Below are 72,089 nucleotides of genomic sequence, written 5' to 3' on the forward strand. Positions count from 1 at the left end.
TCCGGGCCAAAGCTCGCCGCACAATCAAAGAAAGTAAACGAGCATCATGGATGAAATATGTTTCCTCTTTAAACTCTCGTTCCTCAATTAAGAAAGTTTGGGACACGATCCGAAAAATAAACGGAAAGAGAAAACACAATTCTTTCCGACATCTAAAAGTGAACAATAACAATCTTAGCTCAAAACGTGACATAGCAAATGTTCTTGCTGATACATTCTCTAAAAATTCGTCATCATCTAATTATTCCGAAGCCTTCCAAAAATTGAAAACTCAAAAAGAAAAGTCACGTTTAAAATTCACATCCAACAACTCGGAAAGCTACAACCAGCTGTTTTCACTATCAGAACTTATGGAGGCTTTAGACAAGGCCCATGATACTTCCGCTGGGCCTGACAAAATACATTACCAGTTTTTAAAACATCTTCCAGAATCATCTTTAACATCTCTTTTAAAACTCTTCAATGATTTATGGATTACTGGTAACCTACCTAAAATATGCAAAGAAGCAACAGTAATACCAGTTCCCAAACCCGGTAAAGATAGTGAAGATCCTACCAACTATCGACCTATTGCACTCACAAGCCGCATGTGCAAAACAATGGAACGAATGATCAATTCTCGGCTTGTATGGTACCTGGAAACTAACAATTTAATATCTCCTTTCCAAAGTGGCTTTCGTTATGGACGGAGCACCAACGATCATCTGGTTAGACTAGAAACATTCATTCGCGATGCATTTATCAAGAAAGAACATTTAGTAGCGGTTTTCTTTGATTTAGAAAAGGCCTATGACACAACATGGAAGTACGGGATACTAAAAGACCTGCACGATCTAGGTCTAAAAGGCCGTCTGCCCTCTTTCATATCCAACTTCCTCTCCGACAGAGAATTCAAGGTACGAGTGGGCTGTACTCTCTCAGATTTGCACGAGCAAGAGATGGGTGTGCCCCAGGGCAGTATTTTATCTGTGACACTTTTCAATATCAAAATTAATAACATCACCAAGTGTTTGACTCCTGGTGTGGATTGCTCACTATATGTTGATGATTTTCTCATATGTTATCGGTCAAAGCACATGCATACAATTGAAAGACAACTACAGCAAAATATCAACAAGATTCAAAATTGGTCTAGTACGAACGGTTTCAAATTCTCGAAATCAAAAACTGTATGTATGCATTTCTGTCAATTACGACGACACCACGATGAACCTAAACTCACGCTGGACGGAACACCTATTCCAGTTGTTGAGGAAACAAAATTTTGGGGTATTATCTATGACAGAAAACTGACCTTTATTCCACACCTAAAAAACTTGAAAGCCAAATGCTTAAAAGCACTTGACCTACTTAAAGTAGTAGCACACACTGACTGGGGTGCTGATAGAAAAGTCATCCTGAATTTATATAGAACGTTTATTCGCTCCAAACTAGACTATGGTTGCGTTGTGTATGGTTCTGCCAGAAAATCGTATCTTAAAATGCTTGATCCAATTCATCATCAGGGAATAAGACTGGCTCTGGGAGCATTTAAAACATCCCCGTGTGAAAGCCTTCTAGCTGAGGCGAATGAACCACCGTTATCGCATCGTAGAGAAATGCTTTCAGCACAGTATGCTCTCAAATTAAAATCAAATCCTCTGAATCCTGCTTTTTCGGCTGTTTTTCAACCCAAATACAAAACTTTATACGAAAATAAACCAAACGCCATACCTTCCTTTGGCATTAGAATATCATCCAGCCTTGACACTACAAATATAGATCTTTCAAAAATTCAGAAAACATCCATCTCCGAAACACCACCCTGGCTAATTAAACAACCAAAAGTCGTTTTACGCTACACGATGGAAAAAAATCCGAAACAAACCCTTGTATCTTCCACAACTCTTACCATGAACTCCTCACCGAATTTAAAAACTACACGAGAATTTACACTGATGGATCAAAGGATGAGGAAAAGGCTGCTGCAGCCTTTGTTTGTGGAAATCACACAACGCAAGTTCGCTTACCAAATGGAGCATCAATTTTTACAGCCGAAATCAGAGCAATAGACCTTGCTCTGCAACATATAGAAAAGAATCGTATTTCAAACTGTATCATCTTCTCCGACTCGCTATCAGTACTTCAGTCACTACACAATAGAAAACTGGAGAACCCATTATTGAAAAACATACTCGTAAAAAATACCGAGCTGAGTGTCTCCCACAATATAATATACTGTTGGTTACCTAGCCACATTGGTATTAAAGGTAACGAAAAAGCAGATCGCGCTGCTAAAATGGCCCTTTCTCAAGAACCATCTGATTTTAAAATACCATATACAGATTTTAAACCTTGTATCAGAAAGTTCTTACGTCAGAAGTGGCAGGCATCATGGAATGATGCTGTAAATAACAAACTTCATGCAATCAAACCGACTCTAGGAGAATGGACTCCTTCCTACAGAACCATTCGTAGGGAGGAGGTAGTCATTGCAAGAATCCGAATTGGTCATACTTATATCACCCACACCCACATACTAAAAGGTGAAGACCCACCAGAGTGCGTTTCTTGCAATGAACCATTCACTGTCAAGCACTTTATGATAGAGTGTTTTGACCTACAACCTACGCGCGATCGTTATTACGTTGTGCATGATATGAAAGAACTTTTTGATAATATAAACATCACTCGTATTATCGAGTTCTTGAAAGCCGTAAATATTTACTCTAAACTCTGACTTTTATGCTATCACCTTGTGCAGTTTTATGCAATATACATTCCGTCCCATTTTAATACCTATTCATCTTTTTTACATCTCCCGTTGATCGGGAAGCTTTATTTTGCACCGTTACCATCTTACCGTTTTTAATTTCAACCATTTGTTCTTTTATATCGCTGGTCGATGTAGAACCTTTTATAAGTTTTAAAAGATTATACAAGTAACACTTTGTTTGGCGCTAAATAGCCTAAGAGTGCTGATGCGCCGTTAAAAAACAAAACAATCAATCTTATGTCACCCACACCCATATACTTAAAGGTGAAGACCCACCAGAGTGCGTTTCTTGCAATGAACCATTCACTGTCAAGCACTTTATGATAGAGTGCTTTGACCTACAACCTACGCGCGATCGTTATTACATTGTGCATGACATGAAAGAACTTTTTGATAATATAAACATCACTCGTATTATAGAGTTCCTGAAAGCCGTAAATATTTACTCTAAACTCTGACTTTTATGCTATCACCTTGTGCAGTCTTATGCAATATATATACCATCCTATTTTAATACCTTTTCATCTTTTTTCATTAATATAGAACATTTACCTCTCCCGTTGACCGGGAAGCTTTATTTTGCACCGTTACCATCTTACCGTTTTTAATTTCAACCATTTGTTCTTTTATATCGCTGGTCGATATACGACCTTTTATAAGTTTTAAAAGATTATACAAATAACACCTTGTTTGGCACTAAATAGCCTAACAGTGCTGATGCGCCGTTACAAATCAATCAATCAATCAATCAATCAATCAATCAATCAATCAACGTTGATCGGGAAGCTTTATTTTGCAACGTTACCATCTTACCGTTTTTAATTTCAACCATTTGTTCTTTTATATCGCTGGTCGATATAGAACCTTTTATAAGTTTTAAAAGATTAAACACTTTGTTTGGCGCTAAATAGCCTAAAAGTGCTGATGCGCCGTTAAAAAACAAACAATCAATCAATCAATCTTTTATATCGCTGGTCGATATACGACCTTCTATAAGTTTCAAAAGATTATACAAATGACACTTTGTTTGGCGCTAAATAGCCTAACCGTGCTGATGCGCCGTTAAATATAAATCAATCAATCAATCAATCTTGCAATGAACCATTCACTGTCAAGTACTTTATGATAGAGTGTTTTGACCTGCAACCTATGCGCGATCGTTATTACATAGTGCATGACATGAAAGAACTTTTTAATACTGTTAACATCACTCGTATTATAGAGTTCCTGAAAGCAGTAAATATTTACTCTAAAATCTAACTTTTATGCTGTCACCTTGTGCAGTTTTATGCAATATATATACCGTCCCTTTTTAATACCTTTTCATCATATTTCATTAACATACATTTACATCCCCCGTTGATCGGGAAGCTTTATTTTTCACCGTTACCATCTTACCGTTTTAATTTCAACTATTTGTGTTTTAATATCGCTGTTTGATATGAGACTTATAATATTTTTTAAAAGATTATAAATATAACATTTTGTTTGGCGCTAAATAGCCTTACAGTGCTGATGCGCCGTTAACAATAAAATCAATCAATCTTTTATAACGTTTGTCGATATAGGACCTTTTATAAGTTTTAAAAGATTATACAAATAACACTTTGTTTGGCGCTAAATAGCCTAACAGTGCTGATGGGCCGTTAAAAATCAATCAATCAGTCAATCACTATAAACAACGAGCAAATAGCGACGTGGAATACAAAGAAAATCATCATGATTGGTGTATGTCAAAATATAATCAACTGCGATAATATTCATACAGAATGGACTTAATGTTCTAGAATCGTTTGCACGGTCATCAGAAGCAATGATACAATGGCAAAATTGAAATAATATGAACCGTAACATACTGTGAGATAAGCCAAAACACATAACAAATATGAAATGTTTTAAAATAATGTTTCTTTCTAAATTAAACCGTACAATTTATGTGGAAAACAAGAAGCTTAAAATCGTGTCAAGAGCAAAACAAAAACATTGGAAAAAAGGAAAACAAAACAAAAATGAGAAAAACTGAGAAAGAATTTTAGTTGAGTAAAGAAAATGGACAGAATAATACATTACAAATGAAAACGTTAAGCAATATCAGAGTTTAAATTAGAAAGACAACTATCCTTATGTTGATTTGCATAATGACGTCAAACTTATTTATGGAGACTGTAACAGGATACAAAGGCCTATTTCTGAAGACTGTAGCTGGGTACAAAGGTCTATTTCTGAAGACTGTAGCTGGGTACAAGGGACTATTTCTGAAGACTAGCTCAGTTCAAAGGATTCCTTCTGGAGACTGTAGATTGTGACAAATGCTTATTTCATAAGACAGGCTGGATAGAAAGGTTTATTTCTGAAGATTGTTTCTATACATAAGGCGTTCTTCTGACTGGAGCTGATACAAATGCTTGTTTCTGAAGACTAGCTCAATACAATAGTTTATTTCTGAAGACTGTAGCTCAATACAAAGTCTTATTTCTGAAGACTTTGATCAATACAAAGTCTTATTTCTGAAGACTGTAGCTCAATACAAAGGCTTACTTCTGAAGACTGTAGCTCAATACAATAGTTTATTTCTGAAGACTAGCTCAGTACAAAGGCTTATTTCTGAAGTCTGTAGCTCAATAGAAAGGCTTATTTCTGAAGACTGTAGCTCAATACAAAGGCTTATTTCTGAAGACTGTAGCTCAATACAAAGGCTTATTTCTGAAGACTGTAGCTCAATACAAAGGCTTATTTCTGAAGTCTGTAGCTCAATACAATGGCCAATTTCTGAAGACTGTATCGGTACATAAAGGGTTAGATACGAAGACTGTAGCTGGACACAAAAGGTTATTTCTAAAGACTAGTTGGACACAAGAGCATATTTCGAAAGACTTTAGCTGTACATATAGGGCTATATACGAAGACTGTACTGTACACAAAATATTATTTCTAAAGACTGTCGCTAGACAAAAAAGACTGTAGTTGAACAAAAATTCTTATTTCCGAATACTGAAGCTGTACACAGTATCTTATTTCCGAACATTATAGAAGGACACAAGAGCTGTTCTTTTTTTATAAAAAAGCTTTGTTCAAAACGAATCAACCATCCAGGATCTGAAAAGAAGATGATAATGAAATAATATGAGGCACATGTCAAAGTTATTATAGTTATTATTTTTTTATTCATGATTTTATGTAAAGATTCTGTTCCATAGATACTTTACGAAAATAAAAAAGCTGGAGTCAGAAAACATTTACAAAGGAAGTTAAAGTAAGTACACGTGTACATTTACTTTTGAGAGGACACCATACTTTATTTTATTGCTAATGCAACTTATAAATTTTAGCCAGTAATTAAAACAGTTTTAATACAGTGTCTCTCAAATACGTTTTTGTATAAAATATATAACTATGCATGTCACGTTACCATAATTTTCAATTCGACGCATGATGTCTGTAACATTCAGTATATTGTATTGCTTGATTTAAATGGTGTACTGAGAGAAAGAGAGAGAAAGAGACCTCCTTGGTTGTCTAATTTGGAATGGGGTGATTTCCCTTTCATATTCAGGAATAGGGCTTGGTGCAACTCTGTTGTTCGTTTCGGGGTATTCATACTGCGCTTGACTAACGGAGTCATAGGGCTGTGGGGATACGTTGTGTCTCACAAGACTTGCTCCTCTTGGACTCTCAATAACTGGTCTATGCCGGGATAAAGTTGCCTTAGATTCCTTTTCAGCAGGTGTAGCCACAATCCGACTTGCGGGTGGAATGTAAGACACTGAAGGGTTGTCTTCTCTGTCGACGATTGAAACGTCATCCTCATAATCGATCCGTTCGAATGTGGTTGGGTGACCTACACATAATGACAAAAGTAAAGAATTTCGCGTATACATTTAGCTCAGTGTTTCTTTTGTTATTCAAGTCTCTGGGTGGGGTGAAGGTATAGCAAAGGGGTTTCTAAAGTATAAATAAAAAGATAATAACCATAAGGTTGATTTGTACTTTTTTCATGCAGGTTTCCGCTCTGAAATACTGTTAAGATTAGTGAGCGAATCAATCAATTATATTTTCTAGAATAAAGAACATTTGGGTGATTTGTATCATTTCTTTTGTTGTCTTTATTTGTCAAAGAATATTTTTTGAGGGGAATATAAAGTTGGTGTATTTTTTGTTTGGTTTAGGTTAAGTTTGTTTACAACACAGATGGATAAAAATTATTTAATTTACGTATTGTTTTAATTCCTGCGAACTTTCTTTGTCTATGTTTTGGGATAGGCCGTAAAAGATACCTTAGACGCTATATATTCCATCCCCAAAAAGCATGAAAAATATATGTAAAAAAGAACTGAATTATTTCTCTGTAAGAAGTTCCGTTGTCTACTATAAGATTTTATGCACCCTAGAATTTGCTTGATGAGGCTAGGCGTAAATTCGAATGAAAGGAGATAATAAATACGAGCTTATACAATACAGCATAGCTTGCCAGTACACCAGTGTTAATTTACCACTAAAATGCCTGTACGATAATTTGATCTTCTACTTTATAAGGAAATTTCTAGATTGTAAGACAATTACTTTTTCGGTTTTCGTCATACAAAATGTTCACTATCAGAAAATCATGATTAACGGATAGATTTTCCCCAAACGTTCAATTAAGTTTGCACTGGAATATCAGAAAATGGTAGACACAAGTGAACGGGTAATATAAGCAAAACAATAACTGGGAATTTACCTGATTCCTAATTTGTATGATCAGTATACAGACATGCAAGAGGATCTTTGCATTATATAATGCTCAACACAGTGATTCCAAAACATAGTCTTGAGTAACATCAATGACGCATGGATATAAGTAACAGGAACATAGTTTTGTGATTACTTAATAATGGATTAAGTTGCAGTGCCTGTAAATCCACCTAAAGTAATGGTTACTGAAACACTTAGCAAGGAATGATGGAGAAAAGAACATACAGTTGGACAGATAATACAGATGGAAAAGCAGATGACGTAACACGGAATAACCCTTTCACATTTATTGTAGGGCATAATAAAATAAGCTGTGCTCTCTGGATGTAGTTGAAAAGTTGACTTTGGCCTTAAGGTAAACGATAAATAAGATATCAAAACGTTGAATTGCTTTATGTTAAACGAGAAAAAGATTGTATCAAAAAGTTTAATTGGCCTTAAGGTAAACGAAAAAGATGATATCAAAACGTTGAATTGGCCTTAAGGTAAACGAAAAAGATTGTTTCAAAACTTGAATTGGCTTTAAGGTAAACGAGAAAGATGATAAAACGTTGAATTTACATTAAGGTATACGAGAAAGATAATAGCAAAGCGTTGAACTGGCCTTATGGCACACGAGAAATATGATACCAAAACTTTGTATAGGCCTTAAGGGACACGAGAAAAATGATATTAAAACGTTGTATTGGCCTTAAGGGACACGAGAAAGATGATATCAAAACGTTTTATTGGCATGAAGGCGCACGAGAAAGATGATATCAAAACGTTTTATTGGCATTAAGGCACACGAGAAAGATGACATCAAAACGTTTTATTGATCTTAAGGCACTCGAGAAAGATGATATCAAAACGTTTTATTGGCATTAAGGCACTCGAGAAAGATGACATCAAAACGTTTTATTGATCTTAAGGCACTCGAGAAAGATGATATCAAAACGTTTTATTGGCATTAAGGCACACGAGAAAGATGATATCAAAACGTTGTATTGGCATTAAGGCACAATAGAAAGATGACATAAAACGTTTTATTGACCTTAAGGCACACGAGAAAGATGATATCAAACGTTTTATTGGCATTAAGGCACACGAGAAAGATGACATCAAAACGTTTTATTGACCTTAAGGCACACGAGAAAGATGACATCAAAACGTTTTATTGACCTTAAGGCACACGAGAAAGATGACATCAACACGAGAAAGATGATATCAAAACGTTTTATTGGCATTAAGGCACACGAGAAAGATGATATCAAAACGTTGTATTGGCATTAAGGCACAATAGAAAGATGACATAAAACGTTTTATTGACCTTAAGGCACACGAGAAAGATGATATCAAACGTTTTATTGGCATTAAGGCACACGAGAAAGATGACATCAAAACGTTTTATTGACCTTAAGGCACACGAGAAAGATGACATCAAAACGTTTTATTGACCTTAAGGCACACGAGAAAGATGACATCAACACGAGAAAGATGATATCAAAACGTTTTATTGGCATGAAGGCACACGAGAAAGATGATATCAAAACGTTTTATTGGCATTAAGGCACACGAGAAAGATGATATCAAAACGTTTTTCCCCCTGCGGGTCCGGGGTTGTAGAATTGGCCCGACGTGCCTCGCTACGTGTCGTAAAAGGCGACTAAGTAGAGGCAACCTGTTTGCCGTGGGTTGCGTCCCGTGTCGGGGGAGGAAAGGATCCTGGTAGTTGAGCAGTGGCTTTCCCTGCAATACACTACTTTGGCCTCTACTTCTCTTAGACGGGTGGTCGGGATGGGCCCGGTTCCGACAAATCGGCTGGTCACGCCGAGCCCTAGGAGGTCTTTATTAACTTTCTCACCTTCTTTCTCTCTCTCCTTGTATCTCTCTTGATACCACCGTTGCCCCTATATTCTTTTCCTTTATATTTCCCTTTTCCAAGTCTTAGAAGGCTTCCTAGAAGGCGGTGGCTTAACGGGTCAATCGGGGGGTAATTTTACCGACCTTAGAAATTGGCGACTTCAGGGTCATTCAAAGGTAATTTTATCAACTGAGTATGGCATCTGTGTATCCCTGACACTTGAAAAGTGTCCCCTTGTTGGGCTCCTTGGTGGGTGGGGAGCACGGGTGCTGAATTTTTAATCTAGCCATCATGGATAATTCCAAAAAAAATCAAAATAAAAGATCGAAACCCTTATCAGAGTCTGACGATGAACCATGTAGTGTGGAGTTATTTCCACGCTTCATGGTCATACAGTCAAAAGATGCCACGAAACCGCTTGCCGCACTATCTCCATTTGTCATCGAAAAGACTATCACAGGATCGATTGGCACACCTAAAAGTGTTAAAAAGTTGAAATCGGGTTGTCTTCTTATTGAGTGTGAGCGACGAGGTCAATCAGACAATATCAGGAAAATGAAAACGTTCTTTGATATCCCAGTAACCTCATTCGCTCACACCACACTGAATACGTCCAAAGGCGTGATTCGCTGCCGCGACTTGGCTGGAGTCACCGACGCTGACATCATCGAAGGAATGAAAGATGAAGGTGTCACTGCAGTCCGACGAATACGTATTAAACGTAATAACAATCTGCAGGACACCAACACCATTGTACTCACCTTCAACAGGCCAACTGTACCCAAAGTGGTGAAAGTTGGCTTTTTGCAAGTAAAGGTAGAGATTTACATTCCCAACCCCCTTCGGTGTTATAAGTGTCAAAAATACGGCCATCACGAAGACCGCTGCTCCAAGAGCCAAATATGTGGCCGATGCGGAGACAATGCTCATCAGGAATCTGATTGTAGAGCAACTCCGCATTGTGTCAACTGCGGAAAAGAGCACCACGCAAATTCCAAGGATTGCGATACCTGGAAACAGGAGAAGGAAATTCAGAGGGTAAAATACACAAATAATATTCCCTATCCAGAAGCCAGAAAAATTGTACAGGCAAAAACAGCCCATCCTGGCCCATCCTTCTCCACTGTAGTGAAGAGCAATCCTAAAACAACGAAGGACGCTCAAACACAAACAGAAGCACCCGATTCAACACCAAATTCAAACACCCCCCATTACCAAGCACAGAAAAACACGGCATCTACTCAGACTACATTTAATAATACCCAACAACCTAAATCACCAAAGAATAAAAAATCTCACGGAAACAGGCAACAAAAGGGGTCAGATGACCCCATCAAACTTTATAACAGGTTTGGAGACATCGAGAGCATGGATGCAGAAGAATCTGCTCCATGCGCACAAGGGAACTCCAGACCTACAAACAAAAAATTCACCCCCGTACTTCCTCCAGAGAAATAACAAAACAAATTCCGTCTGCGAAAGGTCTAACCTAGCTCCACAATCTTTAATTTAAATTTATAATGAAAAACACTATCATACAATGGAATTGTCGAGGACTTAAAGCAAATTACAATGATCTTCTCCTGCTTTTAAACGAACATGATCCTGCGGTACTATGCCTTCAAGAAACATTCTTGAAAGATACAGACAATATCACATTTAAAAACTACTCCCTGTTTAACACTTGCTCTCCAAATGTTGATAGGGCATCAGGAGGAGTTTCTGTTATTGTAAACAACAGAGCTCCTCATAGCTTCATTCATTTAAACACCAATTTACAAGCCATTGCTGTAAGCGTCACTCTACATCGAGTGATTACATTTTGCTCTATTTATTTACCACCAAACACTAACCTAGTACCACACGAACTCGACAATCTTCTTCAACAGCTTCCCGCACCCTTTGTTTTACTCGGGGATTTTAATGCCCATAACATTTTATGGGGATCAAATCATATAAGTGACAGAGGTCACAAAGTTGAAGACTTTATTTCTAGACACGATCTGTGTCTATATAATACCAAAACACCTACATATTTATACCCAGGCACGGGTACATACACAAGCATCGATTTGACAATTTGTTCTCCTTCTCTGCTTTTGGACTATGAATGGAAGGTCGCTGATGACCTTCACAGCAGCGATCACTTCCCAATCTTTCTTGTAAATCTTAACTCTACAGGCGATGAAGTAATTCCACAATGGAATTTAAAGAAGGCCGACTGGGCCAAGTTTGAAACACTCTGTAAAACTAGGCTGAATGAGGATACAGTTTTCAATGTTGACGACACCATTCAGCATTTTACATCTATTTTAATAGAGATTGCAGAAGAATCCGTTCCCAAGTCATCGCCATATTGTAAAAGAACCCAAAAACCTTGGGTCACTAAGGAATGTAAGGAAGCCATTAAACTACGCCGAGAAGCATTAAGGAAATTTAATAATCAACCGACGCCCGAAAACTTAAATATATATCGCATTGCCCGGGCCAAAGCTCGCCGCATAATCAAAGAAAGTAAAAGAGCATCATGGAAGAAGTATGTTTCTTCTTTAAACTCTCGTTCCTCTGTTAAAAAAGTTTGGGACACTATACGCAAAATAAACGGAAAGAGAAAGCAAAACCCTCTCCGACATCTGACACTGAACAATAACAACTTTAGTTCTAAACGTGACATTGCAAATATTCTTGCTGACAGTTTCTCGAAAAATTCCTCATCATCTAATTATTCAGAAGCCTTCCAAAAACTTAGAACTCAAAAAGAAAAGTCACGTTTAAAATTCACATCCAACAACTCGGAAAGTTATAATCAATTGTTCTCACTATCGGAGCTTAGGGAGGCTTTAGATAAGGCCCATGATACATCCGCTGGGCCTGACGAGATACATTACCAGTTTCTGAAACACCTTCCAGAATCATCATTAACATCTCTTTTGAAACTCTTCAATGATTTATGGATTACTGGTAATGTACCAAAAATCTGGAAAGAAGCAACTGTAATACCAGTCCCCAAACCCGGTAAAGATAGCGAAGACCCAAACAGCTATCGACCAATTGCACTCACAAGCTGTGTGTGCAAAACAATGGAACGAATGATCAATTCTCGGCTTGTCTGGTATTTGGAAACTAACAATTTAATATCTCCTTTCCAAAGTGGCTTTAGATATGGCCGGAGCACCAATGATCATCTGGTTAGACTAGAAACATTCATTCGCGATGCATTTATTAAGAAAGAACATTTAGTAGCGGTTTTCTTTGATTTAGAAAAGGCATATGACACGACATGGAAGTACGGGATACTAAATGACCTGAACGATCTAGGTCTAAAAGGCCGTCTGCCCTCTTTCATATCCAACTTTCTCTCCGACAGAGAATTCAAAGTACGAGTGGGCTCTACCCTCTCAGATCTGCACGAGCAAGAGATGGGTGTGCCCCAGGGCAGTATTTTATATGTGACGCTCTTTAACATCAAAATTAATGGCATCACCAAGTGTTTGACTCCTGGTGTGGATTGTTCGTTATACGTTGATGATTTTCTAATATGTTATCGGTCAAAGCACATGCATACAATTGAAAGACAACTGCAGCAAAATATAAACAAAATTCAAAATTGGGCCAATGCAAACGGTTTCAAATTCTCGAAATCAAAAACGGTATGCATGCATTTCTGTCAGTTACGAAAACATCACGATGAACCGAACCTCACACTGGATGGAACACCTATTCCAGTTGTTGAGGAAACCAAATTTTTAGGTATAATCTTTGACAGAAAACTGACCTTTATTCCACACCTAAAGAACTTAAAAGCTAAATGCTTAAAAGCACTTAACCTACTTAAAGTAGTAGCGCACCCTGACTGGGGTGCTGATAGAAAAGTCATCCTAAATTTGTACAGAACGTTTATTTGCTCCAAACTAGACTATGGTTGCGTTGTGTATGGCTCTGCCAGGAAATCGTATCTTAAAATGCTTGATCCAATTCATCATCAGGGAATAAGACTGGCTCTGGGAGCATTTAAAACATCCCCGTGTGAAAGCCTTCTAGCTGAGGCGAATGAACCACCGTTATCGCATCGTAGAGAAATGCTTTCCGCACAGTATGCTCTGAAATTAAAATCAAACCCTCTGAATCCTGCTTTTTCGGCTGTTTTTCAACCCAAATACAAAACTTTATACGAAAATAAACCAAACGCCATACCTTCCTTTGGCATTAGATTATCATGCAGCCTTGACACTACAAATATAGATCTTTCAAAAATTCAGAAAACATCCATCTCCGAAACACCACCCTGGCTAATTAAACAACCAAAAGTACGTTTTACGCTACACGATGGAAAAAAATCCGAAACAAACCCTTCTATCTTCCACAACTCTTACCATGAACTCCTCACCGAATTTAAAAACTACACCAGAATTTACACTGATGGATCAAAGGATGAGGAAAAGGCTGCTGCAGCCTTTGTTTGTGGAAATCACACAACGCAAGTTCGCTTACCAAATGGAGCATCAATTTTTACAGCCGAAATCAGAGCAATAGACCTTGCTCTGCAACATATAGAAAAGAACCGTATTTTAAACAGTATCATCTTCTCCGACTCGCTATCAGTACTCCAGTCACTACACAATAGAAAACTGGAGAACCCATTATTGAAAAACATACTCGTAAAAAATACCGAGCTGAGTGTCTCCCACAATATAATATACTGTTGGTTACCTAGCCACATTGATATTAAAGGTAACGAAAAAGCAGATCGCGCTGCTAAAATGGCCCTTTCTCAAGAACCATCTGATTTTAAAATACCATATACTGATTTTAAACCTTGTATCAGAAAGTTCTTACGTCAGAAGTGGCAGGCATCATGGAATGATGCTGTAAATAACAAACTTCATGCAATCAAACCAACTCTAGGAGAATGGACTCCTTCCTACAGAACCATTCGTAGGGAGGAGGTAGTCATTGCAAGAATCCGAATTGGTCATACTTATATCACCCACACCCACATATTAAAAGGTGAAGACCCACCAGAGTGCGTTTCTTGCAATGAACCATTCACTGTCAAGCACTTTATGATAGAGTGCTTTGACCTACAACCTACGCGCGATCGTTATTACGTTGTGCATGACATGAAAGAACTTTTTGATAATATAAACATCACTCGTATTATCGAGTTCTTGAAAGCCGTAAATATTTACTCTAAACTCTGACTTTTATGCTATCACCTTGTGCAGTTTTATGCAATATACATACCGTCCCATTTTAATACCTATTCATCTTTTTTACATCTCCCGTTGATCGGGAAGCTTTATTTTGCACCGTTACCATCTTACCGTTTTTAATTTCAACCATTTGTTCTTTTATATCGCTGGTCGATATAGAACCTTTTATAAGTTTTAAAAGATTATACAAGTAACACTTTGTTTGGCGCTAAATAGCCTAAAAGTGCTGATGCGCCGTTAAAAAACAATCAATCAATCAATCAATCAATCAATCAAGACGTTTTATTGGCATTAAGGCACACGAGAAAGATGACATCAAAACGTTTTATTGACCTTAAGGCACACGAGAAAGATGATATCAAAACGTTTTAATGGCATTAAGGCACACGAGAAAGATGATATCAAAACGTTTTATTGGCATTAAGGCACACGAGAAAGATGACATAAAACGTTTTATTGACCTTAAGGCACACGAGAAAGATGATATCAAAACGTTTTATTGACCTTAAGGCACACGAGAAAAATGACATCAAAACGTTTTATTGACCTTAAGGCACAAGCGAAAGATGACATCAAAACGTTTTAGTGACCTTAAGGCACACGAGAAAGATGACATCAAAACGTTTTATTGACCTCAAGGTACACAAGAAAGATGATATCAAAACGCTGACCTTACAAAAGAACAACACAGCAAAAACGTTAATCTCATAAATGTTGTATATATTGCATTACATACAGTTTCATTTATATTACAAAATTAACAAACGTATCCCCCAAGAAATACAAGCAAACAAACAAACAAAGGAACAAACAAAATAAGACAAAATCTGAAGTGGAACTTTTTTCAGGACACTGATTATATATGTATAAAAGTGAAATTAAAATAAACATTATTGTATGGATCTTTTATTTCTGAATTAGTTGAAGGGTTTTTTTGGGGGGGGAATTCGAAATATATTCGTGTGCGATGAGTCACTGATAATGTTTAAATACCCAAGGAACGTCTCATTGTCTCGACAATATTTATCTGATATTTGAATGGTTTGGCTTGCTGTGTGGTTTATATAGTTATCGATAGAAGTAAATTGTCGCTTGTGATGATTGCCTCTTATAAAATCATCCATTTGGCTTTTTCTATATAAGATGCCCATTCATTTTCTAAATTTATACAATCCAGGTGTTCGCATTGTTTCAATGAAGATAATGTAGCGGTCCATTTTCAGTAATGTTGAGACAAATACATGAGAGAGAGAGAGAGAGAGAGAGAGAGAGAGAGAGAGAGTACCACGGGGTGAGTCTTTCTTCCTCTTCTTCTGCATGAGATTTGGTTGATTCTTGTACACTTTGGGAATAAACAGCCTGCGTGCTTCCCACCTTTAAGCAGAATGGAAAGCAAATTTAACAAATCTGTTTGACACCATACATAACTTTGTTCACAATACGCCGTTCATATAAATACACAATGGTTTTCATGCGGTTTATTTTTCATAGTCATTCTTATATTAGTTTGTCTATGCATTTGTTATCGATGATCACCGATGCAACGTTTATATTACAAAGAATTATACGAATCTAGCACTGTTTCTTCGTACTTTCCTTCCTTCCTTCCTTTATTTGTCTACGAACTCAAAAAAAGCCCAAACTACTCCAACATATAACCATTAACAATTGGCTAGCCCACTTCAGATATAATTGGTATTGATAACAGAATCACTGACATCTAGTTCTGAGCTGATCCAAGGATTATTTTTGACTGCCTGTTTCTGTTTGGATCCAAATGTGAATCTGTTTCAAAGTTTTGCAGAGAAACGTTACTTTAACACTTTGTAGTTATCTCCAACAGATGTTTATCTTATAAATTACAAATACTTGAAAAATAAATAATATTGCTTGAAGTACCCTCAAACATCAGATAATGATTATACATATCTCCCCTTTATAGTCTCCATTTTCAGTCTCCATAGTAAAGTGTTGCATAATTTGTGCAAACTTATATCGTCACTATGTAAGTCATATATAGACTGCATCCCTATCCAATTACTATGGATGACCTCTTATTAACGAAACCAGTCTTACAATGCAAAGAAGTCAAATGTTTTCCTCTTTTGAAATATATTTGCGGTCACCTGTGAACTTACTAATTATTTGGAAATGCGGACATTTATACATTTGAGAAAAAAGGTAACGCTAAGACTTCATAATTTTTTTGATTTTGCTCTCAATGGATACTCCGTTATGGTTATTATTTATCTAGATCCCTTCAACTCTCATTTGTATGATTTAAAATATAAAATTTAATAAACTGTGCAGCTGTATTTTTGCTCAAGTCCATCACAATTTTAAAAATTGAAGAAATTAAGGAATTATTGTACTTATTTGACTTCAGGGCTAATGTTAACCTCCAAGTATAGGACAACAGTACAAATGTGTCGTAAGATACGTTCCTCACCTACCACTGGAATTATTTGGTTGGCTGGTCCTTATCCATCGCCCTGCCCCCCCCCCCCCCCCCACTCACACAGAATTGCTTTTACCCCACCTATCCCGATCATCATCATCGTGTTATAGCAATTAGGATAAGGGTTAGAGGAGGGGTGGTGGTTCGGGAAGTTTGACTGACACTGTAAATAAGCAATTTCAAATGATCAAGAATATTCTAGGGTATACTCACCAACGTACACTACAAAATATGGTGGGTATTTTCACCCACGTACACAGCGACATATGGTGGGTATACTCACAAATATACACATCAAGAATACTCACCCACTTACACAGCAGCCTATGGTGTGTATACTCAGCCACGTACAGACCATCCTTAGGTATAATCACCAGCGCATTAAACAACCTCTAGTATACTCACCCACTTATACATGAACCTATGGTGGGTATACTCAACCACGTACAGACCAACCTTAGGTATAATCACCAGCGCATTGAACAACCTCTAGTATACTCACCCACTTACACATGAACCAATGGTGGGTATACTCAACCACGTAGAGATCAACCTTAGGTATACTCGCCAACTTAAAAAAACAAACAAGATATGGTGGGTATTTTCACCCACATACAGCAACCCATGTTAAACTCAACCACGTACGCATCAAGCTATGGTATACTCACCGGCGTACACAGCAACCTATTGTAAACTCACCCACGCACACAGCAGCAGCTCTCCTTACAACTGCACCTCTTCGAGTGTTTAAAGCAAAGGTAAAACATGTAGGCTGAAAGGCAGATCAGACTGACAAACGCCATAACTGTTGGGACAAGCCAAATTATATTTGTATAGGACTCGGTGAATAACATAGTCCGGTCGGTTGTTGTCGTAACGGTTGTCGTGGAAACAGGAACCTTAACCAGCACGGAAGCACTTCCAACATGACCAGCCGAGTCTGTTGCACGCGCGGTAAATGACAGATCAGCCCCGATATAAAGAGGTGCGAGTGTTTTCAATACATACACCGATCCGTCATCAGTGATCATAAAGTAAATATCCGTCAACATACTCTGGTCCAGGCTGTATGTGATGATGTCACCGGTGTTCGTGTCATGATCAGTTGCGGTTAGAGTGAATGCCAGTGTCCCTACTGTAGTTGAAGCAGCCACATAAAACGTGTAGGAACTCAACTGGAAGGAAGGTAGGTGGTCATTAACTAACGCAACAAATATATTAAGCCGCATTTTAGCCGATAGTCCGCCTTTATCTTCAACAGTGACATTACACCTGACGTCAGATGGAGGTCCAGTGGTGTCAAGGTCATAGACGCCTTTAAAGGACAATAGCCCGGATGATGAAGTCATAGAAAAATAATCAGTATAGGCACCACAATCCAAACCATATGCCAGAGTTTCGGACGCGTCCACATCACTCGTTAGACTATTCACGTTGAGGAACATGTAGTTGCTCTATAAATAAATTTTTAAAAATAATAAATAAATAATAAATTTGGCGATAAATACGTGGGCAAATTATTAAGCATACAATTTAATCTTTGTTACATTCAAAATCCTCCTACAAGTTTTGTTTTAGGCTTTTCTAACCATTCATCTATCAGCGTAACGAACTGTGCATATAGTGTTTGACTCGTTATCTGACAATCATGACTACATAAACCACACGGCGGAATAATTTACCTAACAACTGCTATATATACTTACGCCAAAAAAGTTATTTGCGTAATAAGTATAGTTAACTTCTTAAAACCATGATAACATCGTAGAGAAGGAAGGCTGTAATACATTAGAAAGTATAATAAATGCAATTTTGTATAATTCGTACTATGCGCAAGTCTTTGAAAAACACCCTGAGACTGTCATATATAGCGTTATGAAGTAACTGAGAAAATGAAATTCGTATTGGCACTACTGGACGCAGATAATTGCCAACAAAATGTAACGCCTTGATGTTATCTGCCAAGTTATTAAATCGCTGTTTACAATTGCTATTAATAAAAGGCTTTTGTCGTAAATGTACCATTTTCCTTGCAGCTTGAATTTATTTTATTTAAAAAAAATCATTGCTGCTATTAAACAATCCTGAGAGAACAAAGGTTCTTTTTAAAAATGGAGGCCAATTATGTACCAGAATATTGGTATGAGTTTCATGTATATATTCCTAATTCGTCATTACAATGTAAACTGTATCTAAGTCATAACTTCACATAAAACTGACACGTTTTCATATAGGTTGATTTGCGTAGATTTTGTGCTTGATATTAAAAAGCAATTTAAAGGATGAATGAATTTTTTTAGAAAACCGCATCTTACAATTTACTCATGTTACTCTTAGAGTCCAAGCAAAGCCATTGTTTTTTTAACAAATTAAATTATGTTTTAGATGTTTTCGACATTACATATCTTTCCGAAAGGGCAAACTTGTGTTAAAATTGATTTCACGACCAAACCACTTGATATAAAAAATATATAGTCTACAATGCAGAACTGAGTTATCTTACCGTGCGCCCTTCCTGTTCATAGACGTTATATTCAGAATACAAAAAATACGGAGCCTCGTTTTCGTTTTTGATGACAACAGTAAGAATCTCCCGGTCGTAATGCTTATGATCGCCCACAGTTATTGTTAAGGAAAGTGTTGACGTGCTAATAGTTTCGTAATTTATTAACTTGTATGCTGTTTTCAGTACACCCGCTGAAACAAACATTTGGACTGATTTAAAATGTATTGCATACCTATCAACCTCTATCTACCTACCTACCTACCTACATACATACATACGTACATACATACATACATATATACTGACAGACATACGTACAAAAATGCACACACACGCAGACATACATACGTACAGACATAGATACATACATACATACATACATACATACATACATGCATACTATTATTGGTGAAGTTGAACTCTGATAAAGAAGAACTGGCTATGGAGACCGACTAAAACTCACGAGAGAAACGAGGTGATTCGTATATACATAGATAAAGACGTTATAAACTTGTATGCTGTTTTCAGTACACCCGCTGAAACAAACATTTGGACTGATGTAAAATGTATTGCATACCTATCAACCTCTACCTACCTAACTACCTACCTACCTACATACGTACATACATACATATATACTGACATACATAGATATATACATGCACACACACGCAGACATACGTACATACATACATAAATAAAGACATACATATATACATACATTTATTGGTGCAGTTGAACTCTGATAAAAAAGAAATGGCTATGGAGACCGACTAAAACTCTCGAGAGAAACGAAGTGATTCGTATATACATAGATAAAGACGTTATAAACTTTAGTATATGAGATATGTTACAAGGTATACTTTTACCTATGATATATAAGTTGTAAACTTTAACTGCAATCTATGTTACAGTTATACATTTACCTATGATGTATTTTATAAGTTATACCTTTACCTTGGATCTATGTTATAAGTTTTAAATGTATCTACTATCTATAAATTATAGATTTATAAACGATCGAAGTTCTACGTTTACTTACTATCTACGTTATAACGTCATGCCTCTACCTACAATATATGTCATATCCGAAATTTCCCAAAATATTAGAAGTATTTTGTACTGACACCGAAAGTAATATGGCCTTCGTAATTTGCATAAGCATGAAAGACAATATCACCGAATAAAATTGTTTAAGCACGAAACAGAGGACGATGGCATAAAATTGTATCAATATGGAAAATAAGACAACTATAGGAACTTGTATATTTATGGAAGAGAGGATGATCAAATGAAATTGTAGAAATATGGATGAGAGCGAAATCGAATGAAGAGAGGAGGACCGATTGATTTTGGATAAATATGGAAGAAGGAAGAACAAATGGATTTGTATAGGAATTGAATAGAGGACGACCGAATGCACTTGTTTAAATATGGACGACCGAATACAATTGTTTAAGCATTGAAAAGACTTTACCGAATGAATTTGTACAAGTGTGGACGAGAGGATGAGTGCATGGATCTGTCTCAGTATGGAACAATCGGAACATCACTTAGCCAATTCCGCTGGGTCTTGAAATAACCTCGGAAGTAGTTATAGGATTATATATCAGTTTGATGTGTTTGGTGATTCGCTACTGACGGAGTGGCGCAGCAATGGCGAGCAAGTACAGTAGTGGCAGAGATGGTTCCAATTCTGACTTTGTCTCCTTCAGGCGCGACATTATTCTATGTGAGCAAAAGTAATTTAAGTTTTCAATGGCGACTAATTACATCCGAGGTTTCTTTCTCTACTTCACGGAAACGGCAGAGGGTATTTCGATTGAAGTATGAAGAGAGTACGACCGATGAGTATGGAAGAGAAGACTATCGAATGAAATTGTATATATTTGGGTAGAGAGGACAACCAAATACAATTGACGAACAGTTAAATTTCTTACAAATAATAATGGTTTTCGTATATTAAAAAAGAAAGAAAAAAGAAAGCAAAAAAGAAAAAAAGAAAATGAAATTCACTGTAAGGATTAAGCGCGAAATAGCTGAAAGCCTCTCCTTGCAGACAGTTGTATGTGTAGGTCAGCGTGTCGGCAGAATCAGCGTCATAAACGGAAACAGTCATCAATGAGGTTCCAAGTGGGGTATTTTCACGCACTTCCAGATTGGGGGTAAGGGGAACATTCAATATCTGTGGAATATCGTCTATATCTGCAATCATAATAATAATAATAATAATAATAATAATAATAATAACAATAATAATAATAATGACTTTTTTTGCAACAATGATTACTGAAGCAACCCTTGAGGAATTAACTTAGGTGAAAGATTGTTGTAGGGAAAAGTTTAAGCCAAAACTTTCTTCTTTAAAAGTATCCTATTTTGAGTTTGGACCTTTAAAACCCTTTCATTATCCCACCCACATGCGTCCCCCATCCCACATAGACCATCGCCACGTTGCCACCTCTCTTTCTGGATCTAATATATAAATAAAATCAACACAACAGTAAACATCAACAGTTTGTATTCATTGTTGCAAACGTTATGATGAAAATAAATGAATTAAACATTTCACCAACGTTTTGGAAATTAGAGTGCCGTGTAGACCCTTACTTACATCTATTGCAGTCTATGTGTTATTTTATCTGTGCTACGTTAACATTACTCCTTTGCGTAAACTATTAAAAAGTATAGACTTTAATACCAATTGCTTTTAACAATTTAGTAGTCTTTTTTAACCCCAAAATATGAATTTAATCATGATATTCTTTGTAAAACTATACTCTGTGGTTTTTCTTTCCCATCACACATTTCATTCAAGGATCATCCAACAGTAAAATCATATGTGTTTTTAAAAGCATTCCATCCGTGACATTGTTTTAGTTACACGTGGAATTGTCTGGTTTACTAATGTTAATCTCCAGCCGATGACAATAAGCTTAAGCTAGGAATAATTAAACGGAAGTACTCAACTTACTAGCTATATTAACGGTCAGATATTTCGGACCCACAACGTTGTTATGTGTATCAGTCACGGTGATACTGAGCTTGTACGATGCAGTAGTCCATAGCAAAAGCCAACTGTTCAGTCGAAGATGTCCCGCTAATAAAATAATAATAATAATAATAATAATAATAATAAGAAGAAGAAGAAGAAGAAGAAGCAGAAGAAGAAGAAGAAGAATAAGAAAATTAATAATTCTATTAATAACGCTTAACTCGTATCAGTAAGATGGACTGACCAGTCCGTTCAAGTTTAATTAAATCAATAAACTGCACTGGAGCATCATGCCGCAGACGTGTATCATGTTCCACCCAATCATCAGACGTGTATTATCATGCCCCACCCAATCATCAGACGTGTACCATCATGTCCCACCCAAACACATTGTCTTACCACCAGATCAACCATCCCTAACACTAACCTCTTAATGGTGAGAGCTAAAATGAGGCAGTTGCTAGAACCATTTTATAAGCCATTGGTACGACTTAGCAGGGTTTCTAACCCGCGACCTCCGCATCTGAGGCGGACACTGTAACCATTTAGGCCACCTGAACGGTCCATCACTGAATACTTTATTCATTCATGAACCATTCCGGTAGCCTAAGTAGTTAGAATGAATGCATGAACGTACTTCAAAGTATGATCCCCCTGCGGGTCCGGGGTTGTAGAATTGGCCCGACGTGCCTCGCTACGTGTCGTAAAAGGCGACTAAGTAGAGGCAACCTGTTTGCCGTGGGTTGCGTCCCGTGTCGGAGGAGGAAAGGATCCTGGTAGTTGAGCAGAGGCTTTCCCTGCAACACACTACTTTGGCCTCTACTTCTCTTAGACGGGTGGTCGGGATTGGCCCGGTTCCGACAAATCGGCTGGTCACGCCGAGCCCTAGGAGGTCTTTATTTACTCTCTCACCTTCTTTATCTGTCTCCTTGTATCTCTCTTGATACCACCGTTGCCCCTAAATTCTCTTCCTTTATCTTTCCCTTTTCCAAGTCTTAGAAGACTTCCTAGAAGGCGGTGGCTTAACGGGTCAATCGGGGGGTAATTTTACCGACCTTAGAAATTGGCGACTTCAGGGTCAATCAAAGGTAATTTTATCAACTGAGTATGGCATCTGTGTATCCCTGACACTTGAAAAGTGTCCCCTTGTTGGGCTCCTTGGTGGGTGGGGAGCACGGGTGCTGAATTTTTATTCAAGCCAAAATGGAAAATCAAAAAAATCAAAATAAGCGTACCAAAACGGGAACTGACTCAGATGATGAACCATGTAGTGTGGAATCGTTTCCTCGCTTCATGGTCATCAAATCAAAAGATGAAACCAAACCCCTAGCCGCACTATCGCCATTTATAATCGAAAAGACTATACTTGGATTAGTCGGCAAACCAAAAAGCGTTAAAAAGATTAAATCAGGTGGTCTGCTTGTGGAGTGCGAACGTAAAGCACACACTGAGAACATTCAAAAAATTCAAGTATTTCATGACATCCCAGTGACTTGTTTCGCACACACATCTCTAAATACATCAAAAGGCGTCATTCGTTGCCGTGACTTGGCTGGAGTCAGCGACAAAGACATCGTAGAGGGGATGAAAAGTGAAGGTGTCACTGCAGTTCGTAGGATTCGTATCAAACGAAACAACGATCTGCAAGACACCAACACCATTATACTCACCTTCAACAGACCAACGGTACCTAAAGTTGTCAAAGTTGGGTTCTTACAAGTTAGGGTTGAGGTATACATACCAAATCCCCTCCGATGCTACAAATGTCAAAAATACGGTCATCATGAAGACCGCTGTTCCAGAAACCAAGTATGTGGACGATGTGGAGACCCTTCTCATCGGGAATCCGAGTGCAAAGCCACTCCGCATTGCGTCAACTGCGGCAAGGAACACCATGCAAATTAAAAAGATTGCGATATATGGAAACAGGAGAAGGAAATCCAAAGGATCAAATACACATCCAACATCCCGTATCCAGAGGCCAGGAAGCTTGTACAAAATAGAACATCACTCCCCGGCCCATCCTTCTCAACCATAGTAAAGAGCAATCAAAAAGCAACGAAAGACGCCCAAACCCAAACAGACCCACCTGAATCCCCTTCCGTCTCGAACATATCGCATTACAAACCCCCAAAAAACTCAACATCGACGCAAACAACGTTCAACAATCCTCCACCATCAAAATCACCAAACAGTAAGAAAAAGTCGACAGCAAATAGGCAGCAAAAAGGGTCTGATGACCCAATAAAACTGCACAATAGGTTTGGAGACTTTGAGGATATGGATGCAGAAGAATCTGCTCCATGTCCTCAAGGTGGCTCCAGACCTAACAACAAAAAATTCACCCCCGTACTTCCTCCCGATAAATAACCAAAGACATTGCCTCCGCGAAAGGTCTAACCTAGCTCCAGAATCTTCAATATAAACTTGCAATGAAGAACACCATCATACAATGGAACTGTAGAGGACTTAAAGCTAACTACAATGATATTCTTTTGCTCTTAAACGAACGTGATCCTGCAGTACTATGTCTTCAGGAAACATTTTTGAAAGATATAGATAACATCACACTTAAAAACTACTCCCTGTTTAACAACTACTCTCATAATGTTGACAGAGCCTCAGGAGGAGTCTCTGTTATTGTGAACAACAGAGCCCCTCATAGCCTCATCCCTCTAAACACAAATTTACAAGCCACTGCTGTGAGCGTCACTCTGCATCGGGTGATTACCTTTTGTTCTATCTACATACCACCAAACACCAATTTAGTAACAAATGAATTAGACGACCTTGTTCAACAACTCCCCGCACCCTTTATTCTACTCGGTGATTTTAATGCCCATAACATTTTATGGGGTTCAAATCACATAAGTGACAGAGGTCACAAAATGGAAGACTTCATTTCCAGACACGATTTGTGTCTATATAATACCAAATCACCGACATATTTACACCAAGGAACTGGTACATACACGTGTATTGATTTGACAATTTGTACCCCATCGCTGCTTTTGGACTATGAATGGAAGGTCGCTGATGACCTTCACAGCAGTGATCACTTTCCAATCTCTCTTAACAATACCAACGTTACAATTGACGAAGCAGTTCCACATTGGACTTTAAAGAAGGCCGACTGGGCCAAATTTGAAACACTTTGTACAACTAGACTTAATAGGGATACTGTCTTAAACGACAATAACCCTTTTCAATATTTTACTTCTGTTTTAATCGACAATGCAGAAGAATCCATTCCCAAGTCCTCACCAAACGGTAAAAAACTCTCAAAACCATGGTTCACAAAAGAATGTAAAGAGGCCATTAGACAACGCCGAGAAGCACTGAAAAATTTTAATAATCGTCCAACACCCGAAAATTTAACTAAGTACCGTATTGTTCCGGCCAATGCTCGCCGCACGATTAAACAAAGTAAAAGAACATCATGGAAAAAATATGTTTCAACTCTAAACTCTCGTTCCTCTATAAAGAAAGTTTGGGACACGATCCGCAAAATCAATGGAAATAGGAAATACAATTCCTTTCGACATCTCAAAGTAAACAACAAGAATATCAATTCCAAACATGACATTGTTAACATACTTGCTGATAGCTTCTCAAAAAATTCCTCATCCTCTAATTACTCAGAAGCATTCAGAAGATTAAAAACTCACAAAGAAAAGACACGGTTGAAATTCACATCGAATAACTCAGAAAGTTATAATCAACCGTTTACAATGTATGAGCTGAAGGAATCTCTGAATAAGGCCCACGATACATCCACTGGGCCTGACGAAATACATTACCAGTTTTTGAAACACCTCCCAGAACCTTCATTAACAGCCCTTCTAGAAATTTTCAACAATTTATGGATTACTGGTAATGTACCTAAAATCTGGAAAGAGGCAACAGTAATACCAGTTCCCAAACCCGGTAAAGATAGCGCAGATCCTAACAGCTATCGACCAATTGCACTCACAAGCTGTGTGTGCAAAACAATGGAACGAATAATCAATTCTCGGCTTGTCTGGTACTTGGAAACTAATAATTTAATATCTCCTTTCCAAAGTGGCTTTCGATATGGCCGGAGCACCAACGATCATCTGGTTAGACTAGAAACATTTATTCGAGATGCATTTATCAAGAAAGAACACTTAGTAGCGGTTTTCTTTGATTTAGAAAAGGCCTATGACACGACATGGAAGTACGGGATACTAAATGACCTGCACGATCTAGGTCTAAAAGGCCGTCTGCCCTCTTTCATATCCAACTTTCTCTCCGACAGAGAATTCAAAGTACGAGTGGGCTCTACCCTCTCAGAACTGCACGAGCAAGAGATGGGTGTGCCCCAGGGCAGTATTTTATCTGTGACGCTCTTTGACATCAAAATTAATAGCATCACCAAGTGTTTGACTCCTGGTGTGGATTGTTCGTTATACGTTGATGATTTTCTAATATGTTATCGGTCAAAGCACATGCATACAATTGAAAGACAACTGCAGCAAAATATAAACAAAATTCAAAATTGGGCCAATGCAAACGGTTTCAAATTCTCGAAATAAAAAACGGTATGCATGCATTTCTGTCAGTTACGAAAACATCACGATGAACCCAACCTCACGCTGGATGGAACACCTATTCCAGTTGTTGAGGAAACAAAATTTTTGGGTATTATCTTTGACAGAAAACTGACTTTTATTCCACACCTAAAACACTTGAAAGCCAAATGCTTAAAAGCACTTGACCTACTTAAAGTAGTAGCGCACACTGACTTTGGTGCTGATAGAAAAGTCATCCTAAATTTATATAGAACGTTTATTCGCTCCAAACTAGACTATGGTTGCGTTGTGTATGGTTCAGCCCGAAAGTCATATCTTAAAATGCTTGATCCAATTCATCATCAGGGAATAAGACTGGCTCTGGGAGCATTTAAAACATCCCCGTGTGAAAGCCTTCTAGCTGAGGCGAATGAACCACCGTTATCGCATCGCAGACAAATGCTTTCCGCACAGTATGCTCTGAAATTAAAATCAAACCCTCTGAATCCTGCTTTTTCGGCTGTTTTTCAACCCAAATACAAAACTTTATACGAAAATAAACCAAACGTCATACCTTCCTTTGGCATTAGAATATCATCCAGCCTTGACACTACAAATATAGATCTTTCTAAAATTCAGAAAACGTCCATCTCCGAAACACCACCCTGGCTAATTAAACAAACAAAAGTTCTTTTCACGCTACACGATGGAAAAAAATCCGAAACAAACCCTTCTGTCTTCCACAACTCTTACCATGAACTCCTCACCGAATTTAAAAACTGCACCAGAATTTATACGGATGGATCAAAGGATGAGGAAAAGGCTGCTGCAGCCTTTGTTTGTGGAAATCACACAACGCAAGTTCGTTTACCACACGGAGCATCAATTTTTACAGCCGAAATCAGAGCAATAGACCTTGCTCTGCAACATATAGAAAAGAAACACATTTTAAACAGTATCATCTTCTCCGACTCGCTATCAGTACTCCAGTCACTACACAATAGAAAACTGGAGAACCCATTATTAAAAAACATACTCGTCAAAAATACCGAGCTGAGTATCTCCCACAATATAATATACTGTTGGTTACCTAGCCACATTGGCATTAAAGGTAACGAAAAAGCAGATCGCGCTGCTAAAATGGCCCTTACTCAAGAACCATCTGATTTTAAAATACCATATACTGATTTTAAACCTTGTATCAGAAAGTTCTTTCGTCAGAAGTGGCAGGCATCATGGAATGATGCTGTAAATAACAAACTTAATGCCATCAAGCCAACTCTAGGAGAATGGACTCCTTCCTACAGAACCATTCGTAGGGAGGAGATAGTCATTGCAAGAATCCGAATTGGTCATACTTATATCACCCACACCCACATACTAAAAGGTGAAGACCCTCCAGAGTGCCTTTCTTGCAATGAACCATTCACTGTCAAGCACTTTATGATAGAGTGCTTTGACCTACAACCTACGCGCGATCGTTATTACATTGTGCATGACATGAAAGAACTTTTTGATACTATAAACATCACTCGTATTATAGAGTTCCTGAAAGCCGTAAATATTTACCCTAAACTCTGACTTTTATGCTATCACCTTGTGCAGTTTTATGCAATATACATATACCGTCCCATTTGAATAACTATTCATCATTTTTACATCTCCCGTTGATCGGGAAGCTTTATTTTGGACCGTTATCATCTTACCGTTTTTTAATTTCTACCATTTGTTCTTTTATATCGCTGGTCGATATAGGACCTTTTATACGTTTTAAAAGATTATAGAAATAACACTTTGTTTGGCGCTAAAGAGCCTAACAGTGCCGATGCGCCGTTAAAAATAAATCAATCAATCAATCAATCAATCAAAGTATGAATGTACTTTAAGCATGAATGTGCTCTAGGTACGAATGTACTCTAAGTATGAATGTATTCTACATCTAAGTTCACTCTAAACAAGAATGGACTCTATGCATGAATGCACTCTACGCATGAAAGTGCTCTAAGTATGAATGCACTCATTGCATGAATCTAATCTAAATATGAATATACTCTACGTATGAATACACTCAACGCATGAATGTACTCTTAAGTATGAATGCACTCTATGCATGAAAGTACTCCAAGTATGAATTTACTCTAAGTATGTATGCAGTCTAACTATGAATGTACTATAGATATGAATATACTCTATGTATAAATGCACTTCGTGAATGAATGTAATCCGAATATGAATGCACTCTATGTATGAATGTACTCTATGTATGAAAACACTTTATGGATTAATATAACCCAAGCATGAATGCACTCTAAGTATGAATGAACTCTAAGGATGAATATACTCTAAGAATGAATGTACTCTAAGCATGAATGTACTCTAAATGTAAATTCACTCTAAGCAGGAATGCACTCTATGAATGAATGCACTCTACGTATGAATGTACTCTAAGCATGAATACGCTCCATGCATGAATGTATTCTAAGTATGAATTTAATCTAGTCATGAATGTACTCTAAGTATGATTGCACTCTAAATATGAATTCCCTCTAAGCATGAATGTATTCTGAATCTAATTTCACGCTATGTATGAATGCACTCTACGCATGAATATACTGTAAGTATGAATGCACTCAATGCATAAATGTACTGTAAGAATGAATGCAAGCTACGCATGAATGCACTCTATGCATGAATGTACTCCAAGTATGAATGTACTCAAAGTATATATTTTTTTCCAATTATTATGAATGTACTCTAATTATAAATATCATCTAAGTATGAATGCACTCTATGCATGAATGCGCCCTAAGTATGAACGCACTACATGCATGAATACACTCTAAGTATGTATGAAATCTACGTATGAATGTAGTCTAAATACGAATGTGCTATATGCACGAATGTGTAACAATGAATGTAGTCTATGCATAGAGGCACTCTATGAATCAATGTTATCTAAGCATGAATACACATTAAGTATAAATTTACTCTACTGTAAGGATGTATCAACTCTAAGTATGAAACAAGTATAAATATCAATGTAATGGAAATATTATGTACCCTAAGTATGAGTGTATTCTAAGTAGGAATGCACTCTAAGGATGAATGTACTATATGCATGAATGAAGTCTTTGAATGAATGCACTCTATGCATGAATGCACTATATTGCATGACTGTATTCTAAGAACGAATGCACACTACGCATGGATGCATTTTAAGCATGAATGCATACGATGCATAAAGCACTCTATGGTGGTTGTACTCCGAGTACGAATGTACTCAAAGCATGTATGTAATCTAAGTATGAATGTGCTCTAAGTATGGATGTACTCTAAGATGAATGTGCTCTAAGTATGTATGCAATCTAAGTATGATGACTATACTCTAAGTATGGATATACCCTAAGATGAATGTACTCTAAGTATGAATGCACCCTAAGCATGATCGTACTCTAGGTACGAATGTACTCTATGTATGAATGTAATCTAAGTCTGAAGGCACTCTATGTATGAATGAACTATATGCATTAATGAACTCTCAATGAATGCACTATATGAATGTACTCTATGTATGAATGCAGTCTAAATATGAATGTACTCTAAGTTTGAATGTAATCTAAATATGAATGTATTATATGCATGAATGTACTCTAAATATAACTGCACTCTGTGTCGGTATGTAACCTAATGATGAATGTACTCTGAGTATGAATGCACTTTATGTATGAATGTATTCTAGGTATAAATCAATGCACTCTAGGTATAAATGCACTCCAGATATAAAAAAAAAGATATAGGCAAATCAGCTGCGTAATGCACTGAGAAAATAATTAGGCCAAGTTCTGACTGTCTAAATCCTTTTAGTATTTTCCCAACATTAATTGATTACTGATACAAATACATTAATTGATAACGTCTTCTATTTACAATGTAGATTGATATTACACGAGTTATTGGAAAAACACATGAAACATTGAGACACACAAATACAATGTTACATACATATGTACAACGAAGTTTCTAAATTAAGAATACTATGTTATATTCTGATGGACATGTCTGGATACCAATCATATTGTTCTGTTATATTAGTCATGTCAAAATGCCTATCAGAGTGTACTATTCTATTGCACGTGTATGCATTCCAGTCATAGTTTACACGTCGTGTCTAAATGCTTATCACATTGTTCTGTTCTATTGGATGTGTATTCAATCCAGTCATAGTTATACAGTGAGTGTGTAAATGACAAACCTGAATGTTCTGTTCTGTTTGGCGCTTATGCATTCCAGTCATATTGTTCTGCAGGGTGTGTCTAAACTCCTTTCAGACTGTTATATTCTATTGGACGCATATGCGTTCCAGTTATATTTTTCTACAGGGTGTGTCTAAATTCATATCCGTGCCTTAGCCATTACGTCACCTCCAAGTTCGCAATTAATTCAGAGAGAAACTTGCCGCGGTGGCATAGGCTTAGATACCGGAAAACCCGACATTATAGCATATAAGTGCTACTACCCAAACAGTTTTTTTCAAAGAGACCACCGATATTCAATCAGAACTAAAATGGTCAAACTTTGGGCGGGTTTCTCATGCAGCCAGACATTATCATGTTACATTCATTTTATAAGAATCAGTGCTAATTTGGACGTGACAAGAGTAGGTCATATAGAAGTTGGGAGACACTTGACTGCACTCCGAGATCAAATTGTGCACTCGTAAAAGAGCGGGAAAAGAAGTTCTAGGAAATTCAGACGAGTTTTGAAACAAAGGCTTCCGAGGTAAAATATCTTCGCCCGAATCTGTTCTCACGTTACTAACAAAGTGCTGTAAGATTTATACGTTATTATGTGTATTTAATATAGTAGAAATTTAATATTCTATGTATAGCTGTCTTATCAACACGTCGTAATGTAGCGTATTAAGTTATTGTTGGGTGTGTCTTAATATATGTCATATTTTGTGGTTTATTGAGCGTGTCTAAATGTCTGTCAAATTGCCATGTTATAATGGGCGTGTCTGATTGTGAATCATATTATTCTTTATACTGAGGGAAATGAACCAGTACTCGCCGGTGTACCTCAGAACGACGGTCCGATTTCATTATCCTCATATGCAAATACTAGAACCCATATCTTATTAAAACTATTCTTATACGAGTAAAACGACACTGAAACAAAATCTAATGAAACAACAATAACAAATGCAACAACGTGTACTTGTACTACAATTTGCCACTACTATCACTACTATTAGAGTTCCAATTGACTCACACTATATTTACAACACTTGATGAAACAAGGTACGTAATAATATAAATATACTCCACTGTGTACTGGGCATATTCGACCTTTGCCCCCTTCACAGTTATTACTGTATCACATAATGAAACCGCACTTCGAAAAATAGAAACTCTTTCTAAAAGGAATGTGAACTGTTTATAAATTCAAGATAATTTCAGATTGCTTAATGACGTATCAGATATATTGAAGAATCTGTTTTCTTCGTTGCAAATGCTCTGTTAATAGTGAATATGCGCACATCAAAATGGTAAACAGAATATTGTGACGTAGACTCGCTGTATTTGGTGGGAAGTACTGATAACATGTGTTTAGCTTGAAATACAGCTGTGTAATTCCCTCGGGACAATGGTGAGCAGACATTGCAATGAAGAGAGTTTAAGAGAGTATGAACTGAGTGATTATAATTAAGAGAGTATGAGCCGAGTGATTATAATGAAGAGAGTTTAAGACAGTATGGGCTGAGTGATTATAATCAAGAGAGTTTAAGACAGTATGAGCTGAGTGATTATAATGAACAGAGTTTAAGACAGTATGGGCTGAGTGATTATAATGAAGAGAGTTTAAGACAGTATGGGCTGAGTGATTACAATGAAGAGAGTTTAAGACAGTATGAACTGAGTGATTACAAAATCTCAAAGGAGTTATGACATAATACTATTTTTATTTTTATAATGAGGAAGTAGGTTATGTTTTCGTAAAGTCAGAAGCAAATGGAGATGAAATTAAATGATTTTTTTAGGAAGGACGGAGGAATTGATGTAACTGAAAGGCCTAGTGTTCTATTTACAGCAGGCATTCATATAACTGAAAGGCCCAGTGTTCTATTTATAGCAGGGATTTATATAAATGAGATGTCTAGTGCTATATTTACAGCAGGAATTGATAGAACTGAGAGGCCCAGTGTTCTGTTTACAGCAGAGATTGAAATAACTGAGAGGCCTAGTTTTCTATTTAGAGCAGGTGTTAGTGCAGAGAGGATGACGGGAAATTTAAAGAAGACTATAAATTAATAAAAAATCTACACTAATAATTAAAACTACTGCAGGTGAAAACATCATTCTTAAACATTATCTCCAATTGTAATGCCAATATTCAATTATTGAGACACTCTCTGGGAGCCACATTTCGTGACTTGGTATGCGTAATTGTCGATCCGATTTGGTTGCTATCGTAATGTGACATCATAGTTCTGAATATTATTGTGCTATACACCATCGTTCTATATTAATGACGTCAGTGCGTACCCTCAGCGTATTCTACATGTAGCTGTACACAATTTGTCGGTTAGGTTTTCTATTCATGTTTTGGTAAGCAGTTCATACACCCGATAACCACATCCAGCTACATAGGGCCTTTAAAATCATCTGCACATCGCTGATTCCTTATAATGGGATTTAGCCAAAAATCACGTGGACCAAATGAAGGATGGATGGAGGATCTGGCAAAATCTGGATACCGTGTCCCTTGATAAAGTCTGTCAAGACCGTGGGCTTCTGCTATGGTTCATTGTCAATGAGTAAATGGGTACCTCAATTACAGGTGTGCGGACGGATGGTTCTTTTGATGGAATAAAATTGTCCAGTGAGACTGTGGTAGTGGCAGAGTTAGGCACATGCATCTGGACGACAGGGCCTTTTACATCGAATACGTATAAAATGCTCGTCAAAGTCCGACTACTTCGTTCTTACTGTGGTCTAGGCTCGTTTTCTCCGATCCCATTTTTATTATCTTCTCGTACGTTGGGTCCAATCCAGTAGAGAGTCAAATATGAGAAAGAGTGGCTAGCGACGATAGACTGAGATTGTCACATTATCATTGTCACCATGTTTCGTCATCTGTGAAAATCTTGTTCAAACGTCCTTGGTCGCACTTTTCATATCTGGCGAATAGCTGTTTGATGACTTTATATATATATATATATATATATATATATATATATATATGCATGTGTCCAGCTTGCTTCAGGTGCGGCAGCATACACTTGCACAGTTGTCTTATCTATCGACATACATTAAGCTTAATATGAGGGTCAAATCAAAGCACAAAAAAATTATTTAAAAAACATTGAAAATCAAAAATAATAAGAAAATAACAACAAAGAAAACAAAGCAAACAAACAAATAAACAGAGAAAATCAGCTTCGCTGTATAAAATACTTTAGACTTTAGATGTACCCCACGCATCTGTACGCGTCTTCGCCATCAGTAAAAGCAGTTTTGAGTCAAATCATGTCCGCCAAGTGAGAAATAGCATTTGTTATAATGAACGTTTCTTAAAGGACGCAGGGGAGGGGGTACATGGGGAGGGATGAACAACTTGCTGACTGGAGAGGGAAAGGAACATTGCATGCCGGCTGCAGTTGAGGTGGTACACTGCTTGCCGATTTGAGAAACGTTAACGTAAATTTCACAGTGACTCATACTTCCATGAAGACATATATTTGTTTCCTTGAAATATCTGTAAGTATCATTTAGCCATTTTCAACCATTTTGATCAGTCTGTTTTGCATTAAATTTACAAAACTACACTATTTCTAATAAAGTCAATCAAATTCATTGTTTCACAAAGTAAACATTAATCGGAGTTAAGAATAAGATTTTGTGTGCTTTTTAACTAAATCTAGTTTACCTTGTTTGTGCAGGAACTTTGCAAAACCTGCTAAAAATTAAAACATTCATTCTGATATTTAAGTAAAGCAAGATCTCGCTGTTTACAAGCAATGAACTAAATTAAAGATCATGTTATAAATCAAGGGAGAGCAAAGTCCACAATCATAAAATTGGTGTTTTAAACACTGGAGACTTAAGTTTAAAAAATAATTAATAATACTCATACTCTGTTGTTTTACTACATAATCAGGTCTAGAGATTGACTGCCAGAACTTGATTTTGGATATAGCTGTCGTTTAGGGATTATCCACTTGATAAGTGGAATTCTCGTCCAATTTAAAATCTGACCAATCAATTGTCTTTCATGACTTTCATAGTTGAAGAATGACATGACTTACAGTACATCAGTTGAAATGGACATCCACTGGGACTGCAGGTCGTCGAATAAGTCAGCATATCATTGTCAGCATCCGTGGCAGACACTCTAAATATTGTGTCCCCAATGTACGCGGTGTGAGCGTCAACTGTTATAGTGTCTGAAAATTAGTAGGACTGCGTTATTTCTTTGACATAATCAGTGATGAATACCTTGTACAAAAAATTATGTTTATAAAATTATTTTTTTAAATATTTATTCCTAATAAAAACATTTTGCACTATTTCCTTCTTAGCATGTTTTGTCATTGAAAAATTGCATCCCTAACAAACATCTTTATAAATAAAACTGCAAAAGGTATCCTTAAATATTCTAGCATTCCTTTTTCTTTTGAAGATAAACAAGTACTTATCAATTCCTTTTGTACATCTGCAGATGGAAGAAGTCCAACCAAATGTATATAATAACTGGCAATTAGGGAAACGATTATAATAATCATAATATACAAGCTATGAATATTTTAACATTGTATATGTTTTCTGATGAAAAGTGATTTGAAATAAGCTCGCTGACTTTACGGTTTCATATTATAGAAATAAACTTGCGGACTATTTTGTTTCATATTACAGAAATTTTTTGACAGACTATTTTGTTTCATATTCCAGAAAAGAAAGTTGGCGGGCTATTTTGTTTCATATGGTATAAAAAGGGACCCATATATGTGAGATTTTACAATATTCGAATCATATCAGCTCTTGATATAGCCTTTGCTTGGAAGCAAAACTTACATTATTCTCGTTCAACCAGACTATCGCTTGGGTATGTGAGAAATTCGCTACATTGCTTTACTGCTCTCGTTAATGAAAGAAGGCGCCCCAGCTTAACTTTGTAGAAGTGAAATTATAAAGATATCTCTAAAAATCTCAAGCTTTCTCTTCGTGTATTTTATGCAATCTGTCAAACTAAAATAATAGTGAAAATTTAAATAGATACCATTTAGCTCCTCTACTGTTGTAGGAAATGCCTCGATCCGCCAGTAAAAGTGTCCATGCATATGACGTCTTCTTATCATCACAATTACTTAAGGCATCATTTCATTTCATCAGCCAATGAAATCGTTTTACCAGTTTTTCGGGTAAACGTCGTTCTGGCTCCACGATGAAGTCTACTTTATTTTTTTAATATTTTTTATATATATATATAAATTTTAATTTATAAGACCCCTCGTAATGCTTTGTTCGCACGGAACCGCCCAAGAGTCTGATTGATAGGACTAGATATGCATGAGGTAACTACTTAAAATTCCATAGCTATTATAATCATAGTCTGCTAGAAGCTTGACTTAATTTGTTTCCTTTATATGATGTATTGATTCAGATAAAGTTTACCATACATTTAATACGTGTTATACGCATCGTTTCAGTAAATACCAATGTTATGTCAAGAACTAGATTTAAGGTGTGGTGACCTTTAGGCATTTTCTCTGTATTGACAGACATGGATCCCAGTAACTGAAGCTTAGTAAAGAAATAACGCCAAGACCAAGATGTATGCTAAACAGTTTCATATTCATGACAATGCTGGATGTCACAATGACTCACTGATGAATGCCTGATTAACAATGAATAGGTTGCGTGTTTTAATCCTGGAAAGTCCAACCCAGCTGAACTGCACCGATGGTACTTTGAGCAAGGAAATGTACTCCCATTGCCTAGGAAGTTAATAACCTTTAATTGAATGAAGCACTGTTACAGACAAATAAATCAGTGACAGTAGTTCCAGTTTGTAAAAATGTATAATGATGGTTGTCACAACTTATTAACTTACTGTCAAGGTTTGTAAAAATTGGAGCTGAGCTCTTGTTTATGTTGACAGTTAAAGTTGACGAGGCACTTCGTGAGGATTCTGTGTCAACACACTTCACGTTCACGGTGTATGATTGTGTTGTTGCATAGTTGAACTGGGGCCACTCGTTCACATAGACACCATAAGCTGCAAAAAAAGGAGGAAGAAATAATTGTTGCTATAGCTGAACAAGAAAAATAAAAGAAGGCAAACTGAGCTAACAGAAGTAACAGAGGCGCACGCTTATAGTTGTATTTACATTGCTTCCATTATTGCAAATACATTTTTAAACTATTGTACTTTTTCTGTATTTTACTTTTCTTTTTAAATGATTGTATAAGAGCAACGGGTTGATGCCGTACATTTAATTTCTCTTCAACATTATAGATTTTACAAACAAATTCAAATTAAAATGAAAACACTATGAAACAATGAAGACTTGACAAAAATGGCTAAGTTAAAATTTGAAGTAATAAAAAAGACATACTTAATAAAAATGGTTATCTTCAATCATGCGTAATTGAGATTTTTAACATATTAAATACAGATGCAACATATTCAGCTGAAATGCAAAATATGAAATAAACAAAATTACAAACGGAATCATCAGATATTTAATATTCGTAAATTATTATGTGTCCATTCGTTTTCTCTTATAGCTGTGTATTGTCAGAATCTGCAATATTTCTTCATACTGCACTGTTTCATATTGCACGACACGTTTTTCTATAAATAGCATCTTGTGTTAGGAAGAGCATTCAAGTGCATAAAAATATGTCATCTATAGCTGGCAATAACAATGGCGATAAATGTACTTACTTTTCTGCCTCCTGAGTTTCATAAAAATATACTTTGTTAGTTATTTCTGCTAATCAGAATTACATGTGTGTCAAGAATCGATCCACAACGCGAAACAATACTACAGTTTGGATTACATTTCTAACAGAAATCTCGCTCCAAAGGAGAATATACTGCATTACAAATCGAAATGAATTTGAGATTCCCTAACAGACAATATTTGTATAATATGTCTTTATCTGAATCTCAACTAAAATATTGTTTCTCTTTCGAAAAATTATGATTCTAAACTATCAGTGACAGTACAGAAAAACGTGATCAGATTTCATCAAAGCCAATCGCTCCAGCCGCATGTACATATCCAGCTAATATCCAGTGGCGTCACTAGGGCTGGTGTCACCCAGTGCGATAACTAATGGCGTCACCCTCATGGGCCTCCTTCCGTAACAGACCATACAGAATCCTTAGTAATGTCATTTTGGTGTCACCTTCTCTGATGGTGTCACCCGGTGAGGTCCGAATCCCTCTGCCAACAGACACCTAGTGTCGCCACTGCTAACATCTATAGTCCATCCCAACTAGAAGAGCAGAATTTAGCTGGTTCGACAGAACAACAAATTCCCCCTATTTCAGACCAACTGGAAAGTTGTTTCAAGGCGCAGCCATTCATAAACTGACTATAAATGTCAATTTTAAGTAGAACAAATTGAAATGTCTTTTTAAACGAATGACTTAGCTTGCTACATAGTTCGAAATTCGCTGGGTGGTGATAAGTTAGCTTGGATATAGTTTATGTGTATTAATTTAACTATGCTTGTGTGTTTACTTTGCAATCTAGCAGAAATGTAATTACTTTGCTACTTCTAGTTTTCTTTTGATTATTCAGTCCTAGGTAGAAAAGGAAAATGAGTATGTAGTAGAAAAGGTCTCTCAGTTGGTGAGGAAAATATGAACTCTTAAAGTATCGCCATACAGCTTAGAATGGCTTATGCATTGTTTGCCATACAATGCAGAGTCCTAAAATTATATATTGTTAAAGTGTATATTTGTCATACAAAGAAACTTATATTCTTAAAGCTGTTCCAGACTGATGTTTGTAAAGGACGCAGAGTTATTGCAATGGCTTACCTTCTCAACTCCCCAAATTTATTTCGCATAGTCCAGTGCTCCGACCTCCAGGTCGAGCCCCCCCCCCCCCCCAACTGTGCTCCTTATTAATAAAGAGAAATCCGCCATGCAGACGATGTATCTTCCTGTAATCTCGTCATATATACAGTTTAAATAGAAGATATATGAAAATATAATTGTAATATGGATGTTTGTACCTTTGACCAATGACCCCTTCACATAGACCATTGGGATAGGAGCCAGGTCTAACATCCCTCTTGGAGATCGTTACCCCAAGGTCAACAAAACTACACCGTTTCGTGAATTCCAGCCAACAATAGGATATGTGGCAATGGACAAGCGAACAGACAAATGATTTCAAAGTATCAACAGTAATAAATGATCGCGATAAATAACTGACTGGCATTCATCAACAACGTACCTTCCTCATAATATTCATTTATTAACGTCTGAACCAAATCCTTATAATACCATTTTACTTATTTGCGTTTTCATTGTGAAACAATTCACTGTACTTACTCTGGGATCTGGTAGTTCCAACTGAGTTTGGTCGTACTTGGAATTTCAGGTTACTTGCCGTGTCATAGCAGTAATACCACGCACTTCCACTCAGGCCTATGGTGTACAGTAAAGATTGACTGGTTGTGCCCTCTGCCAATGATACCACTGCCGGCAGGTTGGTGAATGTCAGGGTCTGATAACAAAATTAATTGTGCAGTATCAAACTCTTCTCCTTTCATTGGCTTAATGCGCAATCGTACATTATATGATGGATAACTGACTAAGGAGTATAATACATACTGAATAACAAAACATTACTATTTTTGTCTTGCTTGCATTAATGTATTGACACGTTGGTGTTCTAATAAACATATTATCCATGATATTTCTAATTACGTGACTGTTTAGAGCTTTGTTAGATTTTAGCGATTGTTTGGTTGGTTGTGGGGAAGCGGTGTTCCCACGATATTCCTCAAGCCGCGTAATTAACCAGTTACAAGGAATAAACGTCTTAATGTGCATTAATCTCAAAACCTTATGGAATCATAGATTAGTTTCCAAAACATACCAGTTCTCTAGATATAATACAGTATACCTGCTTAATCATTTGAGGTATTAATAATAATTTGTACTAGGCCTTTGGGACATGTTAGCAGTATATGGCATGAAAAACCGATCTACGTTCCTGAAAGGCGTCCTGATAAGCCATACGAATGTGAATCAAGAAAAACTACGCAAAATGTCAAATAAGAATCTTTTGAACGTGTGGCTAATAGTTGTTTAGAGGAAATTTAGCTGTAGTTTAAGCCTTCTGTTGACAATGAATGTTGCCTTGGGGCCATAGGGAAGACATCGACCTCAATGAATGTTGTCTTGAGGCCATAGGGAAGACATCGACCTCAGTGCAGCCTGAGTCAGAAGGTGCTTGATTTGATCGGTAGTAAGGTTCTCTTAGACCACTTGTGTGTTACATTATGGCTTTGCCGGCTAAGAAGGCGGTGACAATGTTGACTGGGGAAACAGCCATAGAGACAACGTTTATGTTTTGCGCTGAAATTTTTATATGTTAGACATGGGAATAATGCAATAGGAACACTCCGTCACATATGTAAAAAATTCCATCTAAAAAATACTTCGACTGAGTAATGCTGAGAAAAAAAGATGAAAATCGACTGAGCAAGGCAAAGAGCTCGGTCACACGAAGAAGTTGCTAGGACAAAACAGACTGGTCCAAAGGAGCGTTGTGCATAGTTCTATTAAATTATGTCCACGATTACAGTAGAAAAAGAGATCTCTGTTGAAATCATGCTTTTGAAGCTTTCAGCAAAGAATATGGAAAACTTTGAGCTAGCCGTATTGAACAATATGATGGCGTGTAACGTGAACATGTCGTCATTTGTAATAACGTAGACGTATCTGAATGTAGGGGAATGTTACATCACTACACTGGAGCAGCTGAGATGCAAGATAGGGTGGAAAACTTATTTAATAATGTTGAATGTTAGATTTGTAAGAAACGGCTGGACTACCGGAAAGTACAATGTCGGCGTTGGGGGGCAGCCATTATGAGTAAAGTTTCAATCCCAATACTGTCTACTTTATGTGTCACTCATTTTTGGAAATGAGTTATTATATATCTTGGCCGTAATGTATATCTGGCATATCAAGAACGTTGTAAAGCTACTCACAAATGTGAAAAGTACAGACACTATCCAGCCTCCTTACCCCCCCCCCAAGAAAAAAACAAAATGAATCACCCGCAGAAAACAAAAACGAATAAACAAAAACACGCGAAACAAATTCATCGAAGGACTTCCTTTAAGTATTCAAAATATAAATTTGTTTTCAAATTATTTAACGAAATTTAACGAAATGTTCATACATGGGCAAGTGAAGATTTTTAAATATCATCAACAATATTCATCGTGCAAATATGATACGCTTTGTACTAAACGGTGGATGTTGGTATCGTTTAATGAATTCCAGGGCAAACGCCATGCCTATATGCAACATGTGGAGGAACTAATGCAAGCACTTATTTCAAATGCAATTTATGAGCAAGTCGAATAATATGCACCTTTAGCGAATCTTGGAGGGCAAAAGTTAACATTAGATTTATCACATGACTCAATATAATGAGTTCAGGAAACTGCACAATATTGTAGTGGGAGCAATTGAAGACATTCGGAGGCCTCGGACATTTCAACTATGCATTCCATGACATCATGGAGTTATTTTTGACGTCACGAGGTGTTTTATACGTGTTAAATGTAAGCAAAATATTACATGGTGATATTAGCGTAACTATTCCGACAGTCATATGATAAACATGCCGATGAAGTTTATCAGGATTGGCTAATGTCTTATGTTGATTCTAGTATAAGGGGATTGTCATCTCGTTATAAAATTTTGATAAGTGTATATAATCTTTGCTTACATTTATATAGACAAATCTGTGTGATCCGTACCAAAACAAATAGGCCAAATCGGACCCATAAATACGATAAATATATATCGGATACGCTTTCCTGTCTGGAGGAAACGGGACTGGAGCAAACATCGATTACTGTTCACCCTCTGTAACTTTGTATTATCGTGTTAAACCAAACAAACGCACTAAACATAGGTTTGCAGACTAAATAAAGCGAAATCTTAAAAGTTGTTCGTATCAGTAATAGTATTCGGATCCATTACCCTTGGGGATATAACGATGGTCAAGGTTGCGGTGTTGTACTGATAACAGTTTGTCTCCTTCACCATGAACACCACTGTATGAGTTTCCCCTTCTCTGTCAGACAGGCTCGAGATCGTGGACAGTTTTACTACAAAGGAAATCAAAATGAATTTATTTCTATTAGCACCACAGTCAATTTAAATGCTATAAAAGACCATTTCTTCACACTTTATAAAAAAAATAGGTTTGAAAAGAAAACCAGTTCTTTTCTTCATAAGTGTCTGGAATGAAGATACAAAGTCAACGGGAAATTATACTAAAACTTTGCTCAAATTTATTTAGCAGTTTAAAAAATATGGCCAATTTTATTTTTTTTAATATTTTTTTTCTTTTTGCTTTGAGGGTTATCGAAGTTACGATAATAAGCTTTACTAAGTCTATCGACAGATGTTAGTTCACCTAATCCGAAATGCTGCTAAGGCACGTTGTTAGCAGCAATCAATCAACACTTTCATTGTCATACTGTCGCCTAACCGGAATAGTCTAAGAAACATCACTGGTACATATAAATTCTTTCCACATATAAAGTGCTTACAAATAAACCGCTCGCATCGGGAATGAAACTGAGAAATAACCCCTTTACAAAAGTGCTAATACCACAGCTTTAATAAATATCGAAATTAATGAATAATGTAATAAAATCAGTTTGTCAAAAACAGTTCCCTGAAATCAAATCATCGATTATAATAATTGATATTAACATATTAACATGTATAGTTAACTATGATCTAAAATTATTTTTGTGCCTTCATATCAACATCTATATTATTTTGTGCCATGGTCAGACTGATACAAAAAAATTGCATGATGCAAGTGCATTGCTATATTTATATTATTATCACTCGTAATGCTAATTGGCAAAATTAAAACAGACAGTTATGAAAACAGTTTTGCATGATAATATCGTATAAACGTGCTTTTTAATATTCCACAACACAGCGAGATCGATTATGAAGAAGAATAATTAAAACTTTACGCTAAAGGTCGGTTTATCTTTGACCCAACCATTGTGTTCTTTGTAGCAACTGGCCAGCACACGTGTTGCTTTGTCCATTACAGTAGGCCAGTTCAAAATGAGGAACATTAAGTAATAATAGGAAGCATACACCTGGCTGTGTAAGAAAGGGCACAGGTCCCAAATATTTTACAACACCACATGTACGAGGTCAAACCTGGTTGTGTAACCAAGTGCAATAGTCTCACTTTTACTTGGAACACCACCTGTACGAGGTCAAACACAGACGGGAAAAGAAGTGCACTAGTCTCACTTTTACTTGGAACAGCACTTGCATGAGGTAAAACATTGCCGTGTAAGGAAGTACATCAGTCCCACTTTCGCTTGGAACATCGCTTGTTCGAGGTCAATCCTGTCTGTGCAAGGAAGTTTACTAGTCCCACTTTTACTTGAACACCACGTGCTCGATATCAAACCTAGCTAAGTAAGGAAGTGCACTAGTTACATTATTAGTTGGAATACCACTGGTTCGACACCAACCCTGGCTTTTCACGGAACTGCCCTTGTCTCACTTTCGCTAGGAACGTATTCTTTCGATATGAAATCTGGATGTGCAAGGAAGTGCACTTGTTCCACTTTTACTACTTTGTTCTTAATCACCGTCTTCTTTTTCTTCGTTACTACTACAACAACAACTACTACCTTATAACACGAAAAAAATGGTATATAAAAAATGGTATATAATAATGGCATTATTATTATTATTATTATTATTGTATCATTGTTATTGTTAGCAGACCCATTTCAGGAAGTGAGCTCTTTTGGTATGGAGTTTATCAATATGTCTGGAACAGAGTTAATGTTTCGAAGAAACAGAACTTCAATCACTTAGACTGACCTTGATCTCTCCACATTAGAAAATCAATATTTTTTAGTTCGTTATAAAACAGTCATTCTATTGCATTAATATAACTCCAGGCCTTTGTCAAATAATTATTTTACCCAGTGGGTGTTACCTATATGACAATCGTGAAAATTATATTATAAAAATTTCATTGATATTAAAATTCTCTAATTGGAAATAGAAAACCGGAAATCGCGGTCTTAACAAGATCACTATGCATAAAGGACTCGTTACCATGGGGGCATGCCTCGCGTGCGGCGTTTCTTATTCTTACTATTACAATTACAGGATGTGTTATCACCGTCTACATTACGTACAAAGATCTCGTATAAGACTGGAGAATATGACGTCACTTTTTTGGTATAGGACTTGAAAGTATAATGATTTATGAAAGCATTAACGTGGGTCGCTTGTGTACATGTCAAGCTATAAACCGTCGCTATTCGTTGCACGATTGAAACAACAACAAAAAATTAAAGAGAAAGCAGACTGAATCAGTTCGATATCTGTCACCTTATTGTATCGTTGCATATGTACTTGAACTATCCATTATTTTGCTTTGCATCATCGAAGGAGTTCCACTGACTAAAACATTAGGACAACCACCGTTACCAGTGTATCTCGTAAGAGAGTGGAAGGCACCTCACATAATAACGCAATCATGCTGAGTTGAATAAAATGAAGCATACTGATAAATCAACGGTCTATAATAATGCGGAAAATGTGTCCAAAATGATAAGTATCATCATATACAAAAGAGTCAAATCTAGTGAGTGCTGCCATTTCTGTGATTTCCTCGTTCGCTCGCTTATAGCCGAAAGTTTTAAAAATAGCAATGATGTAGACGAAAAACGTTCATCCCATTTTCTTTAAATGAAAGCCCATCAAATACAATTCTATTCCAGTCTCTTATACAGGTAGATTGTATGTGGTCCAGGGATTATACGGCCACCGAAAAACGTCAATATGGCATGGAGCCAACATATGCCATTGTAAAGTTATATGTGTTTGAATATACGCATGCCACTAGAAAGATTCTTTTTTGACTAAATTCTTCTTCTTCGCCCTCTTTGGCAATAGCAAATGTGTTATCCACCGAGACAACAAATTACATCCAAAATTTCTTAATACTAGTCAGTTTATCAAAATGTCGATGAAGAAAAAGGAAAAATTGAGAAAAATCTAAGCATTAACAAAACATTATCAAGAGAAACTTACGTGTTGAGGTGTCGAACGAGTATAGATTGATGTATGACTTCACCAGTGTTATCTCCAACTTGCTGACGTCATCAGGGTCTGAATCAGTTACGGAAACTGTGAAAAGAACCGAGTTGATGGCCGTGCTGGGATCGATCGTTACGGAGGAACCCAGGTTTGTGAAAATAGGTGCTGAAGCTGCATTTGAAAAGGACGTCAATTAAACTATTATGGAAGTGCTAAACATATTATGTCAATTTAAAACATCAAAGTTTATCTCTGGCATCTGCGGTAGTCTCTGGTATCATCTACGTATTTTAACTCCACCAGTCCTACACACAAGGCGCTATCACTAGGGTTCTCAGGATACCACATAAAAGTGCATGTAGCCCAAACGCTTCCAGAGTGTTTGGTCCTGGCTAACTTCTTCACAGGCACAACAAATAACACTGATTCATCACAAGAAAAACAATCTAATCGTACAATTTCCTATCAAAGTACGATCTTTGGACTAATGGGTTTAATCTTAGCTACATGGTCATTTTCAAATAGCTCGGGAATGGGGATGGGTTGCCATTTCCAGAGTATAACTTTACAGTTAGATAATTATAATTATGCATCGGAAAATCTTAAGACGAAGGAGCTTCAGGGTGTTTCACCCCTGGTTCCCCAAGTCCCTCAGATCCCTTGCACTAGCCCCACGCTCCAATACCCCACTTCCACCCCACCCCCCAAAACCCCCCACCAAAAACAACAAAAACTGAATGATATTTCTGGATCTGCTAATGTTACTGCCCTGACAAGTTATAAATGGTGATAAAGGCTCTACACTGTTTATGTGACAAATATAGACACCATAATCGTAATTTATATTAAATATTATTAGATTAACCTGCGACCGCTCCGGTGGCCGAAGTCGTCAGAGCATCCGCCTCGGATGCGAGACGCCGCATACATAAAGCATCATGTCCCACCCAGTCGCATATTCCTGACACCAGACCGACCAGTCGTAACACTAACCTCTTAATGATGAGCGCCTAGTGAGTACCAATTTTATAATTTTTTTCATAGGACTCGGCCGGGGTTTGAAACTGCGACTAGCGCATTCGAAAGGACAGTCTAACCACAGGAACACCGAAATATAAAGACGATGGGTTTATATTTTAATTAGAAAATTTAATAAATTGATTTGACAGAATCAAATAACACATCTTACTGTTTTCATGAATGCAAATATTTCTTTCTTTGACTAGATTTGTTAAAGAAATGCTGGGAAACTCAAAATCTGACAAGTTCAATGGGGTTACAGCATTTTCACGGAAGTTCCTTACTAATGAATTGAAAATTAAAGGTAAATTGAGATAGTTATTGAGAGGAGTGGGATTCAAAGACTAACATTATATCAGTTGGATTTACAGCCCTACCATGCAAGACGCTGACCTTGATAGTTGTGATGCGGGGTGGGTGAGAGATCGGTTATCCCCCACCCCCGATCGTAACTGTCACTGTCGATGTCTTGCATTGTTTGACTATTGGATCCCCATCACTATAACAATTTAGCGATAGTCTTAATTTCATTTGTATGTAGCCCCTATAAGTATCCTAAAATGGTAATGAACACGAAAATATATATAAAGACGCGAAAATTGGTTACTCAAGTGTCTCGACAAGAACGATTCGACCACGTCACAGAGAACTCCTCATATCATCAAATCCACGAGGCATTAAACAAAACAACATATCCTTTGCTTTGAATATTGAACTGGTACTCAGATAAATATACCAATTAAAATAAAAAATTAAGACTATGCCGTGGAATGTTCAAAACTTTAGATTGCCTACCGTTGGTAGAATTTCTTGTTTGATACTGACGTAGTAGGCCGATAAATCAGCCCTTCACCCATGATGATATTGATTTTCGCGTGAGGGGCTGATATCACGTATTCATTAAAAGCTGCAATTATCTGCATTCAACTTTTTGCTGCACACAGCGATGTATATGTTAAACACTTACCGGTATTTCTCTTTTCTGTACAGCTGCCCTCGGCTGAATGGTTCTTTTGGTGACATGTATATTATATTTCCTGAGCAAATCATATGTTTGGTGACTTGTAAATCCACCTGGAATAGCACAACCAGCTGTCTTGTGACCATTTTGAATTTCGCGCTTGATACGGCTGTTAGCAATTACCGGTATGTGTCTAAACTGTACGCAGGTTTGTTCCGGAATGATCTGCATGCAGCAAACTTGCATATTTTAATGAAAAGGTGATATAGGACCCACGACATCGTCCATCAGTATCAACACAGATTTGTGGGGTTGATTTATCGGACTTTTGACATACCTATTACGTTGCAGATGGAGAATACCCGGTTCTATAAATAGCTACGCAACAGATGCCTCAACAAGGATTCGTAAGCTTAAACAGGCTCTAAAACTGATAGGAAGTATTTTTTTAAAAAAATAACAACAAAAAATAAATAAAGGAAATTATAAATAATTACAGTTATAAGAGTTTAACGTTTATTTTTCTGAGTTTATCGTGGTATAAACTGTCAGTTGCCGAATCACACAGCAAATAACGCCCGAACAACATTAAACTCTTAGCTGTATGTACGTATGTGTATTGTGTTCGTACATATTATAGACAGCAGACATATGTGTGTTTGTATGCAAACATTATACAATGTGTTTACCCTGTTTACATACGTAGGTTTTATTTGTAGACTTTACGAACCATGTGTACATGTGTTTTGTTTGAAGACAATAAACTGTGTACATATGTGTGGTTTGTTTAAAAATATTGCACACTGTACATACGTACATTTTATTTGTCGACATTACATTCCGTGTGTACATATGTGTGGTTTGCTTATCGACATTATATACTATGTGTATATCTGTGTTTGTTTGCAGCATACACTATGTATACCTGTATGTTTTAAATTGTAGATACATTACACTGTGCATACGTGTATTTCGTTTGTAGACATTATATACTGTATGTACATATGTGCTTTTGTTTCCAAATGTTATGCAAGTTATTTTCGCTATTTGATTATTTTGCAATACGATTTAGTTTAGAAACTCAACAAAGGTCATTTCAAGGTGAAATTGTATCACCTAATTATCAAGAGTGCTACATGTTATTACTTACCTATATGAATTCCTGTTTTTTATTAGTCACCAGTAAAGGTGATAGCTAAGAAGATTCATAAATACAATCTGAATATATTACAACACGTGTCATTCCTAAAACAAAAGTAGTATTTCACATCTTAGGATAAGAACTATATCTTAGAGCTAAACTTCTTTCAAAAAATGTTGACTGAAATGACGTTTGCCTTAATACACGTGCTTGAACTTTGCACGAACGTAAATATTGGACTCGGGTGTCTTTGGAATGTACATAGTGCATATTGTACTAATTCTCATCGGAATTTATTTATTTATTTATTTATTTATTTATTTATGTATTTATTTATTTATTTCTTATTTATTTTCAGACATTTCATTGGGAACTTTACATAAATGTCTTTATATGTTTAAATCTAGTGAATCGTGAATCGTCGTTAAAACGTCCGGTTGTGTAAATATTATGTAGAGGTAAATGGAGAAAAGTGATCTTTGTCCAAAAACACAGATTTTTGTTTGCACAGAAAATCAGACAGTTACAAAAAGGAGAGATAAACAGACTATAGTATGAACAGGCAAAGACAGAAATAGAGATTTGGTTATATACGAAAAATCAAGCACGAAAGTAGACATTATCTGATATACACGAACACTCAGATGTTGTGAAAAACAGAGATGCAAACAGTTATAGAAACGCAGACAACGAGTCTTTAATTACGTGGGTTGACTGTTGCACGGATGGCATAGTATCGGTCATAGTAGACATTGACGTTTGTCCAGTCGTAGTTGTCCCCAGGGTAGAGGTCGTTCATCTTAATGCGATGTATCATTGTTGGATAGCTCGTGCCGTACCAGTTGTCTTCAGTGTACATCACCATGTCATCGTTGCCTGAGTACCTAAGAGAGACCGTATAAAATACACATGGGAAACATCGTAAATGATTATATTGTGAAGTGTTCAGTCTACATGGGTCCTTTTTGCACGCATTGAGATGAATCTTCTCGTCTCTTTCCTTTCATTTATAAATAATTGATTGAGACAACCGTGCTTGGATGCCTTAGTCCAAAGTACAAGTCCAGGCTTGTACATATATTTTAATTCAGTTATGATGTTTGTTTGGTAATGGTAGAAAGGAGAATTCATTTATCATTTGGCATTCGTAGTTTACTCACAAACGCATACCGTACATGCTCTTGTGTAACTCGTTTATACCTAGTTCTGCCATCTATGCAGCCCAATTAAATCAGCTATTCGCTGTTAGTTTTACTTTACAATCGGAAAGGCGTCGGCCTTTTACGTAATAAGATTGAGAAGACCGCGAATGTAAAGTGTGTCCACTTAAACTGTAAGAGTTAGTGGGAATTATTATAGAATTATTGTTAGGTATTTATCGATGTGTAAATTGTACATAACCATTCGCAAGGTAAATAAAGTCAAGGACTTTATGTTAATTTTGTGTGTGATTAGGTCATATTTACACATCAATAAATATCCTAGCATGATCATTAAATCCTTATAATTCCAATTTACTCGCTTTCTTTTATCATATCAACAGATTTCATCAACAAAACATTCATTTTTAGGTTGCCCAAAAAATTCTTAAATTAGCTTCTTAACTGCGACAGTGTGTGTGTGTGTGTGTGTGTGTGTGCGTTTGTATTTGGTGTAAACCGAGGACATTAATGAGATTACACACCAACGTGCCGAGGACACACCTCCTACCGAGGACGTCATCGGTTGGTAAAATGGTAAAATCTTGCTTCTCCCAACTATTTTAGCCTAGAATAACGTAAAATCATGATTTGTAGGAAGGTCCCCGTTTACACCCATGGTACTTGTTCGCGATTTTGGAGTGTATCTATCCTCCTAAGTTGGTGATACACACGCCCGAAACCATATTCTCGATTGCCCGGTGGAAAACTTGTAGAGAGATCTCCACTATCAAATTACACGTTGCAAAAACGTATTATCTCCCTTTAGATCCTAGAATCTGATACAAACTACTAAGCTAAACTATAAGAAGATAAGCTGGTGCATATAACAGTCCCTGGTATTTGTAATAATATTTCATACATGTGATACAATAGTGTTGGGAAACTCAGGATACATTCACACCACACACGTTCAATCTATGACATGTACAAAATAAGTACATCAAAATGCTATTAGAAATAAGCATGAATTCATTGTAGAGTTGGAATGAAACTGCTAATTATCCGACCCATGTGTAAAGTTAAAACGTCCTGTGTGCGGCGAGATTTTACACACGTTAAGATATTGAAAAGACATCCCTGATATGCAGAATTTATTTTGTGATTATTAAATGAGCTATATCCTCCTCTATTTCATAATTTGCCTATTTAGTATTCAAACAGGATATAACATGTGTGATTCAAGTAAAAAAAAATCCCGTCACGATTTAATCGAATTATCACTAACCGAATTTGGAAGTTACATGCACAGAACTTTAGTAAATATATAGAAAGATAAATGTATTATACAGAGGTCAAACATTTATCATCAAGATGATCAGTCCCAAAATGAAACATTTAATTACAGGAATATGTTTTTCATTATGACGCTCTTAAGACCTGTGACTAAACGTGCAAGCAACCATCACTGTTGAATGCATTAAATGTTCTTTTAAATGTATTTACTTGCTTCCGTTGGTGATTTGATGACTTTGCTGAACATATCATGAATTATTGTATAGCTATTTCTGTTGTAAACGAAGTCTTATTAAAACAACACACAACATATAAATACAAGACGTCAATCTATATTGCTTTCCCAAATTTAAAGAGGTTTTTAACAATAGCCAAAACGCTCAGGATGTTCTACAGGACGAACTTGTATTTATAACTTAACAGGACATTTACTTAGAGCTGCATTAGACTGTAATATTCTTACTCATTTAGTCTTTTATTCAGTATGTTTTATACAGAAGGCGACGCGGAAATAAAAAACTGTTAAAACTTCTAATCAGCGATACAAAACACCTTTACTTGATACACTGAATTAGCAAATGTATAAACTAAATGATTCTGAAGGTGAACCAAGAGAGTGTTGTACCATTAACGTATATTCTTGTTCATTCATGGCTCCAAAACAAACAAAAAAGCCCCAGAATAAACTGTTTGTAAAAAGGTATTAAACAAGTATTCCCATCCACTAAATGTATGCATACATCTACTCTCATAGAACTTTGTTCTTCGCCTCTGCAATTACTGAACTTTAAGGCATTTTAAGAGGTTTCGATTCAGTTAACATAGAAAAGTTTTTGTTGTTGTCGATGTTTTAGTCTATCATTATTCTTTGCCTTGAGGTTGAGATAAAACAATATATAGATTATAATAGAAATAATGTTGTATGGATCATCGATTTATTCAACCAAAGTTACTTGAAAAATAAAAAGTCTCCGTGAAATACACAATATGGGTAACACAAACATTCGTTCTTATTTTCAACTTCACATATGCACATGCCAGAAAGAGAGAAAGAGAGACGATTCATACGCGTATTATGCAACAAAGATAGTACTATATTTTGTCAAAAAGCGAATAGTCATTGCCAATAAGGCGAGTTTCCTGCCATAAATGATCTAATCCAGCCAAAAAGTTTTGCTATAATCCAGAGGTATTTGCTTGACCGAGCAGTATCAATCCCTGGCACGATTATATTAGAAGTCATAAGTTTACCCCAAATTTCCAAAGACTTCTCTACAACTTCGGTTATAAATTAGAAAGCCCGACGTGTCCATTCTAAACATAAATTTTTCGCTAATCAGTGCAAGAACACAGATCTCAAAATTTGCCAAATATATATCAAGCGCACATCTGCATGGTTTCTCTTCATCAACTTTCCGTACCGTCAGCAGTTCACTCCGTAGAAACTATACAACTATCCTCTAACACAGGGAACTATTTTTCCTGCGCCACCTTAAGCCAGTCAATTCACGGTTTCAAGGCACATTTCGCCAGTACAACTGCGTCACATTTGCCACCATGGCGACAAAAACGGTATCTGCCGAGTCCCTTCTTGTTTATTCTTTTGTTTAATTTACCGGTCTTCTGCCGTAAATACTGCCACTGCAGTCACGCAACCAATCTACACCATTAGGTTTTAATAGGGACACCCATGCGGTTTTGACCTGAATTCACTAAAAGTCAATCATGGCATCATTGAAACTCACTAATACTTCACTCCTTGACATTTGCTCCTACTCAATGGCTAGTAATTTAGGCCAAGGAATGTGTCCATTCCATCGAGTTCCAATAATCAAACAAGTAATCACACAAATCTAAGAATTCCTTAAAACGGGGCGCTACAACCAAATGCGCATACTCCAAATTTATTACGAGATGATCTCCAAAGCGATGGATTAGTCCGAAGCGTGTTATGTCGTACCAAAGTCTAATTGCAGGACAATCAGTAAATCAATAAATTTATCAGTCCGTCAATAAAAACAAGATATATATATATTAAAAAAATAATGGAATTGCCCTAAAGACCAGTTGTAGTCGAAACCCTTATAGAGGTTACAGTTACGTAACAATAATATGTGATTTAGATTTGATTTTAACGTAGTTTTAACAATCTTTCAGTCATATCGCTACGTTGCCTGCAGTGTGGCAGTTTATAGTGGTGTCTATCATTGGGACATTACGCCACATACATGTAGCCTGATGTTACACCAGGCCGACTAAGTCATAACACTAACCTCCTAATGCTGAGCGACTAGCGAGGCAGCTGTTAGGACCATTGTCATGTCTTTGTTATGGCTCTGCCTGGGTTCTAACCCGCAACCTCCCGCATCCGAGGCGGACGCTCAAACCACTAGGCCACCTGAGCGGTCGTACTGATTGTTAAGACTGGATTAGATGTGCAAATATGTCCTTGTTGATCATAATGTACGAATGTCCACGGTCTCCGTGATTTTGTCAAATAGTGTGCGTCCTTAGTTTGTATGGATTATACAGAAAATTTGTGTATACGTCTGCGTCTTCGATTGCATTGCTAAATTTCATATTCCTTAGAACTGATAATACAGTTCCCTCCTTGATACATCACCACTTCCTATTAATGTACTGCCTCAAACAGTATTTGATTTTGTTCTAACATCGCCAGAACAAATGTCCTCGGTACGCGGTTCCATACACAAGTCCTCTATATCCACCAAATACAAGAATGTGTGTGTGTGTGTGTGTGTGTGTGTGTGTGTGATTTGGATTTTTAGCGAAGTTTTAACAATTTTTCAGTCATATCGCTACTATGTCTGCAGTGTGACAATTTATGGTGATATCTAGCACTGAGGCATCATGCCGTAGACATGTATCCTGATGCCCCACCCAGCCACATTATCCTGACACTAGGCCGACCAGTCCTAACACTAACCTCTTAATACTGAGCGCCAAGCGAGGTAGATATTACTACCATTTTTGTAAGTTTTTATTATGACTTGGCCGGAGATCGAACCCACGACCTCCCACATCCGAGGCGGACGCTCTAGCCACTAGTCGTAAACTGCGACAGAATACATAGCCCGATTTACTATTGCCAAGAAGCGCCGATTCTTTATATAGTAATATAGGTTATAGTGTCAGAGCGGGCTATGCCAGCGATATATTGTTATGATTCTTATTTGAAAGGTGGGTGGGTGTAGCTTGTTGTTGTTATTATTATGGTGTGAAACGTTGGTACCAATAAAGCTTCACATAAAATTAAGCTGAAAATACAGAAACAAAATTAGTCCACTGAATTTTACCTATGTATTCAAAATTATTGACCGTTAACATCAAATTAGATTGAAGAAAGTTCGGTCGATTCATAGCAATTATAATTATTGCGTCATAATAACCGACGTCATAGCGTGTAGAAAACGTGTCATCACAATTATGAACTTTCTGGAATAGAATTATTTGTTTTTCGCTGTTAAAAATGTTTCAGGGATAACATTTGACACTCAAGAGGGCACTCATATCATTCGTGGCTATAACTTCAGCAAGTGTTATTTTGAACTTGTGCGTTTTTGTAAGCACTCATTCTTAGCAAATATTGTCAGAAGTTGGTCGGCTTAAAACTTACCAGTTTGTGAGGCACTGCTACAGTTACCTCGGGCTTCCATTGGAAAGAGATGAGATGTAAAATGTGATCTGCCGTGACATATTATACGGTACAGGCAGGTAGTACTGTGTGACAAAATCAAATCAATAATAAAACATTGATACTTGCGAACTTACGGCCCAGTTGTTCAAATTGTTATGAATGGACCGAAGCTTCTGCAGTGGATATAAATGGTCACGTGATACTGATCACGGATTATTTTATCGGTAAATCTGCGTCCTACGTTTGGTTCCTATTACCAGGTAATTTTAAGTTAAGTTTTGTCTATACCAACTTCTTACACCATAATAATAACAAGCACCACCGACCCATGTTTGTGATTTCTGACCCCTTTTACCAAAGATTGCTGTTGTTGTCGTAGGGTTTAACGCAATTTTTCAGCACAAGATAGGCTATACATGGCGGCCAGTATTAATGGTGTAGGAAGAACCAGGGAAAACCACGGAAAGACCCACCGACCCACGAGAAACTACTGGCAAGCTTTCTCACATACCCACGTTAGCCGAATCCGAGACTAGAACCCACGCAGGCAGAGGTGAGATGGCAATGATCCATCACGGAGAGCGCTTTAGACTTCTCGGCCACTCGGGGCCCCTTTTACCAAAGATAGCATTTGGCAGGTTTGACAAGCCAATGTTGAGAAATTATTGCATTTTGCCTACCCAACGTTTCTCCTGCTGTTATTCAAGGTCATGGTCATATGTCGAGCAAGGGATCTCACTAAAAGTTGGCACGATTTTGCTTTTGAAAGATGGAAATGCGCAGTAAGAAAGAACAACAAATATTATAGAAATAAGTGCCATACGCAAGTGTAATGTTAAAAAAGAAAGAGCATGCTTTACACAGCATTAACCATTTTGTATATGAAAAAAAATGAGAATAGAAAGCTCATTATATGACTGGCATGTCCTCATTGACACTCTACCTGTATTGCTATATAAAGAATCGACGTCTCTTTGCTTCCGAAGATCGAGCTATGTGTTCAATTGCAGTAGAGAGACTAATGAAAGAAACCTTCGAGCTTTGTTTGCTAAATATGTGTTGATATGTCTCAACACTCTGGTTTAAAATTGTACTTTTATGTTTCACAAAATGTTTTTGTTTTAATTTTTACAATTTTTTTATTTCAGAAAATGAAAATTGTTTCAATTTTTTGAAAAACATTTAATTTTTTTTATTAAAAAAAGGTGGACAACATTTTATTCCGTAAATTAATATGCACATATTAATTTCGTATTTCTGTACGACGTTTGGTCTAAGAAATCTTTTAGTAAATGTTTGTTCAGCTCCGACAAAATTCCTTTAAGTTTTGTCATTTTGCACGGCTTTTTGTCTGGTTCCTATATATCCGGTAGACACTTCGAATTATGGTGCCTCCATTTTCTCCTTTCTATGTTCGATCATTTCAGCCTGCATTGAAAGCATACTTTTAAATTCTTCTCCTTCACCTATATAATGTTATCATTTCCGCCATATTGGATTTGCAAATCGCACTGTGTTTCTAAGTTAAGCAAGTTAAGATATCGTAGTCCTGAATCATTAGGATAATAAGGAAATTAATTGGATTTCCATTGGGTACGTTAGATTTCATAGTGAGTAACAATGTTAATTCCCTATAGCTCACATCGTTATGTTCGGCATACCACATCATGCGATCGCATAAAGTTACCTCCAAGATGCTTTTATCATTATATTTCCACACAACTCCATTACCAGTCCAAAATGTTCGGACAATGGACGGACTGTTAGTGGCATATGGTCCAATGAGCCACCATTAACTACTTACTGTCACGTAACTTACCAGCCTATATAGTCTCCTTTTCGAACTGTTATTCGTTCCGTTGAGGGCACAGAGTAGGACACATTATATAGAGAGGCTGCAGCTCCTAGAAATTTACGACAAAATTATGAATATAAGGAAACTCAGTAGAACTTAACATGAATAAACATTGTCCAATGTATGGGTGACAGACATGTCGGTCCTTAATAAAGCTGGGTACATTGAACCGTAACAATTCAACATCTCTGATTGTATTTAATGCTTTATATAGGAAAACAGCAATGGTGAAAACTGACATATCGGTTTTCATAAAGTTAAGTTCAATTGATCGTTTTCAGCAATTCTGTAACTAAGTGACCAGCTTCTGTATGGCTGTCATGAGGCTAGAAGCACATCGTGTTTGCTTAAATTTCTTGTAGTCTTTCATCTTTTAGCAGCAAAGTTTGGAGTTCTATATCTCATTTAGTAGAGTCTGCATTACTGGACATACAGCCAATTTGTTTTCAAACAGCATGACATTTGATATGTTTTGCTGCACTAAAATACATTCATGTAAACGATGCGAAAAATCGATAAAGTTAGTAGTACAACTACTTCATAAATTTAATACACTTCTTTCCACTATTAATGCAGACAGTTTGAATTCAACTTTCCTCCAAAGATCAAACTGCTTAAAATGTTAAAACAGCCGCCTTTTTGTTGGTTTTTCCCTTGCAGGGTTGTATATTGTGCAAATGAGGGGAGTTTTATGTCATTTACTATTTTATAAATTTTCTGCCATTTTTGCCCAACGTTTTTTCTCTCTTTAACATGATAGTATGGAGAAGAAAAAAAAAACATTATTGTTGCAAAATATGAGGCCGACATTCAGAACGTGCGATCATCTAAATGTCAAAACCCCTGCAGGGTTATATACACTTGATCGCTCCTTCTTGAATACTGAAGATTGTCATTACTTAAGTGTTAAATTTCTGACGGCGAATCAAACCCTTTGCGTACACGTCAAGGCAGTAAAGTACTAAGAAATCACTGACCTTATTTCATTATTTGTTTTGTATTATTTTCATTAATATACTCTAAATGCGCAGTGAGGTACCAGTGGCATGTCATAGACAAAATTAATCAAAAACGAAGACAAAACCAAAACAAAAAACTTTAAATTCTTTACAATACACCTATGTAAAGCACAGTAGGTACGAGACCATTAGCTACTATAGTCTTTTGTAATAATAAATAAAGAACAACTTAAGATTATATTGACTGGTTGTTCTTAAAGACACATTTAGCATATGAATGGCCACATTATGGCAAGAACAAGGGAGGTAAGTGCCTTTTCCTAGTATACACTAGTGCAGCCAACATTCACTGAAATGGACGGATATAGACCTACGACCCTTGCATTATCGATCCATGAATTCATCGACCACCACTGCTTCCAGAACATAAAAATATATCTTTTCGAAACGAAAGTTGAAACAAAATTATTATTTATTATTACATGGGGTAACCTGTTCAATGTACGTATACATAAGTAAACAGCATTTTACACCCTTTAACTCTCAAATACATGAAATGTAGTCCTGCACATTTTTATTCGTAAAGTATGAAAAATGTAGCTTTTTATGTCTATGTTACAAGAAAAATAATGACGACGACAGCTCACTGCAGCTGATGTTGATGTTCTACCATGGTGCATTATATTTCTGCATTTGTAGGAATTAAATATTTTTAAAACAATGAGAGAAAAATAACCCAGAAAATGTTTATTTGACATACCTGATGCAATGGCTTGATTCTCTCCCACCAGTGTCCAGTTAGAAACACTGTATCTCCGCCATACCTGCATCTGTAAAGTGCCGGGCTGCCAAACTAACGATTCCCACCAGGTTACAACACCGCAGCAGGGGAACATGTACACATTGTGTTCTATCATGTACCCGAAACCTAAATGGGACAAGGATAAGAGAAGAGAGTTTATTAATAATTAACTGTTCTCAACAAAAATTCTTTGTTGACCTCATAATAGGACGTAGGGAAAGACTTTGATAAAGCTGGGATGGATTAAGGGGAGGCAAATACAGTACAGCTTACAAAGGGATACATGTACATGCATCCCTTTGACGTAAAACTTGTTAGTAATTGTTTTGCATCTTAACGTAAAACGAAATGTAGAGGTAATTATAGGGTAATCATATATGGTTTGCAATGGCAAATATCTCAACATTTAAAACATACCCCTCTACTACCACCCACCCCTAGTTCCATCCCCTGATTCAGGGGTCATAACCCCAAATCCTTTCAATGTGTTATGTTCTTTCCTGCTGTTATCGTTCTGCTGGAATTTATGATAATGGAGACGTATCAACCACTTTTGGTAAATTTCACACAGTGGTTTTGGGACAGGTAGAGGTACAGATAGACGAACACAAGGAAAATGTCACAATATCCCGAACGTTGAAGCGTTGGGTGAAAAAAAGCATGACGTAATATCAGTCATACCTCTATTGTTGTCTATTGATGCATAATAGTTGATGCTCCCGACAGTTTGTATACTGGTGCATGTATCAGAAACTACAAAATAAAAAGAATACTGGTTCAATTCACTCTTCCAATTACCCTATACATGTATCAATTAATCAATATATCGCCAACTTAAATTGATGAAGAAAGGAATATATGTATGTAAAGCACATATAATATTTTAATTTGCAAACAAGAGGAGCTAATTAATTGATGCAAAAAACTGAAACAGTAAACATTCATCTAACAGGGAACAAAACTTTAGCCATTGTTACGTATCAAACCTTAGAAACATAAATTACAGACTATCGAACTTTAGTTTCATGTAAAGAAAAGATTCGATTAGATATCTACAGCAGAAACAGTCAGTGTTTGACATACTTACAAAGATCTGTCGTATTTCCAGTATAAAAAAATGAAAATAATGTGAAGAAGTATAGACTCAAACGCATGGTAACTTTATTTGGGTAATCTGTTTCCTTCTACTTTGTAACGATGGTCGCCATGTTTCCTATCCCATGATTCATTTCTTTGACCTACCGAAAAAGTTCACACTTTATCAGAAACAGATTGTGTGAAATATAAAGCACAGGTTTTGTTGCAAATAATAGTTCGAACAACTTTTAGATTAAACTTAAACTACAGCTTTCTTCAGCATATAATATATATCAGCCAAAGCTGAGATTCCATGTTTCTAAAATTGTCATTGCAATAAATTATTTCGCGACGAATCGACCATAATTAATACAAAAGAAGGTACTAGTAAACCCTTGGAACAAATACATTTGAACATATTCATTTAGATTCTTTATTGTTCAAAGGAAACAAAAGATTGAACCCACTTTGGCCAACACTTTGCGTATTGATTCTATTCATGTTAATCCAAGCACTTATACGGATCGGTGACTTTGAAAGAAACAGCTGGAAAAATACCTGGACTCTTTAACAACGCTATAAACACAAACAGACCTGATTTGGGCCTAATGAAATTTGAATATCGATCTGACGGCATGAGATTCGCTAAAAATTTCTCCTTCAAAATTTATTAACATTTTTTAACTATACTTACCTCCCTTTATGTACAAGAAGCATAGTTTGGGATTTTTGATGTTGTACATAACACAAACGAAAGATAACAATATGCAAGGAAACATAATCTCTTTCTAATTATCCGCATATTCTTCACTTATTCCTCTTTTTATGGTCTCTGTTTTCACTTCTTCCGTTCCTTTCATTATATTCATGTATCTCGGATGCTTATATCTAAACGTTAGGTGTTCAATGTATCACAGTTACATCCCATGAAGCAGAAATCATTTTTAGAGCCAGAAACGTCGGGTATAGTTGTAAGATAGATAGAACGTAAGAGCACGATCGTAAGAAAGAACGAAAACTGAGTGAAACATTCAGCCGTACGTACATGAAGATATAAAGACAGACAACAGATAATGATAGAAAAGATATATGTAACAGTTGTCTCCTGTCTTGGGTAACAAGGCGATTTATTTAGGAGACGAAGATGTAATCGATGCAGCATGTATAGGAATTGAGGAATGATAATTCCAATTATGCCATGTGAGCTTTACTTAACGCATTTGAAAACTGAACTGTCTCACGAAGCATTTAATTATCTCATATCAGCTTTATAACCTCTAAATTACCACGAGTCTTCTTAACTGATATCTTAACCTTACATATTGATACACAAGGTTAAGAAAAATAAAAATAAACAACATCGGTCCTTTTGAAGACATCAACCATCCGCATTTCCACAAAACTAATGTACAGCTCTGTTCAAATAGCTTACGTGATAAACACTCTTTAGCAATTATTGTGAATTCATTGAAGGACATTATACATTACATCAATGTGACACATCGGGACATTATAAGACTATCAAACTTCATTCGGAACATTCGATACTTTTGAACTTATAATATAACTTTTAGAACTATTTGAGATTGTATTCACAATGCTGTAAGTTCCTTTAAATTTGTCACTTTATGGTATAGGGAATTAAAACTTATACTGGTTTTGTTCTTTCATTCAGTTAATTAGTTTAAGACCATAGCGTCATAACATGAATAGTAAGTTAAACAATTAAATGTCAAACACGATGAAATCCTCATTCCTGGATTATATGTCCATAATACCACCATTGCAACTAAAGACAGATACATGTGAGGAGACTGGCAACAAGTTATTACTATCAAGGAAGCCTTTCCCGTCTTAGACTTTTTCATTTTTATAATTCCCGTACACATCCACTGTAGTGATCTCTCAAGTTTTATTGTGTAAACATCACGGTTATAGAAGTAAGACAAGAATTCAGTTTCGATTTCTGATTGGACACTTAATACTGAGCTAAATATGAAATTGAATTTACATTAAACCATAATTAAAGATCCGATTCGGAACATATGGGATATGAAGGTAAGATAAAGGCGGACATTATAATATTTACAGAGACTGTCCATTGATATGATATGGACCGATTGTACAATGTCCTTATGAATATATATTTAATTTATTACGTGTTTAGGCTATAAAAGAACAGTAACACAGAAAGAGTGCAAACAACAAGCTTTTTTTAAATTAAACAAATAATTTATTTCCCATGAAAAATTCTGTAAAAATGAAAAAAGGAGAACTTACGGTTTCAAGAATCAAATCCAAAAATATTCCAAGAATAACCCACGAATTAAGTTGCAAAAGTTCTCGTAATAGATGTTCTAATAATTTTAAGTTCGAATCCTGATGGAAAATCCAAGATGGATGACGATGACGTATGCGGTAGTCATTACTGTGCTTATCCACAGTTCCTTGTAGAAATACAAATAATGACACTCCGGTGTTAGAAATCCAAATTAAATTTGTAAGCAATGTCATCCAAAATTTCTGTATGAGCACTCCTCAAAATATTTCCAGAGAAAAAGAATTAATCCTTTTGAAATCCAACTGAGTTGAAGAAAATTATAACTCAAAATCTGGCTACAACAAAGTAAGTTGACGGGGGGTCACGTGATCGTGTTTATGTCACGTACACCAAAAATGAGCCTGACGAAAACCAATCATTTTAAAATGAAATATAACTTGTTTACGAAAGTTGCTTTAAATTCTGAAACAAGATCAGGATTTAGATCAACACCTGGTGTTTACAAAAATACTGATTCAGATCAACCGATTTTCTGGAAAAAATCATGTCTAGTCAATAAATGTACATAATAATAGCCAATAATAGAATACAAAGTTCAAACTGACACACAATTAAATTATTATATATATAAATTAACTTAGATATATGTAACAAATTTAACATATCAAAAGTGAGAGTTATTTTTTCATATTTCTTTATTTATAATTATTTGTGATTTAATTCACAACACTGTACTTTCCCCTTAAAGTTTCACTTTGTTACTTACAAAATTAAATTATTTTTTGAGTTTGCAAATTCGGTGTCGCTTCCTTTTGTTGCGTAGATTTAGACCATAGAGTCCTAACAAAAATCGAGGGCACATCCCTGACCAAGTATTTTTTTGAAATATTTCAGAGGTATTACCCTTGTCTTTAAAATTTAAATCGACTTTGTTTCTGAATTTGCATTCTCCCTGATGACGATTCGATTTTCACAAATTTAAGAAATCTTTAGTGAAACCATGAAGCATTCACAATGTCATCTAGTGAAGTGAACATTGATTCGCATCTTACTCAGAAGTGGCTGCAGTCTATGGGAAAGAACGAGTTGCTTGACGAGTTGCTTGAGCTTGCCAGACATTATGATATTTAGATAGTGAACACATCTTTTACAAATCAAGAAAGAAAATATTTCTTGGTTCATAGTTGAAGGTAAAGGAAAGTTTGGATGATAATGGTTTTGGTTTGACAGGCGAGTCTGTCTCTGGTTTTGATAGCAATTAAAGGAATTATATATAAAACCCAGATGGAATTAATATTAACAATGATTCTGTTTCAGTTGGATATGATTGAACTGCAAATGCAGAAAAGGAGACAAACGCAACGCACAGAGAGAGAGAGAGAGAGAGAGAGAGAGAGAGAGAGAGCTTTAGATTTAGAAAGGGGAAAAGAAGGGGCAAAAGCAAATGAAGAGAGGGAGGGAGAGACCTATAGTAAGAGGAAAGGGAGAGGCAGAGGTAAAATGAAGGAAGAGATCTCGCTAAGCACTTGAAATGAGAACGATTTGACTTTATTGTCACACAATGAACTTTTTGGCAGCGCTCGTAAGTAAATAAGTAATTGTTTGTACAACGAAGACTAATATGGTTAAGAAATATGTCTTGAATGGTTATGAGTTGATACCTGAGGCATATTAATGGAGGTTTTGGAATTTTAGTAACGATACTTTACAAACCCATGTCGAATTTCCAAGTGAAGAGGGGAACTACTTGATAGGTGGTGTTCAGCTAATCAAGATTAAACTCAGACAGCTCATACTGGTGATTTTAAAACCTATTTTGACGAGTAAAAGGTCGAACGTTCAGAAAATGGAGATCAGACAACTTAAGATTATTCCTTGAGCCACAAAGTTTCACTTGTCAATAAGTATTTCTCTCAGCAGTTTTGATTTTTGTATTTCAGCCGTCTCAGTCTCATGCGAGTACTTTCAAATGTAAATCTGGCACAACTATTACAAATCACATTTCTGGTAAGACTGATAAGAAATCCTTATATTTGTATGGATGAACCTACTATTGTACAAAATAGGGAACGTTATTTCTCATTACTAACAGGTTGTAACACATCATGACCATTGGTACATCAACTCATTCAAGAATATTGTTACATCAGTACATTCAAGATTACTGGAATTCATTCGGAACAGTCTTTACCTTTTTATTTTTTTAAGATTATTTGGGACTTATTTGACAATACTATAAGTTCCTCCGTAGCTTTCACTTTGCAACTAAGTAAAATTATTTGTACATTCTACAAACCTTCTTCATTAAATACAAAGAACTGTAACAAAATACATTATTTAAACAAGGATATATTTAAATCCACATTTTCAAACTCAGTATTGTCATATACACGAATCAAACAAACAATGCAATATTTCTATAAGAACACAGACGCATACACAACAGGATTAACATTTCTGCATTGTTGTTACAGAACTAATATTAATAATATACAAAAGTTTCACTTTTATCGTGGTAAGAGTTTTATTTTTAAAAAATGATGAAATAACATGTGCTTTCAAATTACAAAACATAATTTTGATTTCAATTAGAATATATCCAATAGTGACATGAAAAGAAACTCGTATTTGTCGTGCGATAAGCATTTATCGAGACATTAATATCGATTTCATTACTGGACGAGAGTAACATGTACAGAAAAATGGGTACGTTTGAATAATTGGTTGCATATTAGCAAAGAGTAGAAGCTTACCATGACAGACTAATCTTTCTAAAATGTAGTACTTTGAAGATTTGTAACATAAAAGTGTTAGATTGATTTTCAATTATTCAAATTAATCTGGGTGATATGTCTCCTGCACGTGTAGTACGTACTTATCTGAAAATGTCTGCACGTGAAACCCAAACTATTGATTACAGATATATGCAGACAATACTGTTTTGTCATGGAATGTTTATTTAAGTTCTTACAAATGTGGTGTTATCAACGTTTATGATAAAGCATTTGTTTAATATGGATTTGCTATGAAGACGTCCGATTGTCCCGTGAACGTGTCCTGACTATCCAGTCCTATGTCCAGAACAGTGGACCTAAGGCTGTCCGGCGTTCTAAATGGAATCGAACTCACTCTTTGGAACATTGCAGGGAAGGCCCTTGTTGGTTTTCCTGCAGAGAAAGATATGTTTATACCGTTAATAAATTGTTTATATAGCGTATATGTTGCAAATATCATTCAACTGCATCATGCATGTCAAGTGTCCTTTTCTCAAATATGTCAACCATTCATATGCCATTTAAAATCCATAACTTCCACGCACCCATTCTCGTGGTGTATGGTATCGAATTATTATTATTATTATTGCGAGCGTAAACAACTTCACCTTACACCCACCACTCTCTGAGAAGTTCATAATATCTGTAGAGATCACATAGGTATTATTATTACATGATTTACTTGTAGTTGTAGAGTTGAAACATTTCACTTGTAGGCATCAACGGTCGATTATTTCAGTTGCAAGCATCAAAACATTCCTTCTGGATAATGCTCATGTTTTTCTCATAGAACATTATTTATTCGTTGCAAAGTCCCACACAAGTTCATCTCTATCACCGACACCCCCTTTAGATGAAATAAAAGCTATTTTAAAAATGCATAATGCATTTTCTCAACACATCAATGTTATGCTGATATACAGAAACATGAAACTTGCCACAATTATGTCTGCGATTTGACTAAAAAACATTACAGCTTGATAAAGTATGGAACAGTTGAGGGTCATGCAGATCAAATATCAACGATTTAATGTTGGCTTATTGTTCTAACACTAGAATATGGAAGAAATCGAATTTGCTATCTCGTCATTGTTTTCTTAATTTCATTACATATGTGTGTTTTAGGACTTGCAATTTCCTCGTAATTAAGGTCATTAATTTCATAAAACTACCGTGTAAGCAGGAACAAAAGAATCATAATTAGATTTTCGTGCGTAACATCAATATTACTGTATCATTCACTTGACAGCGTCATACATGGTGGTATGAAAATAAAAAATATTACACACACACATTTTCACATTTGTTTTAAGGTGGCGCTCTACAGTTTCGTATTTTGCATAGGGTTTGGTTTTGAAAGAAAAAGAATTTCTCCGGTTTTCCTGAGTGGTTATACTATTTAAAAATGACTTTGTATATATTAGGTCTTATTTAAATAATTTTGAATTCCCTTTATTTGGGTATCTGACTGATAGATGTAATATGGGTTATATAGTATACAACATGGCCCTACTTCAGATGTACACCTATAAAATAAAACCTGCTAGCTCCTCTTGGTCATTTTTACTTTCTTGATTTTTGAGGTAAATTGTAAAAAATAAAAACATTTTTGTTACATTTTATAAGTTTAGTTATTCATGCATTGCACTTTCAGGAGCTGGTGTTGTCTACGTGGGCATAATTCGCTTTCCCTATTGTTATAACTGTTGAAGATGGTATACATTAGACTAATTCAGGCTGAGTTTCGGAGCATATGGGACCGGTCGTTTTGGTTAGTTGTGTCTTAGATCATGTTCAAAATCCACAAGCACAATATCTAAATACATTTCAGCCACAATACATTAAAGTAACATAGAGGTATGCCAACATTTTCTCTATAGTACATGCTGCAAATGTAAAAACTTCACCTTGCACCTGTCACTCTATCAGAAGTTCGTAATATTTGCAGAGTGTCGAATATACCGTTAATAAGTTGTTTATACCATTGGAGAGTGCCGAATATACAGATAATAAGTTGTTTATACAATTGTAGAGTGCTGAATATACCACTGGTACTTTATTGATACAGAAAACAAGTCGGTTATACCGTTAATAAGCTGCAAGTTTACTTCGACTGCATCATGCTTGTGAAGTGTCCTTTTTCGCAACAGTTTAAATCATTTATATGTCAATTCTTCAAGAAAAGTATTATAAATACGGTTGTAAACGCAGAATTCAAGAATACGATTTCATCTTGGCGGGGCCCTGAGTGGCCGAATGGTCTAAAGCACTCACCGTTACTGATAACTGCCATCTCACCTCTATATGCGTGTGTTTGAGGCACAAATTCGGCCAATGTGGGTATGTGAGAAGTTTGCCATTAGCTTCTCGTGGGTCGGTGATATTTTTCTGGTTTCTTCTTCCATCTTTTATACTGGCCGCGATTTATAGCATATCTTGTGCTGAAAAATGGCGTGAACCTCTACATCTACAACAATTTCATCATTCCATATTATTGTACAAAGATATATCTGTTTATATATTACATCTGAAAACTGCAAGTTCTATATATATATATATATATATATATATATATATATATATATATATATATATATATATATATATGTGTGTGTGTGTGTGTGTGTGTGTGTGTGTGTGTAAGAGAGAGAGAGAGAGGGAGAGAGAAATATATATATATATATATATATATATATATATATATGTAAGAGAGAGAGAGAGGGAGAGAGAAAGACAGATTGAAGAGGGTGGCGAATAACTAAATAACCATAATCAACATCCGGAGGTTGTGGGCTGGCCCTGAAAATATCTGCGCGCCGCACCGCCAACGGACTTGGGCTGTTGTTTGTCCAGTTTGCTGCGTTCCTCTCGCCGCCATTTTGGCTTGCTGTTGGTGAAGCCACAAGAGACACCCTGCTATTGATGTTCCTTACATTGTCGTCCTGCTCTTCATCGGTTATAGAAAGGCGGTTGTTTTTGCCATATCTTTCTTGTTTTTCCTCTATATTTGTGTTGGTCTCTGTATGAAAAAAAAATAGCTTGACATGTGTCAGGTTATGACGCTTACATGTATTAATAATTGTATACATTTCAAAACAAATATACAAACCTATATTACAGAGAATCCATCAAGAGTTACTGAGAAATGAAATACTCTGTTTTTTGTTTTTCTTTTGCACGCAGTCTTTTTTTTCCCCAATGAACAGGATCCCAAAGTAATTTGTGTTTCCCTGAAACATCGCACTTCACCTGTAACAAAGTCTTATCGCACTATCCACAAGTACATATCATCACAATCCACATGTACTTTACTTTCACAATCCAAACGTAGTTAAGTATCACAATATACATTTCTTTGCTTTCACAATCCATATGTCCTTTAGTATCACACTATACATTTACTTTACTTTCACAATCCAAACGTACTTAAGTATCACAATATACATTTCTTTGCTTTCACAATCCATATGTCTTTTAGTATCACACTATACATTTACTTTACTTTCACAATCCACAAGTGCATATCTTCACAATCTACCTGTACTTTAGTATCAAAATCTACATGTATTTTAGCATCACAATCTACATGTACTTTATGATTACAATCTACATTCACTTTAGTATCATAATCTACATGTATTCTAGTATCACAATCTACATGTATTTGAGTATAACAAGCTAAATGTATTTTAATATCACAATCTAAATGTATTTCAATAGCACAATCTGTATGTATTGTACTGGGCAGGAAATTTAGCCTCTAATTTTGTTTAAAACAGTTGCAAATCAATTTTATTCGTCGAAAAGATGTCGGTGGTAACGCAGCATGAGTGGTAGTACTAATAACTAGTGTCTCTACTTCGTAGACGGGGTGACGACATCGCAGCTAGGTGGGTGGGTGTTGTCAACATTGATGGACAATATTAATTTATTCATTAATATCTACTGTTATTCAATGCCAAAAGAGAATTTGTATGATTCTCGGGTATATTTCATATTCCCATAGAAATTTTTAATAAATAATCCATTTAACTCTTTCATTTCACGATGTTATTATGCCAGGAATGCATGTATAACTTTCCTAGGTATTAGCCTCGTTTCCAATTTTGGCACATTTGGAGTACTCCCATCGTTATGTCGCATAATAGTTAGGGTCGCTTACGACATCACTAATTTGTAAAGCTAAAACATTTACTCGTACTGCATATTTTGACCACTGAGGAATAAATTTGCTGTATGCACACTTTAATAACACTCTGGGTTATATAGGTTTTCAATTACAACTTTTAATTTAGGTGTAGTTTTGTTGCTATCTGTAGCAGAGTACGGTTGCCCCTGCAAGCGCGCGATCGCAGAATTTTTCCTTGCGGTTGCTACCCAGCGAACGGGTAGCCAAGCGCAGAATTCTGCAGAATTCCGCGGGAGGTATAAAAGGCTTGTCAGCGTCTCCACTAGGTTTTCGGAGGGTCACGTTCTGAGCTCCGTACGTTCAGAAAGAACGTGGGAAGAATATGTTACTATTATTTTACTACGAATACCATATAAGGAAGTACGCAAAGATAAGGTAACTCTTTTGTTTATTATTATCCGCGAATCAGAAGTCATAGTTATTTCACAATATCTACATAAATAAATGCAAAGAAAATAATGTTTCTTTTATAGAACATTTTGGATACATCTAAAACTAAGTTTTGAAATCTACATATGTGTACAAAATACCTTTATGGATATTTATTCATTCATTGTCATGTTTTAAATCAGCAACTTCAGCTTACATATCTGCTTATCAGTTAAATAGTATTCAGACAGTATTTTTATGATCCTGTGAGATCAAGTCAAGGGTTTCTTACAGACCTTGTTTGAATAATGATGTTTATTACAAGTCAATAGCAATAGGATATCAAATAATAATAAATAATAATGATAAGTGCATGTTTGAAAAGAGAGCAAATGAGTGTTTCTCAAAGCTCTCTCTATTTGTTAAATTGTAAAGCTGCTGAGCGTTTCTCAAGGCTTTGTTTGAAATTCACCTATATCAATTTTCTGAAAGGTTAGACAGTGTTTCGAGATTCTGTAAGTAAACCATACTTTTAAAATAACATCTGAACACTAAACTTTGACACTGATAAATGTTATTATGAACTTCTGTCACGAAAGCTGTTGCTTAATTTACTTACGTTTGTCCAACTGCACACTACCACTGTGATATAAAGATGAATGAGTTATTATTTGAAGTGATGCACCTGATGTTTGAGTCGTAAACATTTAATATCATACAAGTCTGTGGCTTAATAAATCACATGAAACTTAAATCTGAGTCTGCATTTCAGCACCAGTCCCATTCTTATTGTAAGGATTCCACACTTCATCACTAGACCAATTCTTATTGTAAGAATTCCACACTTCATCAGAGAATCAGAGACCTCTTGGAGTTAAGGTCTAAGTTCAACTGGGCCTTTACTGTAATGAGAGCTTATCAGCCACAGAGAACACAGAGAGTCATTGAGTGGTCACCGAAAGTTTAACGGCCAACGCTACCCCGTAACTGTATTTTAGTATCACAATCTGCATGTATTTTAGTGTCACGATCTACATATATTTTAGTATCACAATCTGCATGTATTTTAGTGTCACAATCTATATGTAATTTAGTATAACACTCTACATGTACTTTACTTTCACAATCAACAAGTACTTAGTATCACAATCTACATGCATTTTAGCATCACAGTCTATATGCATTTTAGCATCACAATCTATATGTATTTTAGCATCATAAGATAAATGTATTTTAGTATCCCGATCTACATGCAATTTAGTATTGCAATATACATGTACCTTTCTGTATCACAATCTATATGTACTTTAGTATCACAATATACATGCAATTTATTATCATAATCTAGGTTGTTACGTGTTTAGGCTCGAATAAACAGTAATACAAGAAAAAGCGAGAACAACAGGCTTTGAAAAATATAACAAATGATTTCTTTTCCTGGAAAAAAATACTGTAAAAATAAAAAAAAAAAATACGAGACCTTACTTTTTTCCAGAATCAAATCCAAAAATAATACAAGAATAATTCACGAATACAATCTTAGAAGTCCTAATATTGAGATTTTCTAATGATTCCAAGTTCGAATCCCGACGAAGAATCCAAGATGGAAGGCGATGACGTATGATGTAGCCTGTACTGTGTTGACATCTACAGTTCCTTGTTGAAACATAATAATTAGTCCTCTGGTCTTGGAAATCCAAATAAAATTCTCAAGAAAGTCCTTGTTCAAGAACTCTTTATGAATACAATACTATTTACAGAGAAACGAATTAATCTTCTAGAGTCCTAATAATCTGAAGGAAAATTAACATATAACTCAAAATTCAAAACTTCAATGCTGGTCACAAATGAAGAAAACAACTTGACATCTAGTGTTTAAAAGCTTAGACTCCCCTCCCCCTCGCTCTCTCTAAGCATCACTATTACTACGATATATTTCGCAATTTCGGAAAAGCCTAATGCGAAATATATTACAATATATCAAATTCCTAGTAAACAAAATTACATTACATTGACATGTAAATAAAATAAAAAGACTCCAAAACCCACAAACAATCAAACGAAATGAAACACAACTTAAAACAAATGTAAAATAAATCAAATATATGTAACAAGGTGTACTTTAGTATCACGATCTACATGTACTTTAGCAACATAATCTACATGTACTTTAGTATCACAATTTACATGTACTATATTATCTCAGTCAACACTTACTTTAGTATCTCAATCTATATGTACTTTAGTATCACAATCTACATGTACTTTACTTTTACAATCCACAAGTACTTTAGTATCACAGTCTACATGTACTTTACTTTTACAATCCACAAGTACTTAACATCTTAATCTATATGTACTTTAGTATCACAATCTATGTGTACTTTAGTATCTCAATCTACATGTACTTTAGTATTACAATATGTATGTACTTTAGTATTTCAATCTACATGTACTTTAGTATCTCAATATACATGTACTTTTGTATCTCAATCTACATGTACTTTATTATCACAATCTACATGTACTTTTGTATCACAATCTACATGTATTTTATTATTACAATATGTATGTACTTTAGTATCTCAATCGACATGTACTTTAGTATCCAATATACATGTACTTTTGCATCTCAATCTACATGTACTTTATTATCACAATCTACATGTACTTTTGTATCACAATCTACATGTACTTTATTATCATAATATATATGTACTTTATTATCTTAATCTACATGTTCTTTATTATCACAATCTACATGTACTTCAGTTTCTCGTTTTACATGTACTTTAGTATCTCAATCGACATGTATTTTAGTATCACAATATGTATGTACTTTAGTATCTTAATCTACATGTACTTTTTTGTATCACAATCTACATATACTTCAGTATCTCGTTCTACATGTACTTTAGTATCTCAATCTACATGTACTTTAGTATCATGATATGTATGTACTTTAGTATCTCAATCTACATGTACTTTAGTATCACAATCTACATGTACTTTTGTATCACAATCTACATGTACTTTAGTATCAAGATGTACACGTTTATCATATTTAACCATTAAGATCTTAAAGTACATATTTATTTGATTGTAAAGATTTTGTTTCCCTACATGAACATACGTATCTTATCTGAATTAAAGAGACTTG

The 72,089-nt window shown here is 36.1% G+C and overlaps 2 protein-coding genes across 2 annotated transcripts in view; both read right to left on the reverse strand.

Moving 5' to 3' along the window:
• Positions 1-4,765: 4,765 nt before the first annotated feature.
• Positions 4,766-59,670, reverse strand: LOC149788637 (uncharacterized). Its single transcript, XM_089974725.1, has 17 exons — positions 59,327-59,670; positions 58,921-58,992; positions 58,198-58,365; positions 56,443-56,527; positions 49,236-49,414; positions 45,403-45,579; positions 42,286-42,413; positions 39,610-39,784; positions 37,147-37,311; positions 35,342-35,479; positions 22,481-22,606; positions 21,523-21,711; positions 19,504-19,697; positions 17,700-18,454; positions 15,828-15,916; positions 6,260-6,593; positions 4,766-5,851 (listed from the first exon to the last, which is right to left on the reverse strand). The coding sequence occupies exons 1-17, from the start codon at positions 59,391-59,393 to the stop codon at positions 5,827-5,829; spliced, it is 3,066 nt and encodes a 1,021-aa protein (XP_089830851.1). The 5' UTR covers positions 59,394-59,670; the 3' UTR covers positions 4,766-5,826.
• A 4,260-nt stretch (positions 59,671-63,930) lies between these two features.
• The window catches only part of LOC149788638 (uncharacterized), an 11,954-nt gene continuing 3,795 nt past the window's right edge, over positions 63,931-72,089 (reverse strand). The window contains exons 3-4 of the mRNA XM_089975740.1: positions 67,139-67,390; positions 63,931-64,764 (exon numbers count right to left, since the gene is read on the reverse strand). Coding sequence (XP_089831866.1) covers positions 64,607-64,764; positions 67,139-67,390 — 410 coding nt within the window. The 3' untranslated portion in view covers positions 63,931-64,606. The remainder of the gene's footprint in view (positions 64,765-67,138; positions 67,391-72,089) is intronic.

This window comes from Sinohyriopsis cumingii, chromosome 11 (genome assembly GCF_028554795.1).
Source record: "Sinohyriopsis cumingii isolate HCF-2022 chromosome 11, ASM2855479v2, whole genome shotgun sequence".
NCBI classification, from domain to species: domain Eukaryota; kingdom Metazoa; phylum Mollusca; class Bivalvia; order Unionida; family Unionidae; genus Sinohyriopsis; species Sinohyriopsis cumingii.

What these genes read in the sequence shown, in the direction of transcription:
- LOC149788637 (XM_089974725.1), bottom strand. Translation starts at nt 59,393, where the DNA reads ATGCGTTTGAGTCTATACTTCTTCACATTATTTTCATTTTTTTATACT. An exon ending in CCGTGCAACAGTCAACCCAC is followed by an intron (nt 45,580 to 49,235) that starts GTAATTAAAGAC and finishes TTTCAAATGCAG; the next exon opens with CTTCAGCACCTATTTTCACA. An exon ending in AGCTGCTGCTGTGTGCGTGG is followed by an intron (nt 15,917 to 17,699) that starts GTGAGTTTACAA and finishes TTCTGCTTAAAG; the next exon opens with GTGGGAAGCACGCAGGCTGT.